Raw genomic sequence first — 64,735 nt, forward strand, 5'->3', positions numbered from 1 at the left:
CCAGAAGCCTTACAGACAATATACACAGTCTGTTAACACATATTCTGTATTACATGTATTGGATACGGTATTCTTACAATAAATAAAGTAAGCCAGAGAAAAGAAAACGTGAAGAAAATCCTAAGAGAAAATATGTACACAGTACCGTACTGTGTCTACTGAAAAAAAAAAACCATGTATAAATGGACCCACGCTGTTCAAACCCATGTTGTTCAAGCACCAACTGTCTTGGTGTTTTTCCCCTCCCCCTCCACCAGGGTATACTTCTAGAGCTTGTCATCGAGGTCTTCCTGGCACAACTAGACATCTCCTAGTCTCCTCCCTGCTCTAACACCTACCGTGGGGGGCTTCTCTCCCCCGATCCACTGGACACTGGGGTGACGCCATCGCTTCCAACCAGGTGGCCCCGGCTTTCCTTGTCGAGGCTGCCCAGAGTGGAAGGGTCATGTTGGGAGGGGTTGGCTCATAAAGCTGTGCATGACTGCATGGGTCGATCTCTGATAACATCCCAACGGCAAACAAAATGACTTGGGATGATCAACATTTTGCACCGATCAGGGAGAACTGGCTGTTCTCTTATGTCAGCTCATGTGTTCCATTAGAAGTGGATTAAATTATTCAGACACTGAAATCTTCTGGGTGACATTTGCATTTGGAACTCACCATTACAGCTGGGGCGTGAGTCCACAATCTGCCACCTGTGCTGTGAGTCAGCCAGGCGCATCCCCAAGAGCGGGGGGCCCGACAGGACCGGCCACAGCAGCCTGGGGTTTGCTCTTGTTTCCCCAGCCTTGAGAACAATTACGGCACAAAACTTCGTTTCTAAATTGTAGCTTTTTACACTTTTTCCTTGATGACTAGGGGGACGAAGCCATCGATTCACTTATTATATTTATTGAGTGCCTGGTGAATAGCACGTGTTCTAGAGTCAATTGCCTACATTCGAATCCCACCTGTGCACATCCTGAGCTTTGGGACACTGAGCAGGCACCCCGCGCACCTTAATTGCTTCATCTGTAAAGGGAGAGTCATCAAAATATCCTCCTATAGGGCTGCTGAGAGGATCGTTCTAGGTTTGGTTCCTCGAAGCAGATTGTGAGACAGAAGTCAGCAAGCAGGGCTTCTTGAGGGAGTCCTCTTAAGAGCTTTTAAGAGCAATACCAGTGAAAGGGAGAGCAGGAAGCAGGAGTGGGCAGAGGGAGAAGCTGAGCTCTGAGGCAATCCCAAGGAAAGCAGCTTCCACCCCAGGGAGTGCTCTGCAGAGGGGAGAGCTCGTTAGCCCTACCCTGAGTTGGACCAAAAGGCAGGGCCCTTGTGGCCCTCAGGAGATCAGCCCCTGGATGAAGGGTTCTCCTGCACGGTGATGTTGGACGAGGCAGTTTTCCCCCTCTAAGCCAGTCCCCCAAGGACAAATGAGATTGATCTTCCTGTAGCGTTCCCAACAACTGGGAGAATAAGTTCTTCATTCCTGAAAGGGGATCACAGCCTCCCCAACAAAGATGAGATAATCTGCACAAAGCCCATCACACAATAACTGGCCTTCAGTAAATACTTGGTTGATGGCAGCCAGTACAATTACTGTTGTTTTGTAGCTGTTATTTGCCAGGCACTCTGCCCGAGGCTGGGACACAGTAGCTATCAAGAATCTGCACCTGCCCTTAAGAAACTCAATCCATAAGCTAACCAGACCATCAAACGAGCAATTGCAGGGCAGTGCAATTGGGATGGGGTGGCACAGGATTTGTATCAGAGCATGTAGAAGGGACACGGGACCCCAACGGGGAGGGTGAAGGAGCGTGAGGCCAAAGGGGGTCCCTGGAGATGAAGTGGAGTCAGCCAGACAAAGGGAGTTGCAGGTGCTGGAGGTGGGGAAGAAGGTGGAAGAAGCAGTGTGTGCAGACGAGAGAAGTGTGTGCATGATACAGCTCAGCAGGGTCAGCATGGAGTGTGCACCAGGAGAGGGGAGACAGGGTTTTGGGTCTACCAAGCCAAGGAGTGTGGACTTGAATATAGAGAGGACAAGGGGAGCCATGAGATCATTCTAATCAGAGAAAGGGTATGGTCCATTCGTGCTTGAACAAGGTCACTCTGGCTGCCATGTGGGCAAGGGATTGGACATGGACAAAATTAGAGGCCATTGCCTGGGTCTAGATGAGAGGTTAGAGTGACCTGGGCCATGCTGGTGGTACTGAAGAAAAAATGCACACAGTCAAGGAATACTGAGGCAGCGGAATCCATAAGCTTGGTGATACGACTGGGTGGTAAGAGAGAAAGAGGAACCCAGGGTCATGCTTAAGCTTCTGATCTGGGCAAACTCCAGAAGGCCTGGTGTCTTAATCCATTCAGGCTGCTATCATAGAATACCAGGGACAGGGTGGCTTGTAAACAACAGAAATTTATTTTTCACTGTTCTGGTGGCTGGGAAGTCCAAGATCAAGGCACCAGCAGAGTTGGTGTCTGGTGAGAGCCTGCTTCCTGGTTCACAGACAGCCACCTTCTTGTTGGGTCCTTTTGTGCTGACAGAAGAGGCAGGGAGCTCTCTGGGGTATCTTTTATAAGGGTACGAACCCCCGTACGCGAGGGTTCCACGCTCATGACCTAATCACTTCCCAAACGCCCACCTCCAAATAGTATCACATGGGGGAATAGGTTTCAACATATGATTGTGGGAGGACACAAACATTCAGTCCATAGCACCTGGGAAATTAATGTCCTAAGACCCAAAGGAAAAAAAAAAAACCACCACAGACAGACAAGCTCCCTGTTATTTGGAATGACTCAAAGGAGCTTCTTTCAGCCAGCTCTCCATGACTTATGGCTCCATTTTAGACAAACCCCCTCGAAGCCCCTGATGGGGTACAAGTCTCAGAAACAGCTAAATTAATCCCAGAGAAATCTGTTTCCTCTCTCCTTCTGCCTAGGGAAAAAAAAAAAAAAGGCAGTAAAGAATGTTCTTAGTGTTTGAACTATAGCTGTAGTGGAAAACAAATCGAGCAAAGGAAAGAGATAAAAATTCACTCTGGATTCAACCTTCAATAAACATCAATATTTATTGAATATGAACTCCGAGCCCAGCCCTGTGCTAAGAGCTTCAGATAGAAGAGTAAAATCGACACTGACCAGTGAACTTGAGGGTCCAGCTCCTTCAGTAGTAATATTTCTTATGGTAAATTGGGGCACTGGCATTTGGGTTTATACATTAGTCTCTTGTGTGTTTGGTGAGCTGAGTCAATCCCTGGGGCTTACCCACCTATGCGTTTTCATAAAACTGAGTTTTTGGATTTCAAAGCTGACAAGCAGACCCATGAAAATGGGAAACATTCCACTGGAAATGAATGATCAGGAGGCCATTCTTGCATTTGTTCGAAAAGGAGTAACTTGAGGCAGGAAGAGAGGTTCCAGGATATTCTCTGAATTTGAGTTGAAAAATCAGGTCCAGTATTAACCCAAAGTGTTAAAAAACAAAACTCAACCGAGTAAATCGAAGATCTAATTGGCTTTATTAAAAGATTCATGAATCAGGCAACATCCCATCTAGCAAATAGATGCTCTGAGGAGTTGTACAAAATGGAAGGTTTTTATAAGGAGGGTGGGGCAAGAAAGGAGGAGAAGGAGGAGGAGGAAGAGGAAGAAGAAGAGGAAGAGGAGGAGGAAGAGAAGAGGAAGAGGAGGAGGGGGAGGAGGAGAAGAGGAGAAGGAGAAGGAGGAAGAAAAAAAGGATTGTTTCAGGCAAGATCATCCTCCCTTAGGAGAAAGGGCAGGGGTTCTTATTTTGCAGATAACCTCATCTTCCTTTGGGGGATAGAGAAGGCCCAAGTGACAGATTACCTCTTTGTGCTTATCAGAAAATTCCTGATTGACAGATTTAGACATATTTCTGGGGGAGGCTGAAACTGAAATTAGATTAGGTATTAAACCCTGGTTTGGTGACTTGGCCTGGCCCAAGTAACACCATTTTGGACCTGTTGTTTTCTTTTTAATGAAAGCAACTTCCCAAAATATTTCTGGGGAAGGGAATGAGTCTGCCTGCCTAAGATCTGAAATGGAACCTCCTCCAAATTCTCCCTCTGGGGGCACATGCTCTTCCTGGGAACTGCTTGGTTTAGGTTTCAAGTACAACCACCACTGAATCAACCAAGCAATTTTTCATGATTGGACTTGGTCCCTAACTCCTAAATGAAGGTCAAGATTTAAGATAGCAAGAAACAATCTCTACCATAAAAAAGATCCAAACCCAAAAGAAGGTGATTTGTCTTTAAAGTTGTTCACTGCAATGGTAGTTTGTATATTTGAGACGCATAAAACCACGGCTGACGCAATCTTTTTTTAGGCTTCAGAAGAAGGCAGGTGAGTTTCTATTTGCACTTGCATTTTCTCCCTGGCTTTGTTATGGTGTCAGATCCACATTCCGGAGCTCCTCGGGCCCTTGAAAAAAGTGATTAAAACGTACTTGAGGGACGCCGGTGTCCCTGAGTATCAGTGTATACGGGAGCAAAGGGGGGGGGGGGGAGGGCGAGACTCTAGTTTAAAAACCCACGACTTTAAAGGCTCACGATGACTTTGTTTTTATAGGAAGGAGCTGTAGCAGGCACCCCGCGCGCCGGGTCCCAGGCCAGGGAACACCCACTCGGCTCCAAGCAGACGCAGGGCGTCTGAAAACCGAAACCGGCCCAGCGCACACCGACGACGCCCCGGAGGCTGCCCGCCCCGCCGGCCAGCCTCGGCCCGGGAACACCCGCCGGCGCTGCGGGGCGACTGAGGAGGCGCGGTGGGGGAGGGGCGGGCGGCCGAGGCCCCGCCCCCGCCCCGCCCCGCCCCGCTTATAGCCGATGACTCAGGGCGGAGCTCCGCATCCAACGCGCTCGCCGCCAACTTCTCTGGAGGGGACCAGAAGTTTCTAGCCGGCCAGTTGCTACCTCCCTTTATCTCCTTCCCCGTTGGCAGCAAGGAGGCTATTTCCAGACACTTCCACCCCTCTCCGGCCACGTCACCCCCTCCTTTAATTCATAAAGGTGCCCGGCGCCGGTTTCCCGGACACGTCGGCGGCGCGCACGGCTCTCGATCCGGCCGCGGCCAGCGAGCGACTCGGCGCCTGGAGGCCCGGCACCCCGCGACCCGGCACCCCGCGACCCGGCACCCCGGCGGCCGCCCCTCCGGGCCGACCCCGACCCAGCATGAGCGCTGCCACCCACTCGCCCGTGGTGCAGATGGCGTCCGGCAACGGCGCCGGCGACCCCCTGCCCCTCGGCTGGGAGATCAAGATTGATCCGCAGACCGGCTGGCCCTTCTTCGTGGACCACAACAGCCGCACCACGACGTGGAACGACCCGCGCGTGCCCCCCGAGGGCCCCAAGGTGAGCCAGCCTGCGCCGCGCCCCGGCCGGCGGCCCCCTCGACGGCGAGCGGCAGGGGCGGCTGCAGCGGGCGGGGCTGCGGGGACCCGGGCGCACCTGCCGGGGTCCGCCCGCTGCGCCCCGACGAGCCCCCGCTCCGGTCCGTCCTTGGCCGGCGTCGGGGCGAGGGGGAGGCCCCGGGGGGGGGCACTGTCCTCCCCGGGCCGCGTTTGGTTCCTGGGGGTTGGCCCGGGAAGCGCGACCCGCGCGGTGGCGCCAGGTGCCGTCCCCCCGGCCCGTCCCCCCGGCCCATCCCCCCCGAGGGCCGAGGGCCGGGTGGCTGGGGCTGGCCGGGGCTCCGGAGGGGCGGCCGGCCTGGTCAGCTCCGGAGGCCCGGGCTAGGCCCCGCCGCGGCCTTTGCGGCCGCCCGCCGGGGCTGAAGTCCCGGTTTCACCGCCGTCCGCGCTCGGGCGGACGCCGTAGGGGGCCACTCGCAACTTGGGGGTGGTCTAGAAGGAATTTTGCCTGCTGAAGTTCCTCAACTTGGTCGAGGGGCACCTTGACTTTACTGTCTCAGGCACAGTGACTCAGGGGACTGATGTAAATACACTTCTCCCCCTTTTTGTATCTGCAATTAAAATTGTGTTATTGTTTGAAACGGTTTTCAGTAAGAATATATTCTAGTGTGGTTCGTTGAAAACAAGATGTTCTTCTCCCAGGCAATTTCTAAACTAAAGATGTGAGACTGTCTCGTGCTTGACCATTGCCTTAAGGCATTGCCTCACACTGGCTTGAAAGAGAATAGTTTGTTTTTGTTTTTTTTTAATGGCATACATTCCCTTGTTATGGTATTAAAATACCTAGGATTTGTTTCTAATACACAAATAACTAATACAGAAGTACTTTTGGGAATGCAGCAGAAGTACGCCTCATTTATGTATACGCAAAGATATATGCTCTTTAACCCTTAAGAGCATGAAAGTTTGGAAATAGAAATTTGGAATCAGTCTGTTAACTTAAAAGATTACAACTGAGTGTGCTACACTTCCAATTTTCTATAAATTTGAACTATTTCAAAATAAAAACTTGGCAAAAGAGAAATACACTTAAAGAAAGGGGCATGTTATGCTGTCTGGGCAAAATTAAAAAAAAAAAAAGCCATAAAGAGCTGGTCAGTTGTTTTGAAGATTTAAAAATTCACAAAATTAAAAATGCTTCATAAATCATTACTTTAGAAGAAATATTTTTATCATCCACTTTCATTTCTATGCATTTTTTAAATTAAAAATATTAATGAAAACCTGGTGCCCAACACTGAGACATTGAACATTCAGCAACTTACATTTATAAGAAATTAATTGTATATTTTTATCTGAAAATTAGTACAAGAGTATGTAATTAGCCGGGATGGGCATAATTATATATACTTGTTTGTGTCTGTTCAGCCCATAATTGGGTGAAACTGAAGCACATTTCAAACCAGTCCTGTTACTGCAGTCTGCATGGATGTAGATCTTTGGCGTGGTGTAAAACTATCATTTCGAGGCCTCCTTCCTATAGAGACAGGGACTGTCGGAATCTGCTGGCACCCTTTGTTGTGACTGAAGGTCAAGTTTGAACATAGCCACTGTAAGTGAGCGTAAACCCAGATTGCCAACCCTTTGTTTTTAGAATAAGACTCACCCAGCAAGTTGAGATCTTTGTGTACCCATCCAGTGGATTGGCTAGGCTGTGGTTTCATAAGCCTTTTTAAAGAGGAAAAAAACAGGTTGAGTTATTGTTATTCTCAACAAATAGAGAAAACAGCCACTAAATCAGACGTCTGATGCCAGAAAAGTGGATTTGAAAATTAAGTCAGAATTTTGAAGTTGAAAGGCCCACGAAGCTCTTTTAGCTCAACCTCTTCCTTTTACTGAGAAAGAAACCCAGACAGGTCAAATGTGTTTCCAAGGGTCACTCAGCTGGTACTAATAGCAAAGAGAACTACACCAGAAGGTCCTGATAAGAGGCAGGGTATCTGCTCAGAAGGTGGTAGAAGTGTCTAGAATTTTTGTGAAGCCTGCATGCAGGCTGGAATACTTGGTTGTCTTTGTGTCCCCCCGGCCACCAATTGGCCACCAAGTACTGTGTGGCTGACCTCTGTGCTGTGATTACTTGGATGGTGAGGACTGGATATGGTAACTCAAGAAATGAGTTCTCTTTACCAGATTAACTACTGGAGATTGTCAGCATGGCACCAGAATTTAAGGGGAGAATAAACATTCCATTCATTGGCTCTTTGGGCTTCACGGCTTTCATGCCTGTGTTTTGAGATACACAGAACATCTGGGTGACTCATTCAGTTTCACTTCCATGAATGACATCTTCCTCCAGACTAAATAGAACGGAAAATCCTTTAATATTGTTTTATATTAGACATTGGCTCCTTAATGCGTAACGAGAAAGGGCCATGGCGTGAAACAGAGGGCAATTTTGGAGGAGCTGAGCTAAAAGGACCTTCTGAACATCCTTATCTTCAAGAGGTGATGCGATCCATCAATAAAGAGCCATTTGTTAAGCATGAAGAAACAGAGGAAGCCCTTTTTTGGGGGGAAGACCGCCTCTGGGTGTTTTCAGTCTAACCTTGTTGGTAAAGGAATGGCTTTCAAGGAAGGGAAGTGACTAGAACTTTGTGTTTCATTGAGTCTTGTGTTCTGTCGTTTCCGAGTTGGTCCTCCCACAATGCCCTGAGATAGGTAGAGTGACTCTCTGTCCCCAGTTTTACAGAGGGGGCAAGTGAGAGCAAGTGTCTTGCCCTTCCGTTGAAGAGGCCGGGTGACTACAGGCTAAGACTTTGGGCTTTATCCAGCTCCTCTCCAAGCAACTGGACCTCCCCACCTGCAGGCTTCCTGGATGTCGATTTTCTGCGCACGTGGGCTTGCCACTAATCTCCTGGCAAGTTCATTCTGGTCCAGGCCCCTTCCCTGGCAGAGAGGTTGGCGCTCACTTTGGAGTCTGAGGATGTGCAGCCACTCCTCCCGGTCCTGCCCTGACTAAACAAAAGACCAGGTGCTGTGTTGCTGTCTCGCAAAGCTTCCTGGGACCAGAGGGAGACCCTTCTCCCTTCACGAGCAGGGCTGTTCTAGCTTTGCAGATCTTAGAGGTCACCAGCGCAGATCCCCAAGGCCAGCAGTCTCCTGGGTAGCCTTTTAAAGAACACAGATCGTCAGCTGCGTCATCCCCTCCTACCTGCCCCCCCCGCCCTGCCCCAGTGTTGAATCCAAATTTCTCAGGGTAGGGCCCAGACATCTAGACGTCCGAGAAGTTTCCCTGATGATCCTGATTTTGCCAGATTGGCATTTGGGAGCCACTGGTGGCCGGTGATCCCATTTTGTAGGGGGAGGGGAGCTGCAGTTCAGTGTCCGCCTTCCTGCAAGTAGGCCCTGGAATGGCTCAAGCTGTGCCTGCTTAGCATCTAAGCTGCAAAGCCTTTGCTGGAGGCCCCATTGTCCTTCTTGGTGAAACTCCCCTGGTGCCTCGCTTGTGCCAGTGTGAATTTGGGGGTGGCAGTGCCCTGAGTCAGACTTAGGGCACTGCCAAGACCCTCCCGTATCCCAGAAAGAAGTGAGCCAGAGCGTTTCCTTCCTGCTTTGCCCTCCCAGCAGAAGCTCACCATAATAATCTGACAGATTACACTTGGGCCCTGGGAGAGAGATGGAGAAACATCCTTTCAGAGGAAACTGGAAATGTTTTGAGTTACGATTGAAGTAGAGACCCATTTATTTTCTGCTCCAGCCTCCTGAATTTTCTTAAAGATGAGATCATTCTGCTCTTTGCAGATCGATTGCAAGCTCTTGGGCCTCTTAGCAGAATCAGAGCACAATCAGGAAATGAGTGGCCATTCTCTCCTTTGTATTTTCTAGCAAGTTGCATGATGGGGAAGCAAATTCCTTTGAACAGAGATTTGTTGGGGGGGAGGATGAAGAGCATGGCCAGATGCCTTAGATGTCCAGCTCATCCAAGACCTTCATTTTACCCTCCAAAGAACAGGCTGTGTTTGGCTTATGCAAGAACTGAACATAATTCGTCCCCTGTTTTGTAGAGTAGACTTGCCCTTTACGAGGGTAAAGCTGGTACCCAGGAGCTGTGTCGGCATTTGACGTTAGCCAGGGCCAAGGAGGGCTTAGCTGTTTGATGCTCTCGGGGCTGGTTGTGAGTTGAAAAGCCTCAGACCACCCGTGAGCATGAGACTTGATCAGACATGTCCTCCTGTCCCCATTTCTGGAATGACACACAGTTCCCTTGTATAAGGCACCCTGCATGTTTATTAGTTCCTCTTGACCTTTTTAAATGGTCTGGTGTTTATTGTCAAAAATAGGAGACCATGCATAATCCAAACCTGCTCTTCCTCATTCCCATTTTTGCTGCTTTAATGTTGCTCTTAAATATTTAAGACATCTTACACAGGAAAACTGGGAGCAGAAGACAAAGGCCTTGCTTATTAGGAACCTCTGAGGACCCATTGGTGCTGATGAACACTGAATAAACCTCTATCCGCCTGATTGTGGAATTCTCGAGCCCCTCCCAGCTCCCCATTGCTGGCTGATCGAGTTTTGACTTGGGCTCCTCTTCTGCCTCCAATCTCAGACTCACAGCTGGACTTTTGAAGCTAAACCCCAAATCCCATCCTTTGCAAATATGGACCTTGATCCTCACTGCTTGCTTGGCACTGTGGGACTGTGTGAGATGTCTCGTGTTATTAAGTCTTCACATATTTCTGTGAAGATTTCTTCAGGGGCCTTAGAAGCCAGGCAGCTTGCAAAAGCTTCATGAGAGAGAATTTCTTTAGGATAGAATGAACCTTATATCTTTTTGTTTCTCTCTCTCTCTATATATACACACACATACATGCATACGCATATGTATATGCCAAATGCTGGTTGGGTGCTTTACAAACCTTATTGCTTTAAGTCCTCAAAACAACTCTCTAAGATGGAAACTATTAGATGCATCTGAGGCCTGTCAGCTGTGACACTGCGGAAGGACTGTTGTGGCCAGAGGTTTTACCCTCACCTGGTGGTGGGGGGGGGAGGAGTGTCTGGAGGGGTGACAGATAGCCTCACCCCCAGGAAGCCTGGCTGCTTCTCAGAACTCCTTTATGCTCAGAGCTCCCCAGGCACAGCCCCAGTTGATTACAGACCACTCCTTTCCTGAGCCTGGGTCTGAACTTAGGAGATGGGCCCAAGTCTTCATTCATTCATTCATTCCATCTGAAATTTACTGAGCGCCTGCTTTCTGCAAGTCATGGTGTTCAGTGTCATATGGAGGACAGGTCTGTCTCCTTCCATGCCATTCTCCGTGCAGCATTTCTGACATGTACCCCTCTCCAGTTGGAAGCAGGCTATCCCTGCTCCAGACTCCACATTACTTTGATTGGAATCTTTCTTCCAAAAGGCAGCACTTCGGGGCGCCTGGGTGGCTCCGTCATTAAGCGTCTGCCTTTGGCTCAGGTCATGATCCCAGGTTCTGGGATCCAGCCGCATCGGGCTCCCTGCTCAGCGGCCAGCTTCTCCCTCTCCCACTCCCCCTGCTTGTGTTCCCTCTCTCGCTGTCTCTCTCTCTCTCTCTGTCAAATAAAATCTTAAAAAAAAAAAAAAAAAGGTGGCACTTCTCTGCTTTGCCCATGTCCCCATGGGCTGAGAGTTCCAGGGGGCAGTGGGCTGGCTATCATCTTTCAGGGTCTTAAGTTCAGACTCCTGTCTCAGTAAATGATTCTGTGTGGAGAAGGGTAAAACCTGGCCTGGGCTCCGGAGTGGACAGGCTGGTAAAAGGAAAGCCACCTTTATTGAAGTGCAGGCTCACGCTTAGAGTTAGTGGAAGTTGCTGGATGCCTTCTGTTAGTTCCTAAGCACTGAAGTGTTGTCCTGGGCTCCCCAAGGTCCCCCGGGGACAGGTTCCTTTTTACTGCATTTCTAACTGGCCTTTTCTCCACAAAGAACTTCAGTATTGATTCCCTAAGTTCATCCGTATGAGCCTGGAGAAGTTCTTTTTTTGTCCCCACCGGCGACACAGCATCTTGGAGCAGATGAGCTGGAAAGGCTGGGAGCTCCCGGCAGCCAGGCGCCGCTAATGCCCAGCTGCACAGAGAGCAGCCTCCGCGCTGTCAAAGGACCTCTCTCTCTCTTTTTTCTCCATGTGGCTGGCAGTAAGACCAGACAGTGCACAGCGAGGCTTATTATTCACTGTCCGTTCAGAAAAGCCCAGAATTCAGATTGCTCACTGCCTATGTCAAGAGCCCGTAAACAGAGTGGCTGCCCCAGAGCTCCGAGCACAGAGCAGTGTCCCCAGTGACTGAGGTGAGACTTGCCACTGAAAATTCCCCAGCATCCTGTTGGAAAACAGCCATTTCCTATTTTGAAATCACGTCCTCAGTGTTCATGAAGGTCCAGTTGTAGATTTTTCCCTCCCGTCATTTTAAAGATTCTTCTTGGGCACTGGATGGATGAGTGAATAGTTAAGTCCAAACAGCAGGAGGCTAGGAAAGAATACATGGATGCAGAAGACAAGGCAGCCACATCACTTTCTGAATCTTCCAAATTCATCCAACAGACCCTGAGTGTCAGGCGGGGACTAGGTGCCCGGATAGAGCTGGGTTTTCTCCCTCCAGAGGCCCCATGCTGGGCGCATGGGGCTGTGGTGACTCAGAATTGAGCAGAGTGCCGGCACTCCGCACTCCCGCCTGCCCTGCCTCTGCCAGGCAGTGACTCAGCACGAAGCACTGCGTCCCTGGCCCAGAGCACACTTGAACTGAATGTTCCAGGTCTTGAGCCTCAGCCCAGCTCGACCAGGCAAAACTAAATACTTTCTCCCCTGCTGCGTTTTATCTTGGGAAGATGAAGGGTTTGAAGACATTAGCCACAATTATTATTACAGATTGTATAGGTATGGCAGGAATAGTGAAAGGGTTAACACATCCCTGGCCTTGATGTCAGACAAACCTGGGTTCTGGTGATCTCAGATAAATCACTCATCCTCTCTGAACCTCAGTCTCCCCTTCTATAAAATGGGAACACCACCTTACCTGTCCAGCAGGATTGCGAGGATCGGGGGGATAGTGCATGGAAAGTGATGAGTCAGGGCCCGACTAGACAACATGTGTTCAATCCATGGAAACGTCACAGCCTCCACTAAGAAGTAGGAGGGGATTCACCACATGGCAGACGCATCTGTCTGGACATGGCTCCCAGGTAGACCTCAAGTCTTTTTTTCTCAGAAGAAAAGCCTCTTACCCCTTGTACTACCTTAGCTGGCTGTCTTTCGACTAGTGTCTGGATGCCCTCGGCACCCTTCCCCGGGGTTCTCATGCCCCACATAACTCGGGGACACAGCGGGGGGGGGGGGTCAGATGAAGGCTGTTGGGCCTTCTGGAGCCTCAACCAAACCTGCAGCCCATAGCCTCAACCAGCTTCATCCCTGATTCATCCCTGACCCCCCAGCCAAGATAGGCCAGGACACATTGTGTTTCCTGGCCTCTGCTGCATGGGGTGGTGTGTTAACCCTCAACCTTGACTCCTTTAGGGGAGTGTCTCCCTCCACATCTCTGTACAGACCCCAGGACAGTTGCCAGGCAGGAGCGAGGTACCCAGTCCATGTTGTGGGGAAACTGAGTCATGTTAACTAGGGGCTGGCCATTTGCACAGCTGTTCTAGACCCAGCTCTAAGGGGTGGAAATGTCACTGCAGGTGGAAGGAGAGGGGGGTTTGCTAATTGCCACCACCCTCCTGGGGGAGTTTGGTTGTTGGAGGAATGCTTTGAGCAGCTGCTTAGGGTGGGGAGGAGAATCCCCAGGAATTCCCCTCAAAGCAGCTACCCTTGGTTAAAGGGGCCCTTGCCTTAGTGGCAGTTGGTGAATTGGGGATTTGGGGGGGGTGATTTTATACAAAATGCATATCTAGTGAGTCCCTGCGCCCTGATACCAGCAAACACTTGCATAGTTGGGTGTCTAGCAGATGGTAGAGTCAAGTGACTGGTCAGTGTTCCACCTTCGTATGAGACCAGTCCTTGAGAAACCCATGCAATGAACCATGAGGGAGTCTCTTTATGTAACTTCAGACAGTTTGTTTCCCAATATGGAAATTTCAGGTATTTTTCCATCTGTGATTCGTGATTTCAGATCCTTAGAGCAGGTGTCCCTACTCCTTTTTTCTTTTTCTTTTTTTTTTAAAAGATTTTATTTATTTATTTGAGACAGAGAGAATGAGATACAGAGAGCATGAGAGGGAGGAGGGTCAGAGGGAGAAGCAGACTCCCTGCCGAGCAGGGAGCCCGATGCGGGACTCGATCCCGGGACTCCAGGATCATGACCTGAGCCGAAGGCAGTCGCTTAACCAACTGAGCCACCCAGGCGCCCCCCTACTCCTTTTTTCTGAAGAGGAACTGGCTAGGGTTTTCATTTCCCTGAAGCCATGAGTTCAGGAGCTGGGCATTGGGTGACCGGGGTTCTCAGCCTGGTAACTGCCCGTGTTGAGGAGGGTTCCAGGGGGTGGGGGAAACGGGGATGCTGGAGGTTGATGCCAAAACACCAGCTGTGGCCCGTCGTGCCTGGCATGAAAGGTACCCGCACAGCCTGCTGGGGGACACGCTGAGGTTGTTGGTGAGACGCCAGGGCAGGTTCTGCTCCCAGACACATCCTCCTGCCCCAGCCTGGCCTGGGTTTTCTCATTAGGTCTCGGGCAGGAGTGCAAGGAGCCACAGTCAGTGCAAGTTGAGTGTGGATTGGTCCACAGGGCAGGTCCTTTCAGAGTGGCTGGGCTGGGGCTTCTTGGAGGGGGACAGAGGTTTAGGGCTCGGCCCCTAGAATGTTGGGCCGTGTTTGCTTCCCGATTGTAAAGCATTAGGTACAGTTCCCAGCAGAGAAAATGGCATCCTTGCTAATTAGTGTCCTTAAGACTCTCGGATAAAGGGGCTTCTAACTCGAACAGGTTTGTTGCCGACTGGTGAGACCACTGAGGTTTTAGGCATTGTACACTATGGGCTCAACCAGGTGTTGCTCAGAAAAGCAGGGGTCTGTCAATAATCATTTGTGGAATGAAGGAACGTGATTGTGTAGGGCTTGGAGCAGGCTCAGCTTACATAGCCTTTCTTACGCCTTATTTCACTTAAATTTTGCAAAAATCCCTGGGCGGGGGGGGGGGGGATTTTTACAGCTGGAGAAACTGAGTCTTGGCAGCCGGGAGTCCTGTCCAAGGGCAAAGAGCTGGTGAGCAGCAGGCTGGGACTGGAGCTCAGGGTGACAGCTTGAAGCCCGGGGCTTACACTGGTTCATTCCTGCTTGTTTGGACAAAGCTGCAAAGAGAAGAGGTGTTAAGTTTCATTCTATAGAAAGTTTTCTCTGGTAGGAACACATCAGGACACCTGTCTCGGTGATCCCAGAGATCCCAGGGTCTCGGTGGCCCCCTGTCACTGGCCTGTGTCCAGAAATTATGGTCAGCACAGACTCTTGTCTTACCAGGAGCACCGCACACGGACTTCTGTGGAGGTGGATTTCGCTTGCTATTCAGAATTTACCTGATGTCCATCATATGCCCAAACTTGGGCGGAGGGAGAGACCCTTTATCACAATGCGGTAGAAACTGGAGGAATTTTGACTTTGGCTGAAGGGTATATCAAATTGGCAATAATACTTCATTCATTTCGATGGCCTGAGAGTACCAAACAGAAGGCTTGGAAGGATGTTGAAGCTCAACTATTTGTGCTTTAGAAGGAAGTTTTTATTTTGTTTCCTACCTGCTAGAAGTGAGCCAAGCTACTTAATTTTGATCCAGGCCCTAGATATATGGGGAGTTCAGGGTTCCTGTTTTCAAACTCCATCTTTTTTTCTTTGTTTTAGAAACTTTGAAGTGTTATTAGTACAAGTCAACACCTGACCGTTGTGAAGGCTTCTGGCCTCAAAACCCAGTTACTGGATCTGTGTCCTATCAGGGAGCCCAGGGCTGCCCTGAAAGTTAACCTTTGTTACTCGTACCTTTGTTCAGACCGCAGTGGTGGGAGCTAGGACTTGTAGGTGCTGAGAACACTTTGGAGAGTGATGTGCCATGGAGTTGAGGTTGGGGGTTGACGGGGGCTGTTTTCAGGGTTCAGAGGCCACTCAGTGAACTGGGAACCGATCGTGGATAGGTCAAGGCAAACCCTGCTCCCCAGCTGTCCTCAAAGCCGCGGAGGCTGTGAAAGTGCAATGTCCAGCACAGTGGTTGGCGTATGCCTGGTAGGTACCCAAGAGCTGTGTTCTTACCCTGCTTTTAAGGCACAAAGAGCCCTGGGATGCCAGGGTGGCGCAGTCGGTTAAGCACCCGATTCTTGGTTTCGGCTCAGGTGTGATCTCAGGATCGTGAGATCAAGCCCCATGTCTGATTCTGCGCTCAGTGGGGAGTCTGCTTGAGATTCTCTCTCTCTCCCTCTTCCTCTGCCCCTCCCCCCTTTGCTCTCTCTGTCACTGAAATAAATAAGTGTTTAACCAAAAAAAAAAAAAGGAGGCACAAGGAGTCCTTCCGGGGGTCAGTGGCCACCTCTTAACATTGGGACACCTTAAATCCCAGTGACTGCCATTCTGATTTAACTGAACACAGTTAAGAGTGGTCATTTTTAGATTTCTGTGACGTCAACTTTTCCTTGTTTTTGAGCTTTACGTAGATGTTTAGAGCTAGAGGGGACCTTGGAATAAGCACCATGAAGAACGCCAGAGCAGGAAGGAACCTCACGTGGGTCAGTGTTTTTCAGTGCAGTCCTGGTCTAGGCTTCACCACATACCTACCGAATCACACTGCCTTGGGGTTGGACTTAGGGTCTACATTTTTAAGCATTTTCTGGGTGCTCCCGATGCCACCTAGAGTCTGAGAACACTGCTTCATAGAGTCTCTGGGCCTCGCCTTCCCTTTACAGCTGAGGAGAGTAAGGTCCAGAGAGGGGATGTGAGCTGCTTACATAACACACATATTTAGGGGCAAATCCAGGATTAGGACCGAGTGCTGTCTCTTTCCACATCTCCTAGCTGCCCCCTTAGTGCCCACATTATTATTAAAAACCAGCAGCAAATCTCTGGTGCTCTTAAGAGTGCTCTTAAGCAAACAAGACTTGCGTAAGTCCACGGGCTCACCCAAGCTCAGAGTCTGACCCCAGGCTTCTCTAATAATACCTTGTCCTTAATAGGGCAGATCTTGGCTCATCTGGGGTAATTTTTCTCTGCTGTTTGGCCATCTCGTGGAGTTGTGGAGTGCCCTGAGATGCGCCTCCACAGATTTTACTGCAGTGCAAAGCAAGGGAGAAGAATGAACCAGTTCCTTTTATAAATGCATGTAGTAAGATAAGCAAAGCCTTATTTCCTCATCGGATCTCGTATATATGGATTCCTGATGTCTTTGCCCAGAGATAAAGATGATGAGCTGAGCTGCGCTGGAAAATAATTCCTGGAGTGCTGTCATTCCTCCTTAAGCAGCTGCGGGGCAGGCCCTGGTGAGGAGGGGAGGACCTGCTGTGGCCTGCCTGGTCACGTGGTAGCAGCTCGCTCCTCCCTCCCCAGAAGCGCTACCCCAAGGGGTCAGTCCCTGGTCCCCACTGAGGTCAGAAGGGAGCAAGTCATGGGTCCTGTATCAAGGATGCTGGCCTAACCAATAGGCTCTTTCTAGATGTGCTGGAACTTCTTAGGGGACTGAGGAGGCATGTTCTCCTCATATTCCACAAGAAGCATAAACTATAACATTTCTCTCTTTTACTTTTTTCATTTTATTTATTTTTTTAAAGTAGGTTTCACGCCCAGCTTAGAGCCCAGCAAGGGGCTTGAACTCATGGTCCTGAGATCAAGACCTGAGCTGAGATCAAGAGTTGGACGCTTCACCGACTGAGCCACCCACTTTTCTCATTTTAAAAAATGTCTTTTTTAAATTAGATTGTGATGTAAAGCACTGTGGAAGACAGAAAGGGCAATTTAACTTTTGAGGTGGTGCTCTTTAGTTAGTAAACACCGAAGCATCTGCTACTGACGGGACTCTAGCAGAGTAGACTTGGCAGAAGCGGGGAGGCGTCCACGTTCGTTCCTGTTACGGGTCTTCGTCTAGGTGGGAGCTTCGCTGCTGGTTTAAATTATTCATTCCTGTACAAGTGCTTAGTCTTCTACTCTGTAAAGCTGGTGTGGTTTTTCTACTTACCCCAGCAGTGTTTTTCTAAACAAAACCCTGATGAGACTGGAATGGGAGCATTCTTCTAGATGTGAGACTCATGAAGAGACATGGGGTTTTTTAATCAAAAGGCATAAATGGGTCAACTCACACAGAACCCAGAGGGCCGAACGTCAGGGCCTCCAGGCCGCCCTTATTCCCCCAGCGGGCAGCACCATCTCTCTGTCAACCCCAGGCTCAGAACTCGGGTCTCGGTAGTGGCCCTTTACCCTCACTCCTGCTGTCCTGCCAGCCACGGAGGCCTTTCCGTTCTTCCTCCTCCTGCTTGCCTCCCTGGGTCACCCTTCCTTTCCGCGCCCTCAGCCCCTGCTTTGCCCTTCCTTCCTTCCTCTCACCCCGGACTCCTCCCCACGTTTCCTGACGTGGCCTGGTTTCTCCTTTCGGTTCCTCCTGTCTTGCTGAGGCATCTCTCGACAGCAGCCCTGAGGATAGTGGATCTCGGGCCTCCGGGCCTCCGGCCTTACCTTCTTCAGCTCGGCCCTTACCTTCGCATGCTGTCCCCCTCCCCTCTGCTGCTCAGACGCCCCACCCCACCTCCAGTGACCACAGCTTTTTTCCAGCAACCACACGACCAAGACCAGACCCAGACACCCAGATGTAACGTCTTCCCAGATCCAGGTGGCGTATTGGCTCCAGGAGTCAGTCCCTGCTGTCACCTCCTCTGGGCAGGAGGAAGTGTCTTCCTCCCTCCCTCCTTCCTGCCCTCCAGCCCTTGTCTTCCCTTTTCTCTTGTCGTCCTACAAAATCTATTCAGTTGAGATGTATAAAATACGCAGCTCTTGGCAGGCAGCTGCCGTGCCTTCTGGATCCAGGGGCTTCCCCCAGGAGGAGCCAAGCCTCAGCCAGGTCCATCTAAGGTTTCCAGGCCCTGGAAGGGGCTGAGTTGGAGGCACAGCTAACAGCCGGCTTTGCGGGGGGTGGTGGGGTTGGCAGGCCTCACCTGTTAAAATCGGATAGTGTGGGCGGAATGCAGCAGGGGCTGGGCAGTGGGGAGGTTCCAGGGAAGTGTATGCTTTGATAGGTTTGTACGTAGGTATCTACCTGTTGACTGCCATGCAGAAAAAGAACATTTCCATCCTCACAGAAAGTTCAACTCTCAGAAGGTTCAACACCCTCCCAGTGACTCTCATTTCCTGCGGGGCAGCCCCTACTCTGAATCTTCTTTCAGTTAGCTTTGTCTTTCAGATTTGATTCCTCTGACACTTTGAGGTCTGCGCAGCATGATTGTGCGCCTTTTGGGGGAGGGAATTCACATGGCTTGCTGCCTTCTGGGCATCCTTCTTGCATGTGCTCTCATAAAACCTCCCAGCCGTCCTGCGAGATGGGTGTTGCTAGCTCCATTTTCTGGATAAGGGAATTAAAGCTCACAGTTTAAGAGAATTATCTCAGATCACAGAACTGTTACTAATAGAGGTCAGAATCAACTGACATCCTATCTAGGACAGCCCCATCCTAGCTAGAAGAGCCCATGCATTTCCCCCATTTGCAGAGCCTCCCATGCTTTCCAGGGGGGGTTTGCTTCCTGTGTGTTTCCTGCTGTCTCAAACTGTCTTGTAAGCCCCTAGTCGGCAGGGATCGTGCCTTGCTGGTCTGGTAAGCCCGCAGTGCCCAGCGTCAGAGTAGCTAGATGGTCACCAGGCGGTAGTCAGTGGATGAGGGCTTCCGAGCTGCCCTGCCCGAGGATTGTGCGGATAGCTGAGGCTTTTGTTCGTGGCTGGGAGGGAACGGTGAGCCCCCAGGCAGGCAGCAGAGAAGAGACCCAGGACTTGTCGGGGCCCCTGCTTCAGGCTGGAAGGAGGGGTGCCCCGGCGAGGGGCTCACATGCCGAGATGGCGGATTAGGAGTCGGCACCACATAGCGCTGGGTGTCCTCAGTACCTTCTGGTGCCCCTCACGGCAGGAACCCACGGCCTGCTCTTGGGTGACCTGAGAGCTAAGCAGGCTAAAATAATGCCGCCACCCCGAGCACGTGGGGATTCTAATCTGAGAGTGCCTGTCTGCTGGTGTCCCCAAGGACACAGCGACACCCTTGCCTCTCCCCTGGGCGGGAGGCCCCGGGGCAGGGGCTTAGCAGGAGGGAAGCAGTTGACGGGGTCTGAAAGAGCTAAATTGCAGGGTCCACCACCACCGCTGGCTGTTGCATCCCGACACAGAAACAAGGCACAGTTATAATGGTCGATCACTCAATGCAAAGGAGCTTTGCTTACTTGTGACTGGTTTTGCGGCAGTGAGAAGTACACCCCGCAAGCTCCTAGAGTCTCAGTCTTTGGCATTTGTTTGCAGTTCGGAGAGATGCCTCCTGAAGGAAGGATCGTTCTCCTTCTTCATCGGTGACCTAGCCAGATGTGTGTAAGTGGCACAGTTCCATAGCATCCTCCTCTGTAAAGGACCCTCGAGGTGGCCTCAGGGGATAGTCAAGACTGGAAGCCTTGGGGGTCCCTGACTTTGGTTGCACAGCCCGTGGTGAGAAGTGACTTTGCCCCGTGAGTGACTGACTGGCCTTGTTGTCTGAAACAAGATCTTTCTCTGTGGTACATCTGGAACTTGGCCTCCTCAAGGGTCCCGAAATAGCCAGGCGGCTGCAGGGACAACTTCATGAGAGGACAGGAGAGGGGCCCCAGCCACTCCTCGCCAGAGCAGCCTTTGCCGCCGTCAGCGGGCCAGCAGAAGTTTGTTCTCCTGCTGTGCTGCCCCTGTGTGCCTTCTGATCTCCCTCTCTTGCACCTTGTTCCGAACGTGTCCCCGGGTGGGCAGCCTCGCCCCACCGCCGCCTGTCCGCGAGGGCGTCCAAGCGGTGTCCTGTGTCTGGGTCCAGCACAACCCTGTGTCCTTAAGAAACGCTAGGACCTTTGAGGAAGCGGGGAAGCTGGCCATGATTTAGTGAGTTGGACTTGACTCATCCTCGCACCTTCTGATCTGGGTCTCTGATTTGGGGGACAGTCAGTGGCTCTCCTACATACTGCTGCTGGTTGTCACCCATAAAAGAAACCTGCCTGACCAGTTTGGGAAATTGGGACCTCTCTGTGCTCAGCGGATACCGTGGCTCACCTGCTTTCTCTCGATGCCCCTAACTCGTAAACTTCTGGCCATACAGCGGCCTTGCAGGGGATGGGCTCTCCGGCAGACGCAGAGGGTGCCTGTGAGCCGCCTCACCCTCTGTGCTCGGCCAGCTTGGCTGATGCCGGAGGTGGGGGAGGTGCCCAGAATCACTCCGGAAGGTGGCACTTAGCCCCATGTTTTTGCTTCTTTGGGGTGTTTTCTTCCCAGTTCCTAACCAGACTCTTTCTCCTTTTTGTGTCGTAGGAAGCACCGTCCTCTGCAAATGGCCCTTCCCAGGAGGGCCCCAGGCTGCTGCCTCCTCGGGAAGGCCACGCCGTGTACCCCCAGCTCCGACCAGGCTACATTGCCATTCCTGTCCTCCACGAAGGCGCCGAGGGCCGGCAGCCGCGCCCATCCTTTGTCTGTCCCCAGCCAGGAACACAGCGATTCCGAACCGAGGCGGCCACAGAGGCTCCTCAGAGGTCCCAGTCACCCCTGCGGGGTGTGGCGGAAGCCACCCAGCCAGATAAACAGTGTGGACAGGCGGTGGCAGCAGCTGCGGGGGCCCAGCCCCCAGGCTCCCACAGACCTGAGGTAAGGAGAGCGAGCCCGGGTAACATGCAGGGCATCTGGGCCTGGCCTGCAACAGCAAAGGTCGCCCAGCAAAGACAGCATGACAGCTCCACGGTGTCCCCCAGCATTTCACAGGTGTGTGACCCCACAGGCAGGGGTCATGGCTTATTTTTGTGGTTAAGGAATTGGGGTTCAGAAGGGTAAACAGCTTGGTCCAGATGTATAAAGGTGGAAGTATGGCATTTCTGGGACCGGAAGCCTGGCCTTCTGGCTCCTAATCTGGCTCCTTAACTCCTGCCAGGCTTTCTGTGACCAAAACACAGGGATAGCGATGTGTTATTTCATTTAGTTCAGTACTTATGGATAGGTGTTAACCGCTTGGAGCTGTTTTGATACAGCGTCCCATGGCTTAAAAGGAAACCCAGAGGGGCGCCTGGGTGGCTCAGTCGGTTAATAAGCATCTGCCTTCGGTTCAGGTCATGATCCCAGGATCCTGGGATCAAGCCCCACGTCAGGCTCCCTGCTCAGCGGGAGCCTGCTTCTCCTTCTCCTCTCCGCTTGTGCTCTCTCTCTCTCGCTATCTCCATCACTATCTGTATGTCTCTCTCAAATAAATAAATAAAAAATAAATAAAATCTTAAAAAAAAAAAAGAAACCCAAAATAAAGAGTCGGGAGGTCAGCTGCTCGATGACAGGGTTTTATTTAAGCCTGAAGTCCGTGCTTCAGTGCACTAATATCTAAAGAGTTCTTAATCCAGTTCTTAGCTGGGATTTGAGGGCCAGCGGACCCCAGTAGGATTCCTGAGCAGTAAGCCCTCCTGGTTTTCCCGTGTGCAGATTGTCCAGAGTTGTGAGTGCTGATTCTCACTCCGCGTCTGTGCCCAGAGTTAGCCTTGCCTCCTTTGCCTCTGTTCTTTTCCTTTCTTGGAGGAGGGCCTGAATTTGTAATATTTTGTTGTAAGAATGTCACTTTTGAGTGACACATTAATCAGAGAAATCTGAAGCAGATTTGAGCTAACAGGGCCCTTTGAAGCCAACTGGGGAAACACGCAGCTGATTTTCTGGGCAGTCCGGGGGCTGGCCTGCCTCGGGCACGCGGGATATGCTGCTCTCCGTGCCCAGCTGCAGCCTCTGCAGATTGCAAGGAAAGGGTTAGAGAAAGAGGTGACACTGGTAACAACAGAAGCAGCTCATTGAGCACTTCTCTCTCGCTCTCATTAATGAATTAACTTTAAAAAGGCTGTTGAGCTGGGAAGAATTGCAATGGCAGCCTCTTGGTTCTAGAGCCCCGAGTCCTAGCAGTACATTTTGGAGATGGAAAGGTTTACAGGTAGACGGTCCTAACGTGTTACCCTGAGCAGGCACATAAAGGAAGCACAGTTGGGGCAGCGGGGCAGAGGGTCACTCAGCGCCTCCACTCGTTGTGTTTTGCAGCGATCCCAGTCTCCAGCTGCTTCGGACTGCTCGTCCTCGTCCTCCTCGGCCAGCCTGCCCTCCTCCTCCGGCAGGAGCAGCCTGGGCACTCACCAGCTCCCTCGGGGCTATATCCCCATCCCTGTGATACACGAGCAGAATGTCACCCGGCCGGCCGCCCAGCCTTCCTTCCACCACGCCCAGAAGACCCACTACCCAGCTCAGCAGGCCGAATACCAGACCTACCAGCCGATGTACCACCGGGCCCCGGGGGACGACTGGGAGCCCCGGCCCATGCCGGCAGCATCCCCATTCCGGTCACCCGTCCGGGGTGCATCCAGCCGGGAGGGCTCTCCAGCCAGGAGCAGCGCACCAGGGCACTCCCCGTTGCCCCACCGAGTGCACACCGTGGTCGACAGGCCTCAGGTACGGAGTTGGTGTCCACAGACTGGCCCCCGCAGCAGCTCTCCAGGGGCTGAGGAGCAATGTGCAGGTGCCCTGGTTCCTCCGTGGGTCCTAACTAGCTCACACACGTGTTACTGGGGGAAAGCGAGATCCTGGCATTGGCCGGTCACCAGCAGAAATGCAGGACAGGTGCTGGGAACGCTCAGTACTTTCTGCAGCTTTGCTCGTTTGTCATTACAGCTGCCTTCGGGGTGGAACCCCCGCCACCCCACCCCCGGGGGGGAAATAGCTGGGCGGTGTGTGTAATGTCACTCACACACCTGGGACCCGGGTCTTAGCACCCACCACAGTTTTTCAGGGCCCTTCAGACCCCTTCCACACCCCAGCCACAGCCTCGTCTCCAGTGTTCGAGGCAGCTTGTCGCCTTCTCACAGATACCCCTTCTCCACTCTGCAAGCCCTTTCTGTTCTTCCCACCTCTGTGCCTTTGCTCTTGCTGACCCAGCTCCCTGAAATGCCATCACAATCCAGCTTCTCTCCATCCTCCAAGGGACCAGCCAGTCTAGCCTCTTCCGTGAAGCCGCCTCCTCTTCCTCACGGCATCTCATCACAGTCCCTTATGGCTTGGTATGGGTTACTCGGTGCATTCCAGAAGTGTTCTTCTTACCTGTTCAGCTCTGAGCTGGACGACAGGGACCTGTCTTACACCTCTCTACTTTGGGGTAAAGGACCACATTGCCTGACTGACTGATGATGAGCCGGCTGGGTGGCTGACTGGGAAACCTTCCAGCCTGGTGAAGTCGCAGGCACAGATCTGTTCATCCTTCCGGGGCAATCGTAGGGCACATCCTGGAGGAGGAGGAGGTCATTAGTTTTCGTAGCTTGTAGCTTAGCAGAGCCTTGAGCAGCCCTGGGCCCCCCAACTTGAGCAGCCGAATTGGTTCTCTGCCACAATTTTTAGAAGGAAAGCCCCTCGTAGACAAATGCAGGGTGTCTTACCATAAATGGTGATAGCACCCTCTTATGGTTCTTTTTTTAGCTTCTTTATTTGGAAATATTTCAGCCTTACAGAGGAGTTACAAGAATCCTACAAAGAAACCCAGTATATCCTTCATCCAAATTCACTGTTAACATTTTGCTGTATTTGCTTTGCCATTTCTTATTTCCATATGTATCGTCCATGTGCTTTCTTTGTTGGAGATCTAATTGTAGATACTGTGTCCCTTTACCCATAAATAATTCAGGAAAAATTTTCCTGAGAAAGACCTCATTCATAACCTCAGTACAATGATCAGAATCAGGAAACTTAACATCCTTAAAACATTGTTATATGATACACAGTCCACTTTCAAATCTCCTTGATAGTGGTTTCCCCGTTCCAGGATCTAATCTAGGATCCTGAGCACCACATTTAGATATCATTTCTCTTCAGTCTCCTTCCGTCTGGAACAGTTCTTCGGACTTCCTTTGCTTTCATGACCTTGACATTTTCAGACTACAAGCTGTAGAGCAACTCCTCTTAAGAGTTTCTAAAGTAATTTTTCTTACCCAGAGATTGTTTTAAGACAAAGAGGGGTGTGTGGCTGGTTCCTGAGTGGTAAGAGCCAGAGTTGAGGCCGTCTGCACTGGCAAAAGAGGTCTGGTGGAAAAGGGGGTTGTTGGCACTCAGATGGCTAAGTAGCCACCAGATCCTAACTGCACCTCTCTGTGTATTGTAACATTATTCACAATAGGCAAGATACAGAAGCTGCCCAAGTGTCCATCGATAGATGAATGGATAAAGCAGATGTGGTATACATATATGCCGGAGTATTACTCAGCCATGAAAAAAAATGAAATCTTGCCATTGGCAACAACACAGACCTAGAGGGTATCAGGTGAAGTGAAATAACTTGGAGAAAGAGAAATGCCATATCATTTCACTCATATGTGGAATCAAAAAACAAAAGAGCAAACAAAAAACCAAGCAGACTCATATAAGCAGAGGACAAACTGTTGGTTGCCAGCAGGGAGGTACATGGGGGGGGATGGGCAAAATAGGTGAAGGGGATTAGGCGGTACAAACTTCCAGTTACAGAATCACGGGGATGGAAAGTACAGTGTAGGGAATATAGTCAATAATACCGTGAGAACAGATGGCGACTGTACTTCCTCGGGCGAGCACTGCGGAGCGTGTGCAACCGTCGAGTCACTGCGTTGTGCTCCTGAAACTAGAGTGTCGTCTGTCAACTCTACTTCAGTCATAAAAAGGGGGGTGAGAGGTTCACTAAGTTGCTAGGAGAGCCAAGATATTTGTTTTAAGCACAGCTCATTCTAAAAACTACCGCTCGGAGTTACGTTAAAAAGCACCTCAGGGGCACCTGGGTGGCTCAGTTGGTTAAGTGACTGCCTTCGGCTCAGGTCATGATCTTGGGGTCCTGGGATCGAGCCCCGCATCGGGCTCCCTGCTCAGCGGGAAGCCTGCTTTTCCCTCTCCCACTCTCCCTGCTTGTGTTCCCTCTCTCGCTGTCTCTCTCTCTGTCAAACAAATAAATTAAAAAATAAATAAATAAACACCTCATCCTGGGCAGCCAGGAGTCAGTGCGGAGACACGCAGCCGAGTGTTGGCACAGATGTGCCCCGCGAAATTCTCCCAGAGTTAACTATTTTGGGCATCCTGCTTATTCTCAGAAAAATACATCAGTCTGGGCAGAAACCACGAGGCTGTCATAGATTAAAAAAAAAAAAAAGATGACAGCTTTTCTGAAACAGGACGTGGGACTTTCCCTCCCAGAGCAGAGACCGTCCCCACGGCGTCAGGGAGGGTCGTGTGGCGGTTACTCCTCCATGGCTGCCTCACCGAAATTCTGAGTCACGCAGGACTTTGCTTGGAGCTAAACTAGCTTGGCAGTCAGCGAGGTTGTTGGTGAGCGAGTTTTCATTTTTGAAAACTATATTGGTTTTCTTTTTGTTGCCCTAAGAATACCATCTACAGAAAAATTCAGTGAGCGGTAACAGATGCACAGTCTGGGGTGATGAGTGGAAATGAGTGGTTCGGCCCCATACACGAACAGCATGTTTTTATTCTGTAACAGTATGTGGTTGGCTTCGAAAATCTCTTTTATACTGTTAAAGCCATTCCCCAGTTTTCTTTATAGTCCATAGTACTAGCTACAAACAACTGCCTGAGACTCTCAGCCAGTTATTAAAAATATCTTTGTGTCCTTGCCTGTTCTCAGCAGCCCATGACTCATCAAGAATCTTCACCTGTTCCCCAACCTGAAAACAAACCCGAAAGCAAGCCAGGCCCAGTTGGACCAGATCTCCTTCCTGGACACATCCCGATTCAGGTGATCCGCAAGGAGGCAGATTCACCACCTGTCTCCCAGAAGCCCCCACCCACCTCTGAGAGGGTGGAAGTCAAGGTTCCGGCGGCTCCGGTTCCTTGTCCTCCCAGCCCCGCCCCTCCTGCTGTCCCCTCGTCCCCCAAGAATGTGGCTGCTGAAGAAGGGGCAGCCCCCAGCCCTGCCCCCACGGAAGCCACACCTCCCAAACCAGGGGAAACTGAGGTGCCCCCAAAACACCCAGGCGTGCTGAAGGTAGAGGCCATCTTACAGAACGTGCAAGGGCTGGAGCAGGCCGTGGACAACTTTGAAGGCAAGAAGACGGACAAAAAGTACCTGATGATAGAAGAGTATTTGACCAAAGAGCTGCTGGCCCTGGATTCGGTAGACCCCGAAGGACGAGCCGACGTCCGTCAGGCCAGGAGAGATGGTGTCAGGAAGGTTCAGACCATCCTGGAAAAACTTGAACAAAAAGCCATAGATGTCCCGGGTCAAGTCCAGGTTTATGAACTCCAGCCTAGCTCCCTCGAAACCGATCGGCCACTGCAGGAGATCATGGAGATGGGTGCCATGGCAACAGACAAGAATAAGAAAAGTGCCGGAAACGGAGAAGATCCCCAAACTGAAAGCCCACAGCCAGAAGCCAAAGAAGCAGCAGCTGCAAACCCGGGCAGCCCCAGCACGACAGACACAGCTGGGAACCTAGCCGCCCCGTAGTCTCCGCCACGCGCCGCAGACCCGGGCCCTGGGAACTGCCGGCGTGCGGTAGGGAATTTTAAGTTGCATGCATTTCAGGGACTTTAAATCAGTTTGTTTTTACTATTCGTAGGCGCTTCGTACACAGTAACTTGGGTGGAGGCCAAACACTAATTAAAGGGCTAAAAGGAGAATGATGCTTTTCTTCTGTATTCTTACTCTGTACAAATAAAGAAGTTGCTTGTTTCAGAAATTTAACCCCATTGCTTGTTGTTGGGGCCCTTTCTGTGCTTGGAAACCACATGTCAGCCATGGTTGTAAGCTGTCTTCATGGAGCTCTGGACCGAAGGAGGTTTTTGGCTGGTCGATGGGGTGTTGATTTCCCATCGCACAAATACGGAATCCATTTTTCAGAAATGTTGCCCTTTTAATGGGATGATTCTCTTCATCTCATAGCTAAAATAGCTAACTTTAGATAGAATAAAATGTGCAAGGAGCCCTAGGAATATCTGTATGTTGGATGACTTTAATGTTACCTTTAGAAAAAGGAAAATAAAGTAATACTATAAGTCAAGATGGTTTTTTGTGATTTCTAAAGTTTTGAGGAGTGGCAGCATCAAGACTGGGTCTCCCTGGCTTCAGTAACATGCATACGCATTTTCAGGCCGGCTCTGGGATCCACGACCTCTGTCCGGCCCGGCTCAGGAGAGAATGAGTGTCCGTCACATTTCATCCTCAGGTTGCAGCTGGTAACTGGGAATACTCGAGGCTGTGCACTCAGGTGATGGGAATGTTCCCCTTCCGATTGGCCCAGCTCAGGGGCCACTCTGGGAGCATCTCTGCTCACCTGGCCTCAGGCCACCCTCAGGCCTCAGCAAGGGGCTGGGAGGATTCAAATGGACCCTCGTGTTGCCCGAGGCTGACCAGAGTGTTCTGTGCAGTCCAGGTCACTGGGGTTGGGAATGTGTTCTGTGAGAGTTTTAGGGTCATCTTTATCTGACATTTCTCTGAGTCATCAAACCAGGCTGGGTTTATCTTCCCAGATTGGGTTCCTAGAAGCCATAGGGGTTAGGATCAGATGTACTCAGAAGCCAGTGGATGGAAGAAGATCCTTCTTTGTATGCCAGTGTTTTTTAAAAGCTTGGGAAGGACCACAGCCTCTGAATGTGCTGGACTTTGGTGTTTTAATTGCTTGTAAATCAAAAATGGAAGAGGAGGACAGTCCTGAGAACTTGGAACCCCCAGAGAGCATGCTGACGTAGAGCTCCCCTGCCGAATTCTTCAGGACTGTACTGAGTTTAATATTGGTGCGTGACTATGCCATACAAAAATACACGCTCCTGGAGTTGCCACTCTTAGCCCGATGAGAAAGGTTGAAGTCATTCCGATGGGAATCCGCCAGCATCGTTCCTGGGTGAACTCATGTGGGGAGTACAAGCTGACTGCTGATGACACACCATTGATTCTAGAAACCTGTGTAAGTAGGGATAAAGGCCTCTACTGGACATTTTTAAATGAACCAAAGATAAAGAATGTGACCACTTCTTTTTGTGACTTGGGCGTCTATGCTCAGCGGACCTTGACATGAAGATTCCTTGGGTGGTTATGAATTGGACTGATGTTATTTTTATCACTAAACATCAATAGATAGCCCTTTACTATAGTTAGAAGATTTTTAATCATTCAAATCAGATGGTACCTGGCTATCCGGGTAGGAATTCTCTGGCCTGTGTTGGTGGTCCCTGGGTCTTGCATGGGGGCAACAGGCTGGCTATGGGACTGGCTGCAAGGTTCTTACTAACATAACTGTCCTGGTCTCTGTAGGAGTCGGGGCACAGATATCCACTGAGGATCTGTGGGGGGTTTCTGCTTGTGTAATCATCCAGGTGCCCTTTAGAGAACATCATAGTGGAGAACACAGGCTTGAATCAGAACTCTTGGGTTCGGTTACAGCTTCTTGTAATAGCCTTTTCCTTCCTTGTTTCCTCAGTTGTAAAACGGGGGAAAGTGATTAAATGAATTGAGACACGTGGAGCAGTGGAAGTTGTACCTGGCACATAACAAACATTAGTTATTCTCAACATACTCATGAAGTGGGTGAGGCAACAGGAAGTGACTTGCCCACAGAACTGGGAGCAGAGACAGGATTTGAATCCAACCCCAAGAGCCATAAAGGTCATGTTAGTCTCACCACAGTGTGCCATCTTCTTTTTTTTAAAGATTTATTTCTTTCAGGGGAACCTGGGTGGCTCAGTTGGTTAAGCGTCTGCCTTTGGCTCAGGTCATGGTCCCGGGGTCCTGGGATGGAGCCCCGCATCGGGCTCCCTGCTTGGCAGAGAGCCTGCTTCTCTCTCTCCCTCCGCCCTGCTGCTACCCCTGCCTGTGCTCTGTCAAATAAATCTTTAAAAAATTTTTTTTAATTTATTTCAGAGGTCCCTGGGCTTGGATTCCAGAACTTCCTAGAGCAGCTCCCACTTCCTTTCACTAAGGGTCTGCACCGCTCCAGCACATTCCCACCTTTGAGTGTGCCCTCGCCACTCTCCCCTCTTGTCCAGATCTTGCTCACCCTTGAGCCCGCTATTTTGTGAAACCTTCCCTCCTGGGACAGTACCCTCCTTCTCAGACTTTCTCTCCCCCAAACTCCGTGCCTTCTGTTTGCCGGGGCCCAGTTGTCTTCCACCTGTTTGAACATCTCCAGTCATTTCCTGAGCAAGACTGTAAATTCCCCGAGGCATTTTGAAACCTCCTAATGCCACCGTGGTTGTGCGGACCTGGGCACAGAGGTACCTGGATGACCAGGAGACCCTTAAAGTCCCTTTGACTTAAGATCTTATGTGTCCAAGGCTCAACTGACATTTATTCCAGAATAAGCATCAATAATAGTTGATGGGCGTTTAGGGTCCCCAGCTGTGTTGAGTGTGGGTAAGTTGTTTCCTTTCTCTGGGCCTTCCCTGCCCTCCATGGAAGGTGGGCACTGACGAGGGCCCTTCTTGGTGGTCTGGATGATTCTGGTGAGTCCACGCTTCGTATGGGGTTGAGTCTCTGTGCAGCATGGAGCTCCACTGTGGGCTGTGCATTCCTGCAGCTCCTGTGTGAGTGGCCAGTTTGCACACTGTTCTGTAACATTATACAAATGTAATCATATGCCAGGGAACAGGATCCAGAGTCGCAGTTATTTTGGGATGTGCAGGAGCCTGTGGGAAAATGCTGGAACGTATCTGAGTCACTCAGGCAAATACCTTTCTTGCCGTGTTCCAGCATGTTTTGAGCTTCTAGGCGGCACAGATCCGCTCCAGCAGGCGCACACGCTCTGTGTGTTGGGCCTGCCCTTCCTGAGCAGCACTCCCTCTTTCTCCGCGGTGCTGCGGCCTCCTCTAGGCTCTGAAAAGTGAGTGCAGAGGGCGGAGCGGCAGGGCTGGATTAAGCCCTTGGAGGCCTTCAGGGTGGGAAAAATTCGTGGTGACGCCCCCAGAAGGGGTTCAAAATAAAAAGCAGTAATAAGCCCCAAGTAAGTGTAAGGATGATTTGAATGTGCCATGTTACACTCTGTTGCTTTTTAAAAACTGGAAATAAAATTCCTCCAGTTGTGTGTGTGTGCACACACTTGGGTGTGTTCTTGCTTTCCTGGGACTCAGGCTGCCTGTTGTCCAGCGCCACCCACTAGGAGCCAGTGGAGATCAGAAAGAGCCGCCTCGGTCCCCGGGGAGGGCGCCGAGCAGGGCGAGCGGGGACCAGGAGCAGAGCACAGAGTGCTAACCATCCTGCTTTCAGGGAGAGGGTGGGGAGGCAGCCACAGGACCTGCGGACGGGTCCTCTCCAGACACGGGAGCCCAGAACAGGGGGGCCAGAACTGCAGGTGCACCTGGAAGCCAGCCTGAAGGCGGCGCAAGGAGATGCAGAGGGGATTGGAAAAAGCATCCCAGGTAAGAAAGAAGGGGCCTTTGTCCAGAGCAGGGCTCTTCCTGACCCTGCCTGCTCCAGCCAGAGCTCTGCCCTGATGTCCTTGCTTGCCCATGTGGAGGCTGGGCTTTCTCCACATTCCCCTCGCCGAGCAAGAAGGTCTTCTCTTGTCCCAACAGGAGTCCTACCTTCAGTCTCTCCCTGGTTTTCTTCTGCTTCCTCTCTCTTTCTCTCGGAACAGGGCTCCTTCCTCTGCCTTAGCCTGCAAAAAGCACAAGCCGGAAGGAAGCCTTGCCTCCTTGCTCCTCAGATTACCCCCTTTATTATGAAATATCGTGAAAGAACCAAAGTCACCACCGGGTCTCCCATGCACTGCTCTCCCAGCTGCATCCCCCCCAGCACCCAGCACCCTGTGGGCGCAGTGTTGCGGTCATTGGTGCCACACCTGCCCGTGCTTCTCCCCATCAGAACTGCCAGACTCACCTTCCTTCCCTGCCCACTCCCCCTCTTCCCTGCCCACTGCTAAACAGCGAGGTCTCCTTCCTCGACCTCCTGCTCTTATCGCTGGGTGGTGGTTAGCTGTGTGTCAATTTGGCGAGGTGACAGTACCCAGATGCTTAATCCAACACTAGTCTAAGAGTTGCTGTGGAGGTATATTGTAGATGTGGTTAATTTCTACAGTCATTTGACTTGACATAAAGGAGATTACCCTCGAAAATGGGGGTGCCTCGTGCAATCAGTTGAAGGCCTTTAGCGCAACAACTGTTTTCCTGGAAACGAAAAAATCTGCCTCAAAACTATCATCACCTCCCGCCTGAGTTTCCAACCTGCCTGCCTGACCTACAGATTTCAAACTTGCCTGTCCCCATCATCGTGTGAGCCAATTCTTTAAAATAAATCTAAAGTGTGCACGTGCGCGCACACACACACACACACACACACGGAGTTTCTCTAGACAACCCTGACTCACATACACTGTTTATGCTCTCTGCTGTCGCTGGGTCACTGGCTGCCAGTTTCCACACCGCGGTCACTTCTGGGTCTATGTTACTGATACCCTCTTTATCCTGAACACCAGACTTCATGCACAGTTGCCTACGGGGTTCCCTCAGCACCACATCAGCTCGGTCACAACACGGGCCTTCGTCGGGGTGCAATCTCAGAGGTCACCACCAGGGGAGGAGTGACAGAGCCAGCCGTCCCAGTGGCCGGCTCGGGCCTGGGGGCAGACGCAGGCTGCTGCCCAGCCCTGGCAGCGAGCAGCTGCCACGGAGGGACGGGGCTCTAGCGTTGTCAGTTTTCCAGTGTTCAAGAAAGTCCGGAAATCTGTTCATGTGAGAGCTCTCCATTTTTAAATGTTTTTTAAAAACCCAGCCGGCCCAACAAACCCCAACTGTAGGCCAGATTTGGCCTTTGGGCAGCCAATTAGCAAGCTCCAAGTCCCACTGTGCTGCATATACTTAATTCTGTCCCCAGTCCCTTCTGGGCCCCCCCTTTGCTGTGAGTTGAGAGTGTGAGGACTGTGGCCTGGGCTCCTTTGACCCCACTTGGGGTGAAGCAAGTCAACAGGAGAAGGGGGGGGCAGACCGAGGGAACTTGGCTGCCTCTCCCATTCTCTCTGTCTTGCCGAAATCCTTTTTCATCCCCCTGCCCATCCAAGGCTTTCATCCTGTCACTCACAGACCGCCAACAGCACCTCATTGGGTCCAGTTCAGAGCTGGCCTGCCTTCAAGGTGCCCCAACCCCTGGCCTCTCCGTTCTAGAGAAGTCAGCAGATGCCTCCAGACCCCCTGGGTAAACAAAACTCCCAACTCTTCCCAGTCACCCCTGCGCTCTTACTGGCCTACACGGTCACGGGCGTTTTGAGGGTGGTGGTTGTGAGTCAGCACAGATGTCAGACTGAGTTCCTGTCCCAGCCTCCTCACTCGATACCTCTGTGAACTTCGGCAGCCTCTTCACCTTTTTGAGCCTCAGTTTCTCCCTTGGTTAGAAGGGAGACCATGTGAGTGTCATACTCTACTTGGGTAACGCATTTCATCTTGAGGACAACAGCTTACCCAAGACGGGCAGTGACGGGAGGACTATTCCCCCCCGTTCTTCCCTCCATACTACCCAATGTCAAGGGGGCCGGGGCCAAGGAACAGGTCCATGGTGTTGGTCCTTCTGCTCTGCAACCTCAAGATGGTATCTGGGCAGAGTCTGGGGGAGGGGCAATGGCACCCCCGGCCAGTTTCTTCCCTCCCTCCCTATCTCTATAACCTCCCTGTTCGAGTCTGGACGACATCTCTACAGTACATTCCAGGCAGGGAATTTATGGTTGCAAGAAATAGGGAACAGAGACGCTCCCCCCTGCCGCCCCAGGCCAAAAAAAGGACCTCAAGCAACAGGGTTTACTGCCAAGATCTCTGAGCCCTAAACCAGGGCGGGCCTCGAGGGGAGCAGGCGCTGAAGGAAAGCACAGAGCCAGGCGCCCAGGGTCTGGCATTGAACTAAACTGCCCGCAATCCCGGAAGCACTCTGTTCTCCTCCCCCCACCAACGATTAGGACATTGGAATCAGGACGTGATGCCGTCGGGGGAGCACTCACATTGGTAACCACTGGCCATTCCAGAGATGGGCCTTCCGGGAGAATGGCCTCAGCAAAGGGCGACCCGGAAGCAGCATGTTCCCAGCAGCTGGAACTTATTACGGGCAAACACGAAGGAGTAGAGACGCAGGGCTGTGGGAGGCACATGGGCTGTCAGTGCTCCTGCAGTTGGTCCCTAACGTGGCCGTCACCCCTTGGCGCCCCTCAACAGTGTGTACGTGGTCAGGACCGAGGGGGACATTCCAACTCCAAAACTGAGACATAGGAAGGATGCCCCTTGATACAGCTCTAAGTAAAACGCAAGCAGATTCCATCCTAGGTGGCGGGGTGTTGAGCTGACAGAGCCCACGTGAGGGCCAGCTCCTGACCCGGAGCCTTGAAGGTGGACATGCTCAGCCGCGCCAGGCCCCACAGGCCTGCCTTCCTGCCAGTCCTCCATGGATGCAGGAAGGGTGGGACAGATTAGACAAGCTTCCAGCAACAAGGACCAGGTTGAGCATCAGTCATGTGGCAGTTCGCAGTGGGCAAGCTCCAGGAATACGGCCCTTTATGAGTGACAGATTCTTGAAACTGCTTAGCTTCAAATGACCAGTGCAGTGTGGGAATAATAGGAAGAGTGGAGTTAACTCTCAAGTTCGCAGGCTCTGCTGGAGCCGATTTCTTGCATTCTGGAGGACACGGATGTGCTTCTGTCAGCTTCTAGCTGTATGAGGCAGAGAGTTCTGGAAGGTTATAGAAGAGTCTTCAGAGATGGCAGCGACTGCATTGGTAGCAGGGACATCACCTAGCTTTAGAAGGCCTTCCTCTCTCCCCTACTTCCCCTTCAATCCCTCCCCAGGACCCAGCTTCTATAGAATCTGAACTTGAACCTACATGGGCTCTCCATGGCCACACGGTCTCTCTTTATATCTGAACCTTTTAGCTTCCTCTCCCACTGTTCACGGATTCCTCCTCTACATGTCTTCTTTTGTGTTTTTAATTTCAGGCTTATTGAGATATGACTCCCATACCACACAATTAACCCATTTAACCTATATGACTTAATGTTTTTTAGTATATTCACAGAGTGGTGCAGCCATCACCACAATCAACTTTAGAGCATTTTCATCATCCCCAAAAGAAAACCCCCATACTCATGAGCATTTACTCCCTGGTTCCCCCTAACCCTCCCCACACCCCCAGTCCCTGGCAACCATTATGTACTTTTGTCTCTATAGATTTGCCTGTCCCGGTCATTTCATCTAGTTTAATCATATAACACGTCTTCTGTGACCAGCTTCTTTCACTTAGTGTTACATTTTCCAGGTTCATCCCTGTTGAGGCAGGTGTCGTGCTTTCTTCTTTTTATTGCCGAAAGGCATCCATTGTGTGGATAGGCCACATTTTACTTATCCACTCATCAGTTGATGGACATTTGGGTCATTTCCACTTCATGGCATTTATAAATGATGCTGCCGTGAACACTCATGTACAAGTTTTTGTGTGGACATGTTTTTTGTTTCACTCGGGCATATACCTAGGACTGGAATGCCTGGGTCACACGGTGACTCAATGTTTAACTTTTTGAGGAACTTCCAGACTGTTTTCCAGAGTGGCGGCACCATTTTACATGCCTACCAGCGGTGCGAGAAGGTTCAAATTTCTTCACATCTCATTCTCTCCATATCTTAGTTAAAATGTTCAAGCGCATAGACCTGACAGCTCAACGCTTATAAGCACCAGGTGATGCAGTTCACTGACTAGCTCATGGATTGTCTGCCGCGGGTCAGGTGCTCACCCCTGGTCAAATCAGCTAGGGCCAGAGTGATGAAGCACAGTCACGGGCTTCAACACACGCCTACCGAATGCCCGTCCCTTCGGCAGAGTCTCTGGGGAAGAGAAGAGGTCTACGTGACGTGATTTCCTGAAGACAGAGCACCTGAAGACAATACCAGCTTCATCCCAGGGCCATATGGGTGAAGAGGCAGTGGGCAGAAAAAGAAACAGGTATGGCTTTTCTTGGGTCTTGAAATGAGGCAACTTAGTTACCCCTTGTAACTAGCTTGATCTGCTTCAGCCAACACTTCACAGCTACAAGAGTTAGGTCTAATTTTTCCAATTAGTTGCTTGAGCACCTGCAGGAGTTCCTAGGAGCAGGAAGCCCAGTGTCTTCATTGTAAGGCTGCTCCCTTCCAGAGTTGTCCAAGAACCTCAGGGGTGCGCTCAGATCGGTGGGGGTCGGTCCTGCTGTAGGTGCAGGCAGGGAGAGAGAACAGGTGTGATTTGTTCACCAGCTAGTGACTGCTTCAGAGGCACGCTCAGTTTTGCTGTTGAAAGGGGGCCCTTCCTTGCTGGGTAGGCCATTGCTCCTTTGGCAGAGACCTGGCCTGGATCCCTAAGGCCTCCACCCAGGGCCGCATTCCACATTCCGAGTTCAAAGATTTCTTGGATTATACGGATACACCCAGCAGGTGGATCCAGAGCTTCCTCCTCAACCATACCCTGTGCAGGAACTGGCATGGGATCCTCATTAAGTCTCAGGATGGGGCAACAACATTGGTAGCAGGGAAGGCTTCTGCTCCTCTGGCTTGAGGCCCGGGAGCAATGGATGTGGACCTTTCCAATTCATTGAATTGCAAACTCACATACCTGTTCATAGAAACCGATAAACAGTTTAGTTAGCATAAAGAATATGGCTGTTCAGAGGGGTTCTAGGATGATGTGCAAAAGATGTTCTGCTAACAGAGGAGCCTGTGAATCTGGGGCACTTGTCAAGTGGCAAAACCAGGAGGGGCCTGAGAAGCCCTCCACTGGGCTGCACATTCCCTCTAGGTGTGATGCTGAGGAGGGGCTTGTCACCATAACAAGACTTTTCCGAATACCTTCACCTGAACAAGAGTGTTAGCCAACTTTAACAGAACCCAGCCAATACTGTCAACCATTGTTTTACCTGTGGGCATCTGGGCCTCCAAGTATGTCCTTTCATGAACCCTCACCAAGCTCCCTCCCACCTCCCACCCTCACACCCCGAAACCCCTGTTCTCCCCATTTCTGATTTCTCTCACAGAATTTCCCTCGGGAGCTGCTGTATCCCTTTCTGTCAGTGACCCTGTGTCTCTCCCAACAGCTTTTTCCGTCTTTGAATCTCAGAGAGAAAGGGCTGCGATCTGGAGATTTTTGCCTCCAGAAGGCTCCTTGACTATTAAGACACGTTTCCACTCCCTGGCAACCAGATTTGCTCGTCAAGAGGTACTAAGGGCGGGGGCGGGCTTTCTCCACTCTTTCTTTTTTTTTTTTTTAAAGATTTTATTTATTTATTTGACAGAGAGACATAGCGAGAGCAGGAACACAAGCAGGGGGAGTGGGAGAGGGAGAAGCAGGCTTCCCGCCGAGCAGGAAGCCCGATGCGGGGCTCGATCCCAGGACTCTGGGATCATGACCTGAGCCGAAGACAGACGCTTAACCGACTGAGCCACCCAGGCGCCCCTTCTCCACTCTTTCAAAAAGATTTATGCCACTTTCCACTCAGGGCAACGAGGGCCTCCCTGCCCTACATTTTCATAATTAAAAGAGTCCACACAAACAAAGATTCTTACCCGAATAATGCAAGTTCTGAGGTGACTCTGGGTAAAAAAAAAAAAAAGTTCTGAGGTGACTGGGTAAAAAAAAAAAAAAGTTCTGAGGTGACTCTGACATAGAAGCAGCTGGCATGATTTAGAAATTTCTCCCAACAGGCATCCAATTATATTAACATTTTTGGAGGTAATTTTGACAAATTACTGGGTCATAAAGTCCTTTCAAACAAAAAAGATCATTATCCTAAATACATTTTTAAACCCTCAGGATTTAAAAATGTTAAAAATATTGTAACCCTTCCGTTTTGATTTTTTGTTCACTACATTCACCCTAATGATCAAGATATCAGAAAATACATAGTTTAAAAATAAAGTGACATTTTGTGATTATTTCATGAAGTTTTAAGGATACATTTTCTTAGAATGGCACCAAAGAGAGAGAGGGAGAGAGAGAGAGAGGAGGAGGTAGGTTGGAAGGGAGGAAGTGGGTCCCAAGAATAACTTATTATTAATTAGTACAAAATGTGTGGCTGAAATGGTTGATTTTGGATAAATATGATTTTTTGTGATACATTACAATGTGAAACTCAGAATCTTTCTTTAGAGCTAAGGCTTTACCAAAGCTATTGAAAGGGGTGGAATCACCCCGGGGGGTAGGGGCGGGAGATGAATCTAGAGTACAGGTTAAGACTGGCTTGGCCTCTGGCCTCGGTGGACTGTGGCCGTTAAATTGGTCCCTGGGGTCCTCAGATCCTGGCTCTTCATCCCAGCACCCCCAGTAACTCACTGTGTGTTTCAGCAAGCCACTTCCCCTTGGACTCATGACACTGCTTCAGTTCTGTGATTCTTACATAGAATTCAACCACACAAATTATTAAAATCTGAGGCGAGGTAGCCCCTGTTGACCAGTAGGGGGCAACTGATGACTGTGCCTTCCATTTTTACCCCAACCCAAAAGAATACTTTACCACTTTCTCCGGAAATCATTCCTATGATTAGGGGCTCCATTTCGGAATGAATTATCCCTTTCATTGTTTTCTTCTTATTATTATTTATTATAATACAAATGATACATCAACAGAGACTAAGGTCGTATTTGGAAACCAAGTAAGAGGAGCAAGTGCAGAGATGTAGTGCTGGTCTAAAGATTAGAACACAGATGCGCACTCATTTACTTTTCCATGCCATGGATGAATGAAACACCCCCATTTTCTAAAATCGGGGAGATTTGTGAATCAGAAATAATTGAATTCACAATTTGATTAACATTCCATTCTAATAATAGAAACTGACAACACCCATCTGAGATCTGGCCCAGTCACATTTTGGTTGGTTTTCTAGCAACGTAAGCCAGAGTGTGAGGGAAAAGGCAAATGTTCTCAAGCACTTTAATGCCAGGTTTATTCTTTCATAAGGAGAGGAATCAAAATAATGTTGATAGGAAACAATTGGATTTCCTTGTATGAGACTGGACCATTTTACCCTTGTATGAGAATGGAAACATCAACAATGAGGCATGTTTGTTTCTTAGATAACTTGTGAGAAAAACATCCCCCCCCCACACACACCACCACCACCTTGTCTCCCATAGCCCTTGCTGGTGGCAGTAATTATGGGAAATCAGAGCACCCATCATCATTCCCCCTCTTGGAAACAGAGCTGCCTCCCTCTCTGCAGAATGAGCAAAGTATGGACAGAGAAGAGACGGAACATGATGGTAGAGTCTAAAGCCTGCATTTGAAAAATGCAAGAAAAGAGTGAGAGGCAACTTCTTTCTGTGGAGAGAGGTGGTGCCACTGAGGTAGATTGGCAGTTCAACCCTCCTATCAAGAAAGGCTAGAAAAGCTGCACTAAACATATAATAAGATGTATGTTTGAAAGTGAGCTACCAAGGGATGAGGATTTGAGGGCCAAGATCCTGGAGAGAAGGGTTAGCAGAGAGCTCAGCTTTGAGGCATTTGCCCATTCTCAAGAGGCAAAGACGCTTCCAATGTTTTATGCTAAAGAGACAAAAATTGGAGTTCACGGCCACCAAGGAGGCGGAACCTAAGTAAACCCCTCAGGCTTTCAGCTGGGACTTCCCAAGAGACAGGTAACAATAGAAAAACCCTCACAAGGATTGAAGCCCAGTTTCTAATCAGCTTGATTTTTGGTTGGATTAAGCTTAACCACAGTGCTCTTGTCATTTTGTGCCAGCTAATTCTCGGTGTGGGGAAGGTCCCATGCATTGTAGGACGTTTAGCAGCCTCCCTGGCCTCCACCCACTAGCTGCCAGTAGCACCCCCCCCCCCCAACCAAGTTCGCTCAGCCCAAAGTGTCTCCAGACATTGCCAAATGCCCCCTGGTGGGCAAAATTGCTTCTGTTTTAAAACCAGAGTTTAAGGGTATCTGCCCAGACCCTAACTGCCTGCCAGAAGCAAAAATAAATCTCACCATCACCTACAGCCTCAATTTATATACATGGTTTTTCGTACACGACATCCAGCACCTAATAAATCATTCTAAAGAGTTGATAAAGTTGACAGACATAAAAAGACAAAGCCACAATCATAGTGGGAGATTTTAGGACACATTTCTCAGGAATTGATGGGATAAGTAGAAAAAAAAAAAAATCAACCAGATTGGACAACAGCCTTACTCCTGTGAAGAGGGGAGGGTTTCCTGAGAGGGCATCAGGTCTAGTTGCATGAAAGAGGGGGTTCCGGAAGAAAGAGGCTATGATGTTGTGATTTATAATAAATACATATTTGGTCTTCGACTCTGTTCCTGGCACAGTTAGTTCTTAAACACTTGGGATTTTCTAAGTGGCGAGAGCTATAAAGGTGTCTTTTGTTATGTGAACGAGGTGATTTTTGGAAAGCCACCTAAGGATGGGGACTGGTCACTAGAGGAACACCCTAATCAAGGAGGTGGAGCTTTCAGACCCACTCCCAGACCTCTGGGGAGGGGAGAGGGGCTGGAGACTGCATTCAGGTCACCAGTGACCAGTGATTTAACCGATCATGCCTGCATAAGGAAGCCTCCATAACACCCCAAAAGGAGGGAGTCTGGGGAGCTTCCCAGTTGGTGAACATGTGGAGATTTGGGGAGAGTGTTCCACTTGGAGAGTGCACAGAAGAAGAGTGCCCTTTCCCCATACCTTGTATCTCTTCCATCTGGCTGTTTCTGAGTTATATCCTTTTATAATAAGCCACTAATCTAGGAAGTAAAATGTTAAGTCTCTGAGCTCTGTGAGCCACTGTAGCAAATTAATTGAACCCAAGGAGGGGTCATGGGAACCTCCAATCTATAGCCAAAAGCACAGCTGAGAGTCTGCACTTGTGCTTGGTATCTGAAGTGGGGGGTTGGTGAGGGCTGTCTCGTAGGACTGAACCCTTGACCTGTGGAATCCGACGCCCTCTCCAGGTCCGTGGCATCCGAATTGAGCTGAACCGTGTAGGACACCCAGTTGCTGAGGGAGAATGGCTTGGTGGGTGGTATGGAAAAACCCCACACATCAGAACTGGGCAAGGAGTGTCTATGTGGGTCCCCTCCTTCCAGAGGCCTAATGTTCTAAGACCTTTCTTCTTGGGTGGTCAAGGTTCCTGCACACGCGCCGATGTTTCTTTTAGTTCTTCCTCTGAAGACGACGCGTGGCTGCTCTGAGAGCCTCCGTCGTAGCTCAGTCCTGTTTGAGTCAGCAAAGGCTAGGAGGCAAGCAAAAGGGCAGGCAAAAAGCACTTTCGGATCAACTGGGAGGTGTCTCCAATCGCGTGGCAGCTGAATTCTCCTCTCCCACCCCGGCCATTGAGGTACCACAGGGCATCACCAGACTTGGAGAGTCCTATTACCTGAGGGCAGTCTGAATTGGGAGGAAGTAGGACTGAATCTCTGATTTCCGTCTTCACTCTCCCCTCAATATTTTGGCAAGAAGCACTCCAGCACACAGAAGAGGGGCCAGTATTAGTGATACCTGCCACGTGGCAGACATTATTCTAATTGCTGCTAAGACACAGAGAGTGTAAGCCTGGGATAAGAGATGGATAAGGTGTATCCTTTGCCTTCAGGGAGCTCGTCTCAGCCCAGCAGGGGTGAGGGGGTGATTGGCAATAGAACAAGTGAAGCAGGAGTTTGGATGCAGGGTGCCGGGGCAATGTATGGCAGAACATAATGTGCTGATAAGATGCAGATGTAATCGGGACTCCTATGAGTGATTCGTAGAGAGAGAGGACAGTAGATTAGGGGAATCTAGTTAAGCCTTTGAGCATCTTCTAGGGGAGCAGGGGTAACATGAACAAAAAGGCCTGCCGGGAAAATGTATGAAGTGCATTCAGGGAAATTTTTATTCAGCAATGATTGAGAGCCTGCTCTATACCAGACCCCGGACTAAGAGCCAGATGTCCATCAGCAAACAAGACTCAGTCCCTCCCCCCATGTTCCTTTGGGCCGATCTAGTAGGGAAGGTTGAAAAAGAAAGAGGTAATTTCAGGGCCTTGATGGGGAGAAGTTCCCCGGTGAGCTGTCTGGAGTCGCTAGAGCACAGAATATATGCAAAGCGGTAGAGGTAGGCATGTCTGTCAGGTTACGTGGGGACCATACTTGCCTTAAAATTCAAGGTGAGATCTTTTGCCCAGTTTGGGGACAGGGAGCTATCAAATTCCGTTGAGCAGGGAAGTGGCAAGTTACACAGATGCACATTAGACAAGATCCTCCAAATTGGAGGTCAAGATGGAGTGAACACTGGCATGCATGCAGAGGATAGGATGGATCTTGGGACCTGAGCTCAAGCCTGTGGGACATGGAGGCCCCCTGTTAGTACTCGTCCTTGTTTTACTCCCACTGCCTGTGAAGATCAGACGCTTGGCCTGACCTCTGGACAAGGCTCAACAGCTAACACTCTGGGGGGGGAGGGGAAATTTCTTACATTACAGGCCGTTTCTTTCCATTTAGATCCCTTGGTCACTAGGGCTTCATTTTCAGTCTTTTTTTGGGAAAAAATTTGTTTTAAGCATAATCACTATAGAAATTAATTTTTTTTCTTTTCTTTTCTTTCTTTCTTTCTTTTTTTTTTTTATCCCTGACTCCTTCCAGCTGGGAGAGACATTGGAGATATTTGGTACAGCCCTCTTATTTTCAGATGTGGATGTCAGTGTTCAGAGAGCTCAGGTGACTTCCCCACAGGTGATGGCAGATCTCAGAATAAACCAGATCACCAGTGTGGGCATTTGATGATGTTGCCTGCTCACACTTTCCCCTTCTTCTGCTAACAGAAGAACCTCAGTTTTAATTTGGGAAAACTCTGATCTTCCACTCTTAGCCCACGTGGCTCAGATGGAGCTGAACTCCCTCCCCTCCGTACTGTTTCTCAGGCTTAGCCAGTTAGAGTTCCAGCATCAGCTCAGTGGTTTTTGCTGAAGCTTTGAGAATCTGTCTTTTTTAGGAGAACCTGGAGTTTCCAGGGGTCACCATGCAGAGAAAACAGTCCCCCAAATGAAGTTGATCAGAGGAAAAGAAAGTGGAGAGGTGGAGTGAGACCAAGTTCTAATAACTTAATTTGAATCCCTGGATCCAACCATGCCTGATGGCTCTCTACTCCTGGACTTTTCAGTGTGTAAACCAATGCATTTTATTTGTTTTGTCTTGTATGTCACTTGTAAATGCACCTGAACTGATACATTTCTGACTTGCATTCGTTTCTCTCTCTGACCCACAAATGTTAATCCTTGGGCTTGTCCGGCAGGCCACTTGAGTCTGTGACATAATTTCTTTCCCCATCTATAATTGCCTCCTGCTGTGGAGACCCTCCCAGCAAGATGATGATGGCAACAGGATGTGAGTGAAGGGGTAAGCCATGGTTCAGCAACATGGAAAGGAGGCTTGGTTTCTAAAGACTCTGGCCCACATTTCACCATAAATATCAATGGACTTCTGTAGTGACATCAACATTAGTAGAAATACAAACAACCTGTTCCAATGAGAAACTAATCAGGATATACAGAATTCATCATTTCTGCCTCTGCAGGTGTACTATATATATATATATATATATAAGTATAATATGTATATATATCAATTATACACACATATGTATGTATACTCATATATATATATATTCTGTTTTTAGAAGTAATGTACTTCCATTGCAAAAACTTTAGAATACAAAAAATACATATAAAGAAAAAAATTTTTCCATGCTGTAAACACCCAGGGATAATTGCTATTCGCATTATATTTCTTTTTATTATTTTTTTCTATGCATATATACTTTACACAATTATTAGGCCATATATTCACTTTCGAGTATTGTTAAGTGAAAAAGCAAGCTGTAGAAGAGAAGGTTAATTACAGCATTTAGGTTGCGTTTGTGTATGTATCTTATGTTAGTCCTCTCAGGTCTGGGAAACATGTCAGATTATAAATAGACATTTTCTCTGGAAATGAAATACAGAAAACTTTTACTTTGTAAGTCCTACATTTCAGGACTCTTTCAACTTTTGGGGAAAACTACGGGTTTCCTTTGTAATATGAGTAAGTAAAGATGAATGGCAGTGTCCTTAGCATCAATCCCTCATTCCTTGTTTTATATCACATACACAGATGAACATTGTTTTTTATTCCCCAACCCATCTGTTAAAGACCAGTGTTTATAAAGTTTAAGTGAGCTGTATCATAGAGCACAGATCTTGAATGATATAGCTAGAAACAGCCGGAATTTAGCACTGGACCTTTGAAGCTCAGGGGCTACTTAAATCAACGGTAAGCAATCACATACAGCAATCAGATGCCTGCAGGCGGGGGCTCAGCAAGTCTGAGAGGCATTTGATATGATATATTACACATCAAACCTGAGCTGCTAAAGGCCTGATAGAAAGGCACAGTGGGCTAAGGGCAACAGGGTCATTGAGGTGCCCCTCCTACCACATGAGGAGGCATGAGCTGAAGGGCAGAGGGCAGGGGACCCACCCTGTCCTGGGGGGTGCAGAGCCCCATGCATTGGTGCCAAGGATGCTGAGCTTAAGGGTTCTGTTTGAGGATGGTCACACCACGCACCTCTCCTGAGATCCTGCTTTACCATTTTCCCAGCTCTCTTATGCATTCAACTTCTCTCTCTCTCTCTTGTTTTTCCCAGCAGCATTTAAAATATCTTCAGGTTACTCTCATCACTCTATCCTGTTCTTGCCCCACCCCTCTCCTCCCTTGCAAAGCCAAATTTCTTGAAGGAGTTGTCTACACTCACCAGCTCTGCTTTCTGACTCCCAGTAGAAACCTGGCTGGCTGGCTCAGGGGAGCTGCCCCTGCCATTGCAAGCCTTGTGCAAGTCTAGAAGCACATGGTCTCATAGCTGAAGCCCAGCTGGTCTCCTAGAAACTTGGAATGGGGACTGCAAGCCCATCAGGATCAGATACTCTCTGGACATCTCTTCCTTTCTCCCCCTCTTTCTACTTCTCATCCAGCACCACCCCATAATGACCACTCCAGCGCCAGGCAGCCTCAGGATCTTCGGCTCCCACTGCCAACAGACGATGTCCAAGAGAGATGGGACTTAATTAGCCCGGTAATTTCCTCAATTGAGGAGACAAGTCCTAGGTCACTGGCCTCATATTACAGGATACAACTATTTTAGGGCCACTGGATCATGGACAGAATACCCTCCCTTAGAAGGGACGGTGGGGAGAAGAACAGGCCATGAGAAGCATCTTTGTTTTCTTCCCATGCCACTCTTTAACCCAAGGCGATTCATTTATGTGCTTGGCAGCCTGAAAGCTGCTCTCACTGAGGTCATAAACAACGTCTTTGTTGTTCAATCCAATGGAGAGTTCCATTTCTTTCTGTATATGGATGTTGAGCAGCTTTTGAAACTATTGACCCTTCTCCTGCTCCCTTTGCTATGACTTCCATGAAATGGACAGTCCTTCATCTGCTTCCTTCTAGCCTGTCTTGTGGGCTCCCATTTCTCTACCTCTCCTCTCGAAGTTGGCCTTCCACTGGACCCAGATTTTCCTTTCTTCTCTGGAGTCCTCTCTTCCTTTCTAGTCCCTCCCCAGGCAATCTCCTTCTCCCACATGCTCACAATCACCTGCTCTGCACTGATTGGTTCTAACTTTATATATCTGCCTGACCTCCTCCCAGACCTCTTCAACCACCTGGACAGCTCCCCTGGATGTCCCACAGGAACGTTGATGTCACTGTGTGTACACTTGAACTCATCACCTTCTCCCTCAGACTTTCTCCTCTCCTGTTGTTTTCTACTTCTGCAGATGGCGCTACCCACTCGCCCAAGCTGGAAACTGGACACCATAGTCAAATACCTGTCTCTCCATCACTCTCCACACCCAACCAAATACCCAACACAAAAGAATTGACAATAATTTCTTAATATACCAAACACCCAGTGCTCTACTTTCTAAGTACCTTTTCTTTCTCCTCCTGCCACCACCCTCATTCCTAGGGTCATTCAAACAGCCTCTGTATCTTTAGTTTTTCAAACTCCAATCCAGTCACCACCACCACCCCCCACACACACACACTAGCCAGAATGTTTTTTCCTTCCTCTTATTTATCCTTATTATTCATTTATTTATTTTTAAAGTAAGCTCTACGCCCAATGTGGGACTCAAATTCCTGACCCCAGGACGCCTGGGTGGCTCAGTTGGTTAAGCGGCTGCCTTCGGCTCAGGTCATGATCCCAGGGTCCTGGGATCGAGTCCCACATCGGGCTCCTTGCTCAGCAGGGAGCCTGCTTCTCCCTCTGCCTGCCTCTCCCCCTGCTTGTGTTCTGTCTCTCTCTCTGACAAATAAATAAATAAAATCTTTAAAAAAAAAATTCCTGACCCCAAGGTCAAGAGTCGCATGCTCTACAGACTGAGTCAGCCAGGTGCCCCTCCTTCCTCCTTTTTAAAAGAAATATAGTTTTAGTACTTTTATGTATACACAAAGACTCAAACCACTACCAAACAATGAAGGCAGGACAGCTTTAATAGAAATACATACTTTGTTACTTTTTAACTTCTTGTTATGCAGAATTTTGAACATACACTAAAGGAGACAGATTATAATGTTCTTGTGTTTCTTCCCCTCCAGGTCTAACAAGCATCAACCCAGGCCAGGCCTGCCCCATCCCTATCCCAACCCACTCCCCCCTCACATAATATTTTGAAGCAAAGCCCATATATCCTATCATTTCATTCATAAATATTTCAGTATGGATTTCTAAAAGATAGAGATTTTAAAATACCATTACCACACCTAAAAAGAATTAATAATTCTTTACATCATTAAATATCTAGTGTTAATATTTCCAACTGTCTCATAAATGTTATATATTTTTTAAAAATTAGGATCTAAGTAAGATCCATACATTGTGATTGATTGCTGTGTCTTTTTTTTCCTTAAGATGTTATTTATTTATTTGAGAGAGAGAGAGCACAAGGGTGGGGGCAAAGGGAGAAGTAGGCTCCCTCAGGGAGCCCAACATTGGGCTTGATCCCAGGACCCCAAGATCATGACCTGAACTGAGGGCAGACACTTAACTGACTGAGCCACCCAGGTGCCCCAACTGCTGTCTCTTTAAATGTCTTTTCATTTGTTGGTTCTTCATCTCTTTTCCTTGCAGTTTATTTACTGAAAGAAAAATAGAAACTTATGGTCTGTCCTGTAGGGTTTGCTGGTCTGGATTTTTATTGATTGCATCCCCATGGTGTCATTTCACTAGATCCTGTCTTCTGTATTTTCTATATATTGGTAATTGGATTTAGAGAATATCCTAGTCAGGTTAGGCTCCATGACAAAATACTGTGGATTAACCAATAGAAATATATTTCTCACAGCTCTAAAGGCTGGAAAGCAAGAACCGGGTGCCCGCATGGGCGGGTTCTATGAAGATGCTCCTTCCAGCTTGCAGACAACTGTCTTCTTGCTATGTTCTTACGTGGTAGAGAGGGAGCTCTGATCTCTCTTCCACTCCTTAGAAGGACATTAATCCCATCGTGGGGGGGGGGCACACCTATGACCTCATCTAAACCTAATTGCATCCCCAAGGCTCTACATCCAAATATCATCACATGGTGGGGGGGTAGGGCTTCAACATGTGAATTCTGGGGGGACACAAGCATTCACTTCATAACAGAGCATATCTTTTTTTATTAGTAGCATCACTGAGTCAAACTCTTATTACATTGGGTCTTAAGGTTAATTGATTTTCCTTAGTAATTTAAACTGCTTGGACAAGTAAATGTTTCTAAATCTGATTATGTCCTCCCCTGTGTAAAATCCTTCAGCAATTCCCCATTTTTCTTAGGCTAAAGTTCAAAGGAGTGATCATGTGATTATTCCCTGGCCACCATGTTTGACCAAGGGGTGAACATGTGGCCCCAGCTGGCCAGTCAGAGCCCTTTACCAAGCTTTTTCTGGTGGAGCAGCTGGGAATCTCTTTTGCTGTGGACTCACCCTAAGGGAGGCTCAGAGAAATTTCTCTGGAAGTTCTCTCCTTTCCAGGATAGGACTTCTGCTAGCCCAGTGGTGCTTAACCCTGGCTGTACAATTAGCAAGATTAAAAAAAAATACACAAACCCATGAAAAAAGCCAGACACAAAAGGCCACATATTGTATGATTCCGTTTATATGAATGTCCCCCACAGGCAAATCTATAGAGAAAGAAAGTAAATTGGTGATTGCTGAGGGTAGGGAGAAGGAGGAATGGGGAGTGACTGTTGAGGGGTCTGAGGCTTCTTTATGGAATGATAAAAATGTTCTGGAACTAGATATCAGTGATAGTCGCACAACTTTTAAAAAGTACATGTTATGGTATGTGAAGTATATCTTGATGAAAAAAAAAGCACCCAAGCCCAGACGCCCCCAGATCAATTAACTAAAAAATTCTATGGGGGGGGTCCCGGCGTTGACAACTTTGTAAAGCTCCACACGTTATTCGAATGCGCAGCCAGCCTTGAGAACCACTGTGAGGAAAACACACCTGCTCGCTGTCTTCCCCACTCACTCCTCCCAAGGGCAGGTAGAGAGACTGGGGAGGGAGTGCTTAGCATGCTTGCTCGAATTGTGTCTCTGTCTCTCTCCCATTCTCGCCCCTCTCTTAGATCAGTCCAATAGAGAAGATATCCAGAAGCCCAGTTATGGCCATAACTGGGATATTAGTCTCTGCTATGAACTGAATTGCATCTCCCCCAAATTCATACATTAAAGCTCTAATCCTCAGTGTGACTGTATTTGGCCATATGGAGAGATAATTAAGGTAAATTAAGTCATAAGGGTGGGGCCCTGTCTCCATAAGAAGAGTAAGAGACAGGGGCGCCTGGGTGGCTCAGTCGTTAAGCGTCTGCCTTCGGCTCAGGTCATGATTCCAGGTCCTGGGATCAAGCCCCCCATCGGGCTCCCTGCTCTGCGGGAAGCCTGCTTCTCCCTCTCCCACTCCCCCTGCTTGTGTTCCCTCTCTCGCTGTGTCTCTCTGTCAAATAAATAAATAAAATCTTTAAAAAAAAAAGAAGAGTAAGAGACACCGGGGATGAGCTCACACAGAGAAAAGGCCATGTAAGACACAGAAGGCAGCCAGGAGAGAGACCTCAGGAAAATCCAAACCTGCTGACACCTTGAATATGGCCTTCCAGCCTCCAGAACTTGAGAAAATAAATTTCTTTTGTTTAAGCCACCAGTCTCTGGTATTTTGTTATGGCAGTGTGAGCTGACTAATACAGTCTCCAATTCAGCGGTTTCTGTAATAGAGCAAGAGATAGGCAATCATATCTGTAAATGATGATAAGCTTGTCTTATCTTTTCTAATTGTTATGCCTCCTACTTTTTTTTTTTAATCATGTTTTGCATTATCTAGAACCTCCAAAAAAATGCCAAATATCAGGAATAACAGACTTTCTTGTCCTGTTCCTTAAGTTAATAAGAATGCCTCTAATATTTCATGGATAAGTATGATGTCTGCTTTTCATTTTTGATTGCTGTCTCAGTCCATCCAGATTGCTATATAACAAAGTACCACAGACTGGGTAGCTTATAATTCACAGAATTTTATTTCTCACAGTTCTGGAGGCTGGGTGTCCTAAATCAAGGCACCAGCATGGTTGGATGAGGGCCCTCGTCTGGGTTACAGACTTCTTGCTGTGTCCTCACATGGTGGAAGGGGCTAGAGATCTCTCTGGAGCCTCTTTTATAAGGCACTAATCCCATTCATGAGGGCTCCACCTCATGACCTCATGACCTCAAAACCTCGCCTACTGATACCATCACATTGGGGGTCAGAGTTCAACACATGAATTTGAGGAGGACACAAATATTGAGACCCTAGCAGACATGTTTCTTTAAATTACTAAGTCTTGACACGCTATCTTGTTCCTGCCCACCTGTTCAGATCCTTCTGTTGCTTCCTCTGCACACTCACTATGCTTTCCACAAAATTAGCTACAGACTGTTTTCTGGACTTGCCATCCTCGTTGATGGCTCCATACCTTTGTTCATCCTCTTCTTCAGCTAGGAACCCCCTCCCCAACCTTCGAATGCCTGGCAGCTTAGAGAGAACCAGATAAAATTGTAGTTCCTCTTGAGGCCCAGGACATAGGGAAGAAGATTCCTGCTTCTCTCCCCATTTGGGAGAATATTGGAGAAAACAATCTCACTGCTGTTCTCCTCTGCTTTAATTGCTTCCTCCTGGGGAGAAGTGGCCAGTCTGTCAGCACTGCTCACATCAGTGGGGAGGTGGGGGGTGGGGGGGACGTAACTGGGCTTAAAGGCAGGGCCCCAGGCTCCACCCTGCTTTCATTTCCTGAATTCACCTATGATGCTCTTGGTGGTTAGCACTCTGTGACACAGGTACCCTCCGCAGGGGGGTGGGTGGGGGGTGGGGGAGAGGGGACTCTGTCATTCTCATTCCAAACACCTCCACTGTGACTGGGACAGGGAGGATAGGTCCAGCGACGCTTGCCCTACGGGCCCTGCCCATTCAGTTCAGTGGCGAGAGAGGAGGACTAATCTCCCTTAGGCCTAGGTTTAAGCCATGTTCAAATGCAGCTTTTACTGGAACTTTCATGAGGGTTGGCTTTTGGTTTCCCATCTGGCTAGAGATTCTTGGACATATATTCCATTGGGGTGCATCCTGGAGGAGAGGCAGGGTGAGTGACCCTCTTACAGACTCACTCGGGGCTCTCATGAAATATTTGCCAGATAAACGAGTGAACTGATTTATGTACCCCAGCATTTCCCTCCTCCAGTAGTAGCTGCTGTCAGCTGGGTACCTTTAATGAGCCAGGCACTATGATCTCATTGCATCTACCCAACATTCTACCAAATATGTATCATTATTTCCATTATAAAAAAAGAAATCCGGGACGCCTGGGTGGCTCAGTCAGTTAAGCGTCTGCCTTCGGCTCAGGTCATGATCCCAGGGTCCTGGGATTGAACCCCACATCAGGCTCCTTGCTCAGCGGGGAGCCTGCTTCTCCCTCTGTGTGCTGCTCCCCCTGCTTGTGCTCTCTCGCTCTCTCTCTGACAAATAAATAAAATCTTAAAATGAAGAAGAAGAAGAAATCCTATATACTAGTACCATACATACTAAGTATCTTAAAGCAAATCTCTGCTTTAAAAAAGTAGCAGACTCCGTTCCTCACAAAATCTGGCTCTAGTCTCTAGTTAGTCTTCATTCTGGCCTGCTCCTTAATGTGCCTCTGTATTGGTCATATGCATTCCTGATCTTGCTGAAACAGGCACTCTCCTACCTTAGTCCCCACATTCATTCGATTGCAAATATTTGTCGAGCACGTACTGTGTGCTGGGTACCAAACCAGGTGCTGGGGACATGGTGAGTGATCAAGGCAGACACAGTCTCTGACCTTAATGAGTTTTCCTTTAGCAGGTCAACAGACTTGAACAAGCACAGCGAGTGCTACGAAGGAGAACTTAAGGCTGATGGGTGTGAGACAGAGGGAGTTAACCTAATTTGGGGAGCCAGGCCAGACTTTCCTGACAAAGTGATTAATTTCAGCGAAGGTCTCCATGTGTTTGCTCAGGCTGCCTCTTGGGCTGGAATGCTTTTCCCACTGATTTTCTGTGGCCCCTGTCCATTATTCAACATCCAGATCCAGCAAAATTTCCAGAAGTCTGTCGATTTTTTTGTTAAAATATAAGAGGCTAGGAAGTAAACAAATGAAAACCAAAACCGTTAGAAGTATTTCATCATTGGGGTAGAAACTGTTCATTGCCTACCAATATCTTTTTCCCTCTTCTTCCTCAGTAATAGCAACCTAAGTTTTAGCTGAGCCTTTGTCCACTCAGCAACCTTTGTAGCTAGGCTTGGTTGTGGAATGTAAGTGGGTGCTACCACAAGATAGGTCCTTAAAAGGAGGAAGTGGGCTCCTTTTTTCCTCCTTCCCATCCTAATGCTCAGTGGATATGAAGACTGGAGATCCACCTCAGACCATGCTGATGAGGGCTACCTCCTGGGGATGATGGAAAAGAAGCTGGAAGTAGCCTGGGTCCCAGATGCCCAGAGAAACACTGAATTAGTTTCCTGGGGCTGCCATAACAAATCACCACTATCCGTGAGGCTCAAAACAGCAGAAATTTATTCTTTCACAGTTCTGGGATCTAGAAGTCCAAAATCAAGGTATTAGCAGGGCCATGGTCCGTCCGAAGACTCTAGGGAAGGATCTTTCCTTGCCTCTTCCAGCTTCTAGAGCCCCAGTTGTTCCTTGGCTTGTGGCAGCATTGTTCCAATCTCTGCCCCCTTGTCACACGGCCTTTTGCTGTGTATCTCCCTGGGTCCTCTCCTCTTCTTCTTCTTTTTTTTTTTTTTAAAGATTTATTTATTTATTTTAGAGGGGGGGTGGGGGGAAGGGGCAGAGGGAGAGAATCTTCAGGCAGACTCCCCCGCTGAACATGGAGCCCCACACAGTCTGGATCTCAAGACCCTGAGATCATGACCTGAGCCAAAATCAAGAGTTGGACACTTAACTGACTGAGACCCCCAAGCATTCCTCCTCTCCTCCTCTCCTCCTCTCATAAAGACACCAGTAATTGGATGTGAACTTATCCTAAATCAAGGACGATTTCATCTTGATATCCTTAACGGATTACATCCCCTATTTCCAAATAAGGTCACATTCTGAGGTTCCATGTGGACATGAATTTTTGGGAGACACTATTCAACTCACTACACCCACTATACAAATTCTAAAATGCCTTTTCAAAGGAGCAGAAAAAACTGTTTTCTCTTGTTTATGCCGTTATTATTTTGGGTCTCTGAACCCATAACCTCACCACTAGGGTCATTCTGCAGGGCATGCCTTCTGCAGGCTGCTGGAGACTGCTCTTGGATGGCTGCCTGCCCCACTCACGACAGGGGCTGGAGGGGGACGGGACCCTCCCCCAGTGACCATATTGTTAGACTATGAACAGACACTTGACCCAAGCTAAGCCAATAACATTCTTTCTTCAGGGGATTTAGGACTGACAGCCAGTATCTGAACTTGTCTCTTGAATGGAGGAAATATAAATGTATGAATTGTGGGATAGTTAGTTTCTGTTTATCATGAGAGAGAAACAGAGAAAACTGGTCTCTATATGGGGGAAAAAAAAAAACCAAAACATGTTCAAAGGGAGGAAGAGATATGAGTCTGACAGGAAGTCTGAATGGTTCTCATTCCTTCTGGGTTCCAGGGCTGCTAGGAGGCCTGGCTGCCTTTGTGCCCTCAGGTTAGAGATAATACTAGCAACAGGTCCTGAGAGCTTAGCATGGTCCAGAGCATACTACATCATCTGGTATATTGGGCAGCGCACTCTATCCTAGTTTCCACAGCGTTTCGGTGGCTTAACCCAAATTTATTTCTTGCCTCCCTTTGGAGGCAAGCAGTCAGGCAGACCTATCTCTTATGCTTACATCATCGGGAAGAGGTGGCCCACAAGCTTGTTGGAGGAGAGGAAAAGAGAGAGAGAGGGGATGCAGCCACTTTTTTTTAAATTGTTAATTGCATTTTATAATTATGTAATATATCTGCAGAGTCTCAACAATCCAGTCTACAAAGCAAAGTATATTTAGATAAATCTAATTTGTTGCCCTGTTCCCTCTACCCTATTCCCTCCTTTCCACTAATGTTAACGATGAAAAAGATGTTTATTTTCCTTTTAAAAATAGAAGCAATGATGTGCTTAGTTTCCTCTCCCTCTTGATTCAGTGCCATACAACTTATCTCTGCCTTGCTTTTTTATTTGTCTGGGCTTTTTTTATTGTGGTGAGATACACATAACATAAAATTCACCATCCTAGCCAGCGTCATTGAGTACATTCACATTATTGTGCAACCACTACCACCGTCATCTCTAGAACTTTCCTCATTTTCCCAAACTGAAATTCCACACCCATTACACAAGAACTTCTCATTTCCCCCTCCCCCTTGACCCTTGGCAACCAAGTTTTTGACCATTTTACGTACTTCATATAAGTGGAATCAGACAATCTTTGTCCCTTTGTGACTGGCTTATTTCACTTAGCATGATGTCTTCAAATAGGTAGAGTCACTCACCTGTACCTCAAATAGGTAGAGCCTCTGTCCAAAAGTGACATATATCACAATCCATTGGCTAGGTCGAGTCACATGGCCCTAAATGGACTGCAAGGGAGGCTGGGGAATGTGGAGGAACACATGCAGTATTTGGTGAGTACTAGGTTCCATGAAACACACTCGTGTCACATGATAAACTCTCTTTTTTGCTTAAGCTAGCTTGAGTTGGTTGCTGTCCTTGCACCCAAGGAATTCAAATCATATCCATTATATACATGCATCTCAACATCTGATAAATGGAGGAAGCTCAAAACTGTGGATTCTTTATTACTAATTGGTAATATTTTTGTGCTCCTTTTCAAAATTATAGTTATGGAATCTTGGTGTTAAAAGTACCCTGAATCCAATTGAGGCAATCTTCTAACTTAACTTTCTGTAGACCATGTTATCTCTTTCAACCAGCATTTATTAGACAAGTGCATTGAGCACATATGATGCATGAAGAACTGTGAGGACCATCGGGGACACAACATTGGATAAGATTTGGTCCCATTCTAGTTAATGGAAAACAATGTCTGTTGATTCTAATTACTTGTTTGACCTATGACCTAAATGTTTATTATTAGATTGTGCTCATGAGGGAAATTTATGAGTATACCATGAGTATATTTTTGAGTCGTATAATTTCACTTCCTCTTACTTTCTCAACACTTTTGCCGTTGGTAGTACTGTATCAAGATTTCCACATTTTTTTTCTTCTTTGTATTTCTCTTTTTTGTAAAGCTAAATAATAAGGATGTCACATTTTATAATTTTTTATGAGTACTTCTGCCATCTACCTAGGAATGACTCAAACATTTTAAGCACAGAATAACTTTTCAAAATCTGTACTTAATGACCCAGACCCTATGATTTGACATTATTGTACAGCACAAGAGATCAGTAAACATGGCAGGGATATGCAGATTTCTTATATGAATGTGGAATTAGGCACGGAGAAAGAATCAGTGCCACACTGTGGTAATCAAGACACCTGGGTTGTAGTGCTGGGTCCTTCCACAAATTAACTGCAGCACTTTGGGGAAATTTCTTAAGTTCCCTAGATCTTAGCCCTTCATCTGTAAAATGATGCCATCAAACTACCTGAAAATTTCTTTTTTTCCTTAAGTTCTCTGTTTTTATGATTCTATGGAGAACCAGAAGGAAGAGAGAGTCAAACATCTGGCATGATTTGGAAACTGTTTGAAGAAAGGAAAAAAAATGAGGACACAGGAAAACTCCACGGACAAAGAAAGCAATATAAAATAATTCGGAAGAGCAGAAAGTGAAGAAGTAAAGTAAAACAAGTTAAAAAGGAGAAGTGGGGGCGCCTGGGTGGCTCAGATGGTTAAGCGTCTGCCTTCGGCTCAGGTCATGATCCTGGAGTCCCGGGATCAAGTCCCGCATCGAGTCCCGCATCGAGTCCCGCATCGGGCTCCCTGCTCGGCGGGGAGTCTGCTTCTCCTCCCTCTGACCCTCCTCCCTCTCCTGCTCTCTGTCTCTCGTTTTCTCTCTCTCTCTCAAATAAATAAATAAAATCTTTAAAAAAAAATATAAAGGAGAAGTGGAAGGTAAAAAAAATAAGTTAAACCCAATGAAATTTCATATTTAAGCCTGAAAAGAAAGAAGAAATGTGGTCATTTATATTTCTCTTGCATTAAGATGAACTCTTCAGGAGTTTAGCAATTCTAAAGAAAAAAAAAAAGAGCTGATATCTAGTAGCTGCTTTAAGCTATCATCAGCTTGTTAAAACTAGCACATAGTAGTTATTGAGAGAATAAATGCTTTTAATGAGAAGGTGGACAAAGAATGTTGTGGGGGTAGAATGAAACAATGTGGGGTCACCCATGAATGAATCATTCAATTTTGCTGGTTCTCCTCCAAACTAAGAAAGAATGCTTACATTTCATGATTTCCTCCAGCCTCACAACAAAGCATGGTACAGTTGAGGAGAGTAATGCTCAGCTCACAGTCACGTGACTCACATGACAATGGGCCCCTATTGTAGGGTGTTGTGTGGGTGGCTTACTCTGGTTCTCTTGGTCAGTCAGCGGCAACACCGCACAAATGGAAACAGCAGCTCCTATACAAACCATTGCTTGGTTCAGAGGGAAGGAAGGACGCTTCCATTCCAGGCCCTTCCCACACCATTCTCTCTCCTCTTCTCTCTAGCCCCAGTTGTCTTGCTCTTGAGGTCAAAAGAAGGATGCACCTGTCTTTAGCTTACTCTTTGCCTTCTTAGGGCCTATGAGACCTTGGTAAGGTCTGGCGTGCTCTGCCTCTCATCTGCCACATTCCTTAATGGGGATGGTTGTGTACATGACATTAAGTAGACCAGTGGTGCCTATCACAGAGTCTTATGCAGAATGGAAGCTCAAAACGTCCATTTTATTATGTTTTTCCCTCTATGGATATTCTTCTCCTTTCATTCTAAAGAATAGATGAATCATTTAGAGCAAACCATCCCATTTTGGAAGAAGTTTCCTCAGAAAAACACTGTTATCAGCTTTAGGGATAGGAATGTGAAATTTTTGTAATGGAAAATTCACATAAGACATTATAGATAGATCCTATCTATCTATAGACAATAAGTTTCAAGTCACAGAATCATGAATCCTAAAGATGGGAAGAACTCCTAGAGCTTATTCAGAGAGAGGTGCTAGGTCATTTCACCAGTAAACATGGTGTTGTCTCCCTTTTTGCCTGGAGAGATATGGCCTTTGGTGGTTTTGAGTGTATTTACCCCTGGATAGCTATATCCTGTTCTTAAAATGACTGTTGTGGGTTGAATTATATCCCCTCAAAAGATATATTCAAGTCCTGACCCCTGGTACATGTGAATATGACCTTATTTGGAAATAGGGTCTTCGCAGATGTAATCAAGTTAAGACAAGGTCATACCGAAGGCCTAAGCCAATGGCTGGTGGCCTTATAAGAAGAGGAAAATTTGGACACAGACACATGGGGACAATGGAGGTAGAAAGTGGAGTGATGCATCTTACAAGCCAAGGAACATTGTGGATTGCCAGCAACCACCAGAAGCTAAAAGAGGCCAGGAGGGATTCCCCGCTAGAGCCTTTAGAGGGGGGGCCTTGCCAGCACCTTGATTTTGAACTTCCAGCCTTCAGAAGTTGTGAGAGAATAAATTTCCCTTGTTTTAAGCTACCCAGTATGTGGTACTTTGGCAGCCCTAAGAAACTAATACACTGACCAAATGACCACATCTTTCTGTCCCCTTTCTTATTTTAACCTATAGAATAGGACTAATTCTTGTTCTCAATAGCTTTGAGATTTCTGATAGAAATTTTAATATAATTAATACTTTCATAGTATTTTTATGTTAAAATAATATGTATTTGGATGTGGAGATGCTTCCAGAACAAGGAGAGACATTCTCTGTACAGGTCCTCTTCTGTGCTGCTCCCTCCAGGACTAGAGATCCTGCCAGGAGAACCCAGGCACCAAGGAAACCATCTGTAAACACTGCTGATACTTACCTCCTATTACCTCAGAATAAAAATATGTCTTTTTTTTTTTTTAAAGATTTTATTTATTTGAGAGAGAGAGAACATCTGAGAGGGGATAGGGTCAGAGGACGAAGCAGACTCCCTGCCGAGCAGGGAGCCCGATGCGGGACTCGATCCCGGGACTCCAGGATCATGACCTGAGCCGAAGGCAGCCGCTTAACCAACTGAGCCACCCAGGCGCCCCAAAAATATGTCTTTTAAGTAATTTGAGCTCTCAGGGCTACTGTGGAAAATCATCAGAGGTAGCATTATTATCTTCCTTTGCCTCCTCTTTTTTTTTTTTTTTTTTTAATGGACTTTCCTCAGAACTTGTTCTAACACCTCTTTCCTTTGGTACCTGACAGTAATTCTTGTTCTGATGTCATGGGTGATTCCTCACCTAGGCAAAGGTGTTATTTTCCCATTCTATCAGGAACTCAGCTATTTATTTCAATCCATGCATAGACTTATAGCAAAGAAGGATATTTTGATCGACTATATTCCCTTACTTGTTAGGTTGTAAAGATGATTATAAATGGCATGCATCCCTAGCACTGCGGGGTTTTTTTGGGGGGGGTGTTTATTTTAATTCCAGTATAGTTAACATACAGTGTTATATTAGTTGCAGGTGTACAATATAGTGATTCAACAATTCTATAGATTATGGTTTTTGTTGTTTAATATGTGAAATTGAGATAAGTCTTGTTGACCTCATGGTTTTGTTTTGTTTTGTTTTGTTTTATATCTCTTATTGCTACTGAGAGTCACATAGAGCCTGGAACTGATGACCTGAAAAAGGATCCATTGCTTAATTACATCATCATTAGTGATAAGCTTGCCTGTCTCATACTTTCTAACTCCAAAAAGGGTTTTGTTTTACCTGTTGAAACAGGAATCCTCTGTCCTGGTGCTAAGGATATTTTTTGCATGCTAACATTGCAGCTTCACTGTTAACTCTTTTCTAGAGCATTACCAATGTTCTTTCTCCTCAAGCCCTAAAGAAAAATATGAATAGCTGGTATGTCTTATTCTTCTATGCACACAACCCTTTGGCTCTCATTCTGTCTCTGAAATTTAGATGTTTTGTTGCCCTTTGCTTACCTTTTCTGTGTGCTCTAAGAAGAAGACTCTTTCTCAAATTAGGTCTTGGTTATGATTGAGGTTTTTATGATTTTTCTAAAAAACTGTGATTATTCTCAGTCGTCTGGCTCGCTCAGACACTTGGTGCTATTTTTATCACACAGCAAACGTGTTGTTTTCAATTAGATTAATAATGGAACTAAATTTCCTGACTCTGGTTTTTTTCCATTTTCTCAGCTAATAAAATATTTGCAATATGTTTCTGAAATGATCATTTTTAATAGGTACTCTCGATGATCCAAGAACCTCACAGAATACATTAATCATGGGTAGATTGTTGCAAGTATCTGGTTTATATATGTCTATATATATACATGTTTAGAGAAAAGATTCCATATCTTGTAGGGTAATTGGATGGATCCCCAAGGCGGGGCTGGGGGTGATGGGAAGAAGAATAGGTAAGCTGAAGAGATCTTTGACTGTTATTATGGGCTGAATTATGTCCCCCACAAATTCTTATGCTGAAGTCCTCAAACTGTGACTGTATTTAGAGATAGGGTCTTTAAAGAGGTAATTAAGGTAAAATGAGGTCATATGGGTGGGCCCTGATCCCATATGACTGGTGTCCTTATAAGAAGATGAGATTAGAACACGTCTAACACATGGCAGAGAGATAATCATATGAGGACACAGTGAGAAGGTGGCCAATTGCAAGCCAAGGAGAGGGGCCTCAGAAGAAATCAACCCTGAGGACATGTTGATCTTGGACTTCCAGCCTCCACAACAGTGAAGAAAGAAATTCCTATTGGTTAAGCCAACCAGTCAGTGGCACTTTCTTATGGGAGGCTGAGTTGCTAATACAGCTGGGTACCAGCCACAGCCCTTCCCTACGCTGGAGCTCAGCTTCAAGGGCAGTGGGCGGGCATGGAGGAGAAGGACGGGTGGCAGAGCCATCAATTTGGAGATCTGCTTGGTACAACCCTGAACGCTCTAGGGACGTCATCACAGAAGGCTGGCTGGCTGAGATGGGGCCCTTCTTGAGGGCAGGGAAGGAGAAGCAGTTCAGGGAACAGCATACCTGCAACAGAGACTCCTGGAACAGCGGGAGTTGGCTGCCAACATCCACACTTCAGTAATGTGGCTGACCTATGACTGATGTTTTACCTTTCCGTAAGAGAAAAATCTTTACTCTCTAGAAATAGAAGGAAACAAGACAATTAATTCACATAGGCTTCTGTTTCACTCTTTGTGGCTTTTTCTTCCTAAGTGACATAAGGAATTGGTTGGTGTATTGAAAGGGGCAGTGAAAGAAAATCAAGCCATCCGAAGAGACCTACAAATGTTCCTTAGGCAAATGTACTTGGCTGAATTGTGTTCCCCCCAAAGTCATGTCCATGAGGAACCAATGAAGGCGAACTTACTTGGACATAGGGCTTTTAGCAGATGTAATTAGTTGTTAAGATTATGTCATACTGGGTTAAAGAGGGGGAGAGGCCATGTGACAGTGGTGGCAGAGATGGCAGGAACACAGCTGCCAACCAAGAAGTGCCAAGGATGGCTGGAAGTCACCAGAAGCCAGGAAGGATCCTCCCCTACAGCCTTCAGAGAGACATGGCCCTGCCACCTCCCTGATTTTGGACTTCTAACCTCCAGAACTGTGAGAGAATGGATTTCTCTTGTTGTAAGCCACCTAGTTTGTGGGAGCTGGTTACAGCAGCCCCAGGAAGGTGACACAAGAAGTGAGCAGGGCAGGGCGAGCACAGTGCTTGACAGCTTGTGAGTGTTGTAGAGTAGTGACAGGTCCAAATAAGAGATTTCAACCCTGTGGTGAGTATTACATAAGTGGCAGTGGCTAGCACAGACCTCAGAAAATGGTTCTCCCCTTCCTTCCAAACACCCTACGGTGATTGGACACTGCTGACTGAAGTTCCACGAGACAACTTGAGGGTGTCCATTGTCTCAAATAAGATAACACATATAACGAGCTTGGAACCAGAGAATGCCTGGCGAACTGTGAGGCGATTATTGTACCTCCAGTGTAAAGAATCTTCTATATTCTGAAACATCAGAAGAGCTGCTTTGGGATGTAAAGTCAGCTAAATTTCAAGAAATCTTTCCCTTTTATGAGAAACACTATCATTTAGCAACAGGTACAGAAAGGTAAGTATTGGAGCTGCAGTGTTTCTTCTTTTTTGTTTTTTAAGTAGGCTCTACACCCAACGTGAGGCTCAAACTCATAACCCTGAGATCAAGAGTTGCATGCTCCACTGACTGAGCCAGGCAGGTGCCCCAGAAACTGCAGTGTTTTCTTAAATCTTTTAGATATAAGCTCAAAATATGAAGCCCTGGTTTTAATGTTTAGTGTATGGTATGCTTGCCTTTTCTGCCAAAAGGAGTTGTGTGGAGATTAGTGAGGTATACGTTTGAAGCTGATTGTAAATGAAATCGTTCCTCGGTAGGGAATTACTGAGGGGCTAGGTGATGTGTTGGGAATCACGCTGGATTAGAAATTCTAAGGTTGGTTTCTATGAGGTCTGATGTCAGAAATTTGTGCCCGATCCTAGACAAGTTGCTCTAGTTTGCCAAGTCTTCATTAGGCTAGATGATTGCTAGAATTCTCTGTAAGTCCCTCACTGAGTGGGAAAGGAGGGGCATTGGCCCTGTAGTAGGTTGAAGAGTGTCCCCTCAAAAGATACGTCCAAGTCCTAACACTCAGTATCTGTGAATGTGACCTTATGTGGAAATAGGGTCTTTGCAGATGTAATTGATTTAAAGATGTCTGGATGAGGTCATCCTGGACTAGGGTGGGCCCTAGAGCCAATGGCCCCTGCCCTTATAAAAGACAGAAAAGGAGAAGATTCACAGAGATGCAGGGGACCAGGCCATATGAAGATCCATGTGAAGACAGAGGCAGAGACTGCAGGGACACAGCTACGAGCCAAGGAGGGCCCAAGATCACAGAAGCCACCAGAAAGCAGGAGAGAGGCACAGAATGGGTTCTCCCTCAGAGCCTCCGGAAGGAAGCAATCCTGCCAACACTTTGATTTTGTACTTCAGGCCTCCAGAATGGGGACAGAATCAATCTCTGTTGATTTAAGCCACCGAGGGTGTGGTGATTTGTAGGCAGTCCTAGCGAATGAATACCATCCCCCACAGGTCAGGGGGCGCCCTCTACTGGTGACATGCGAGTAAGCGCGGCTTCACGTGGTGATTAGAAGCCAGTGCTGCCCATCTTTGCCAGACCAAACACATGTGGAATTCTAATAGGGGTTGTACTCATTTCCAATCATGCCCTTATAGTTCTGGAGCTCCGAAGTCCAAAGTCAGCCTCACTGGGCCACAGTCAAGGTGCCAGCAGGGCCCTGCTCCCGTCAGAGGCTCTTGGGCAGAACCTGTGCATTCTTTGGCTCGTGGACATATCACTTCCATCTTCAAGTGTCTGTTCTGTCTTCATATCACGTTCTCCTCTGTGTGTGTAAAATCTCCCTCAGCCTCCTTTTTTTCTTCTTAAATTGAGATATAATTGACATATAACATTGTATTAGTTTTAGGTGTACAACATAATGAGTTGATATAGGGACAGATATATACTATATATATATAATCACCACAATAGTTTAGCTAACATTCATCACCGCACATAGTTACAATTTTTTTCTTATGACGAGAACTTTTTTTTTTTTTTAATGTAGGCTCCACACCCAGCATGGAGCCCGACTCATGACCCTGAGATCAAGACCTGAGCTGAGATCAAGAGTCAGAGGCTTAACCAAGTGAGCCACCCAGGTGCCCCTATGATGAGAACTTTTAAGATCTTCCTCAGCCTCCTTATTAGAATACCTGTGATTGCATTTAGAGCCCACCCAATTAATCTAGGATAAGACCCTTCATCACATCTCAAGGTCCTTAATCATATTGGCAAATACACTTTTTCCCTGTAAGGCAACATTTACAGGTTCCAAGATTAGGATCTGATACCTTTGAGGGCTCTTATTCAGCTGGCTCCGGTCGGGTGGGGGGGGGGGTGCTGTGTTTTTAGTGAAATGTCCAGTGAGCCACCTAAAGCAGTCCAGTAGAAGGGCTGGAAGCTCTGCCTTCATCTGACTTAGTCTTTTCCTCCTCCACTGAGGGTTGGGTGGGGTGAAGTCTAGGCCTTCAGAGAATATAGAATGGATACTACCCGTGTCCTCAATTCTCTCTCACCAGTTTTTGAGTGTCTGCCTCCTGCCTTCATTCTATCTTCCACCCAGTCTGATGTCTCCCAGCCCCTCTTTTGAAAATTCCAACCCTGGGGTGCCTCGGTGGCTTAGCTGGTTAAGGTCATGATCCCAGGGTCCTGGGGTTGAGCTCCATGCTCGGTGGGGAGTCTGTCTTTCCCTCTCTTCTGCCCCTCCCCCCGCTTGTGTTCTCTCTCGCGCGCTCTGTCTCTCTCAAATAAATAAAATAAATCTTTATAAAAAGAAAAAGAAAATTCCAACCTTTCCAACAGGTTAGGACCTACCCCTACCCTCTGTCTCCCCAAGTATTTACCACTTTGGGCTTCAGCCTCTATTCCTGAGGGTGTTCCTCTCTTGGCTCTGGAGTGTGTGTGTGTGTGTGTGTGTGCATGTGTGTGTTTTGGAGGTTGGGGGGTGAGGTTGGGTTCCATGAATTAGGAGAGGACTGTGGTGCCTGGCGTACTTTCTGGGAGTTCCTTGACCAGGAAAGTGTGTGAGCAGGTTCCTTCTGAATCACTCAAGGGCAAGCATACCTTGCCCCAAGGAATGTTCCATTTCTTCCAGAGACAGCCTAGTCTGATATCACATGATGAAAACACTTTCTTCCTATTAATAGTACTTTTGAATCCTCTCCTGGAAAATCTATAAGCCTAGCATTATCGAATCAAAGAATTCTTCCCAGCTCCATTTTCACCAGAAGGGCTCCACATTAACTGGAATAGCTCCCTGTGAGTCATTTGGGATGAATGGTGCTATTCTTGAACACACTGTTTCCGATCTCCAAATTTATCTCTTGATAGAAGTGAGTGTGTGGGTGTATGTGTACATGTGTCCCCCCAGCTATGTGACTGTTAGTGGATTAGAGAATTGGAGGTAGCAGAAAGTATATCTGAGTTTAGAAAGGGGGGAGAGGCTAAAATAAAGCCCGAGAAATATCTGAAGAGGGAAGGACAAATCAAGACAAAGAGATGGGCGCCTGGGTGGCTCAGTTGGTTAAGCGACTGCCTTCGCCTCAAGTCATGATCCTGGAGTCCCGGGTTTGAGTCCCTCATTGGGCTCCCTGCTCCATGGGGAGTCTGCTTCTCCCTCTGGCCTTCCCCCCTCTCATGCTCTTTCTCTCATTCTCTCTCAAATAAATAAATAAAATCTTAAAAAAAAAAAAAAAGAGAAGACAAAGAGGAGGCACAAAATTCTCCTGGAATGTAGAAGCACAGAATGTTTTTTCATGCTAGTGTTGGGAGCAAGGTTTGTGACGCCTAATGCTTTTTAAAATATGGAGGGTACTCTTTAGAAAGGAAAATACAGAATGAGTACAGAATTTGGTACAGGACTTTGGATGAAATCCAGAAGTCCCGAAGCTTATATATCATTTGCCTCAGGGCGAATTCTGTCTCTAATTTGAATCAAGGCCAACATCCACCTTCTAGTTATACGATTAACATCAATCACTCCTATTTCCCAACAATGTGATTTGAGCTAAAAGCATCTGAATCATGTATATATTAACATATTTCTTCTTTTTTTAATTTTTTAAAAAAAATTTTAAGTAATGTCTACACCCAACGTGGGGCTTGAACTCACAACCCTGAGATCGAGAGTTGGATGCTCTACCAACTGAGCTAGTCAGGCACCCCTATTTCTTCTTTAATATATATTAACATTATATATATATATAATATATATACATTATTTAATATATATTATATGGAATCTATGAAATCTGAAATCTAGTGGGGACGCTTTACACATAAAGTAGATTTTTACAAAATCATAAAATGACATTTCTATAACACTTTATAGCTCAGAACACCCTTTCAGACTTCACTGAATCCTGCTGAGAAACTTGTAAAAAAAAATTTATATTTTCTCCACATTTTACATGAGGGAAGCCAGCCTTAGAGACAATTGGGAGATTTGCCCACCCACATGGCTTTGGTGAATGGAGGAGGTGGCCAGACTGGGGCTCCCCACTTGCCAGAACTGATGGGGTCACATGCAACTGGCAGACACTTCCGCTTACTGGGCCTGGAGCAGGGTGCAGGGCTGGTAGGGGGGGTGGGCAGGGGAGAAGAAGAAAAGAGAGTCCATCAGAACTGCCTGCATTACACTGCTTTTTCCTGTCTCTCTCCAATCTCCCCTGGATTTCTTAGCTCCAAGCTCAGCAGGCAGAACAGTAAGTAATGTGCTTCATAGTTAGGGCCAGCAGGAAACAAAGGGCTGGTGGTGAACTGGCAAGTGCTTTAAGATCTGGAGCTTGTCTATTTCTGAAGGTGGACACCCGTCCCTGAAGCTTGCTGTCCTCCTCAGAGCCAAACTTTCGAGTTCTCACCATGAACTCACAAAGGGAGAAAAGTCCAAATCCTGGCTTCG

General features: G+C 47.9%; 1 protein-coding gene across 2 annotated transcripts; it reads left to right on the forward strand.

Moving 5' to 3' along the window:
- The first annotated feature begins 4,849 nt into the window (after nucleotides 1–4,849).
- On the forward strand, nucleotides 4,850–27,563 carry BAG3 (BAG cochaperone 3). Of its 2 annotated transcripts, none has more exons than XM_045878970.3 (4): nucleotides 4,850–5,354; nucleotides 20,845–21,174; nucleotides 22,588–22,992; nucleotides 26,189–27,563. In XM_045878970.3, the coding sequence occupies exons 1-4, from the start codon at nucleotides 5,175–5,177 to the stop codon at nucleotides 27,008–27,010; spliced, it is 1,737 nt and encodes a 578-aa protein (XP_045734926.2). In that variant the 5' UTR covers nucleotides 4,850–5,174; the 3' UTR covers nucleotides 27,011–27,563. The 2 variants fall into 2 exon arrangements, with proteins under 2 accessions (XP_045734926.2, XP_045734927.2); XM_045878971.3 differs by having other exon boundaries at nucleotides 26,192–27,563.
- Nucleotides 27,564–64,735: the final 37,172 nt, after the last annotated feature.

This window comes from Mirounga angustirostris, unplaced genomic scaffold, assembly GCF_029215605.1.
Source record: "Mirounga angustirostris isolate CCGP_5_RB_7025 unplaced genomic scaffold, mMirAng1.0.hap1 SCAF_6, whole genome shotgun sequence".
NCBI classification, from domain to species: domain Eukaryota; kingdom Metazoa; phylum Chordata; class Mammalia; order Carnivora; family Phocidae; genus Mirounga; species Mirounga angustirostris.

Bases quoted from the DNA above. Each gene is read 5' to 3' on its own strand.
- BAG3 (XM_045878970.3), top strand. From the start codon at position 5,175: ATGAGCGCTGCCACCCACTCGCCCGTGGTGCAGATGGCGTCCGGCAAC. The intron at 21,175-22,587 runs GTAAGGAGAGCG...TGTGTTTTGCAG, and splicing joins CAGGCTCCCACAGACCTGAG to CGATCCCAGTCTCCAGCTGC. The intron at 22,993-26,188 runs GTACGGAGTTGG...GCCTGTTCTCAG, and splicing joins CCGTGGTCGACAGGCCTCAG to CAGCCCATGACTCATCAAGA.